The 67,473-nt window shown below is 42.0% G+C and overlaps 1 protein-coding gene and 2 pseudogenes across 1 annotated transcript; 2 read left to right on the top strand and 1 right to left on the bottom strand.

The window, feature by feature from the left end:
* Window positions 1-15,950: 15,950 nt before the first annotated feature.
* LOC123455293 lies at window positions 15,951-16,404 on the bottom strand (annotated as a pseudogene).
* Window positions 16,405-18,525: 2,121 nt separating this feature from the next.
* LOC123455474 lies at window positions 18,526-18,679 on the top strand (annotated as a pseudogene).
* Window positions 18,680-32,915: 14,236 nt separating this feature from the next.
* LOC105944216 (zinc finger protein 585B-like) lies at window positions 32,916-59,462 on the top strand. The gene is made up of 4 exons (XM_045135697.1): window positions 32,916-33,086; window positions 50,350-50,476; window positions 53,704-53,796; window positions 57,038-59,462. Exons 1-4 carry the CDS (start codon window positions 33,084-33,086, stop codon window positions 58,879-58,881), a joined length of 2,067 nt encoding a protein of 688 aa, XP_044991632.1. The 5' UTR covers window positions 32,916-33,083; the 3' UTR covers window positions 58,882-59,462.
* Window positions 59,463-67,473: the final 8,011 nt, after the last annotated feature.

Genomic DNA, 67,473 nt, shown 5'->3' with positions numbered 1-67,473 from the left:
ACAAAGCAGAAGCATATGCCTCCTTGTGCAGCTGGCTTACATGGGTCCTGGAGAATCGAACCTGGGTCCTTTAGCTTTGCAGGCAAGCACCTTAACCGCTAAGCAATCTCTCCAGCCCGCAAATAAGCAATTTTTTTAACGTAACAAATTATTCTCTGCAGTTATTTTAAGGCAAAACTTCCTATGAGAGACCCTGACCCCAATGCAGGAGTCAAAAATGGGAAAATTGTGACAATCTTGCTTTTCTAACTTCCTGTGAATTTTTACAACTACTGTTTTGGGCAAGCATCCTGAGCTTTGGCAATGGAAAGCAAAACCCCAAAACAACTGAAATTGTAATCACAACTTCCAAATGCATTTAGAGTTATAATGACCTCTCTAGCACCTTCAACATTGTTGACATATACTCTATTTATCTTCATAGTTAACCATCTTTACTTAAATATAAAAAGAGCGTCTTTTAGCCAGGCGTGGTGGCACAAACCTTTAATCCCAGCACTCGTGTGGCAGAGGTAGGAGGAGCACCATGAGTTCGAGGCCACCCTGAGATTACATAGTGAATTTCAGGTCAGCCTGAGCTAGAGTGAGACTCTATGTCAAAAAAAAGGGGGGGGGCATCTTTTATCCAAATCATGCAGGGTTGTTTTTTTGTTTTTTTGTTTTTTTTTTTGGTTTTTGGTTTTTGGTTTTTGGTTTTGTTTTTCAAGGTAGGGTCTCACAACATTTAAGATGCTATATTACACATTTTACACTGATTGGGTGCTGTTTGTTATGTTTACCCAGTGTAAATTTTGAATATATTGGTATAGATTCAATGCACACTGTGATGGGTTTCATTTTCATTGAAGTATATCTTTCATGTTGACCATAATTACCCTTTATAATATAAACTTTTCTTACACCCTCTTCCCCCTCTCTACTACTTCATTCTCTAGCCTCACTTGTACATACACATAAATACATACATATATACATATATTGGATTTTATGAGTAGATGTCTCAGTGGATTTATTTTATTTATTTTCATTTCTTTAATCACCCATGTGATTCAAGTATGAGTGCCTGAGTTCACAGCCCCAGGGACATGGAAATGCTGAAAGCTATGATGGGCTTTGGGAACCCAGCATGCCAACGGGGAGGAGGGAGGCAAAGCGAGAGAATTGTCTGGCCACTGCAGTGGTGAACAATAGCTAAAATGAGAGACCCTGTCTCATAGTAGTTGAAGGCAAGGACTAATACCTGAAATTTCTCCTCTGGCCTCCACATGCATGCCATGCCTCACTCACAACCACACCCACAGGAACATGCATACATAAACATATTTGCATCATACTCACACACCAAAAGTAAGTGAAAAGGTCCTATCATCTCAAAAAACTGTAGCAGTGCAGGGGAAATAGCTCAAGAAGGAATGCTGGTCATGGAAGCATGTGGACCTGAGTTAGGATGTCCATAACCCGTGCTAGGCCTGATTATGTGTACCTGTAATCACATCACTGGGAGGGAAGAAAAGGGATCACTGGGGGAGTCACTGGCTAGCCAGAATAGCCAAGTACATGAGCCCTCAGTTCAGCAAGGACATCTCTCAAAGGATATGACAGAAACTGACTTGCAAAAACACCAAGTGTTGACCTCTGGCCTCCGGAGGCACATGCACATATATGCATGCATACCTACACCCACAACTGTGCCAACACACACAGAAATCAGTAGCCTTCATATATGCTAACAACAAACACACAGAGGATGAAATAGGAGAATCACTCCCACTCACAATTGCATCAAAAAAATAAATAAATAAATAAAGTACCTTGGAATAAACCTAACCAAGGAAGTAAAGAATCTCTACAATGAGAACTTTAAAACACTCAAGTGAGAAATTGCAGAAGAGACTAGAAAGTGGAGAAATATCCCATGTTCCTGGATTGGAAGAATCAATATTGTGAAAATGGCAATCTTGCCAAAAGCAATCTACACATTTAATGCAATCCCTATCAAAATTCCAAAGGCATTCTTTATGGAAATAGAGAAAACAATCCAAAAATTCATTTGGAATCACAAAAAACCTCGAATATCTAAAATAATACTGGGCAACACAAATAAGACTGGAGGTATCACCATACCTGATCTTAACCTATACTACAGAGCCATAGTAACAAAAACAGCATGGTACTGGCACAAAACAGACATGTAGATCAGTGGAACAGAATAGAGGACCCAGATGTAAACCCAAGTAGCTATAGCCACCTGATATTCAATAAAAATGCCAAAAATACTCATTGGAGAAAAGACAGCCTCTTCAGCAAATGGTGTTGGGAAAACTGGATATATATCTGAAGAAGGATGAAAATAGATTCTTCTCTCTCTCCATGCACAAAAATTAAGTCCAAATGGATTAAAGTCCTTAACATCAGACCTGAAACTCTGAAAGTGCTAGAGGAAAAAGTAGGGGAAACTCTTTAACATATTGGTCTTGGCAAAGACTTTCTGAATACAACCCCAATTGCTCAGGCAATAAAACCACAGATTAGTCACTGGGACTTCATGAAATTACAAGGATTTTGCACTGCAAAGGACACAGTGAAAAAAGCAAAGAGGCAACCTGCAGAATGGGAAAAAATCTTCACCAGCTATATATGTGATAGAGGATTAATATCTAGGATATACAAAGAACTCAAAAAGTTTGGGCTGAAGAGATGGCTTAGCGGTTAAGCGCTTGCCTGTGAAGCCTAAGGACCCCAGTTTGAGGCTCGGTTCCCCAGGTCCCACATTAGCCAGATGCACAAGGGGGTGCACGTGTCTGGAGTTCATTTACAGTGGCTGGAAGCCCTGGCGTGCCCATTCTCTCTCTCTCCCTCTATCTGTCTTTCTCCCTGTGTCTGTCACTCTCAAATAAATAAATAAATAAGTAATGAACAAAAAATATTTTAAAAAAAACTCAAAAAGTTAAATAATAAGGAATCAAGCAAGCCAATCAAAAAATGGGCTATAGAGCTAAATAGAGCATTCTCAAAGGAAGAAATACAAATGGCATATAAGCATCTAAAAAAATGTTCTACATCACTAATCATCAGGGAAATGCAGATTAAAACTACATTGAGATTCCATCTCACTCCTGTCAGATTGGCTACCATCATAAAAACAAATGATCATAAATGTTGGCGGGGATGTGGGAAAAGAGGAACCCTTTTACACTGCTGGTGGGAAAGCAATCTGGTCCAGCCATTGTGGAAATCAGTGTGGAGGTTCCTAAAACAGTTAAAGACTAATCTACCATATGACCCAGCTATAGTACTCCCAGGCATATATCCTAAGGACTCATCTCATTTCCTTAGAAGTACATGCTCAACCATGTTTATTGCTGCTCAATTTATAATAGCTGGGAAATGGAACCAGCCTACATGTCCCTCAACTGATGAGTGGATAATGAAGATGTGGCACATGTATACAATGGAGTTCTACTCAGCAGTAAAGAAAAATGAAGTTATGAAATTTGCAGAAAAATGGATGGATCTGGAAAGGATTATACTAAGTGAGGTAACCCAGGCCCAGAAAGACAAGTGCCACATGTTCTCCCTCATATGTGGATCCTAGCTACAGATGATTGGGCTTCTGCGTGAGAAGGAAAATACTTAGTATGAGAGGCCAGTAAGTTTTAAAGGAGATATAAAGGGAAGAGAAAGGAAGGGAGGAGTGTACTTAATAGGCTGGTATTGTATATATGTAAGTACAATGATTGAGATGGGGAGGTAATATGATGGAGACTGGAATTTCAAAGGGGAAAGTGCTAGGGGGAGGGAGGGTATTACCATGGGATATTTTTTATAATCATGGAAAATGTTAATAAAAATTGTAAAAAGAAAATAAAATGCCAGCCCAAAAAAAAAAAAAAAAAAGGAAAGCACCTTAAGTACTTCATCCCTTGGCTTCTGATTTTTTTTTTTTTTTTTTTTTTTTTTTTTTGGTTTTTCAAAGTTGGGTCTCTAGCCCAGGCTGACCTGGAATTCACTATGGAGTCTCAGGGTGGTCTCAAACTCACAGCAATCTTCTTACCTTTGCCTCCCGAGTAGTGGGATTAAAGGCATGTGCCACCGTGCCTGGCTTGGCTTCTGATTTTTGAATAGGTCAGAACAAAGTCTTTAGACTTCCTAAAATATTGACAAACACATTCTTCTGCCATTTCTGTTCTCATACTGACTGTCATAACCTGCAAAGAATCTGCCCAATACTATGCCAATCAATATTCCCTCATGGTAAGTAGAGAAGGGTATGAGGAACCCCATCCTTCTCTAAGGAGTTATAGGCAGTTAATGATGTGCTGAGATGTGTGGGACATTTGCTGATAAACATGCCTTCTCTGATAAATGACCCTGATTAAACTCAGAGGTCACACCCAAGTAAGAGACAGATTCATTGGGAATAAGTTGTTCAGTGAAAGGGAATTGAGAAGATGATCAAGAGAAGGTAATTGGAGGAGATTATGATCAAAGTATAATATATACCTTTGTCAAACAGTCAGTAGAAATATGAAGATCGTGGGACAGATTATGAATTTGTCATATACCTAAGGTGATAATGGAGTCATGAAAACTAAATATAATTTTGTATACCAGGTAGGGTTCTGAAAACTGGGGACATTTGATTCAAGTCCTAGGTTCATTTAAATCCATGTGAAAGTGTTAGGTTCTTAGTTTTGTCAAATCACCATTGTCACTATAACATGGTACCATAAAGGGAAATTGATGTTGGGTGAAGGCCTTTTGAGAACTCTTACTGTTATCTTTGTTACTTTTTTTAATTTTTATTTATTTATTTATTTGAGAGAGACAGACACAGAGAGAAAGACAGATAGAGGGAGAGAGAGAGAATGGGCGCGCCAGGGCTTCCAGCCTCTGCAAACGAACTCCAGACGCGTGCGCCCCCTTGTGCATCTGGCTAACGTGGGACCTGGGGAACCCAGCCTTGAACTGGGGTTCTTAGGCTTCACAGGAAAGCGCTTAATCACTAAGCCATCTCTCCAGCCCATCTTTGTTACTTTTATGTAAAGCTGGAATTATTCCAAATTAAAGTTTGTTTAAAAAAAAAAAAAAAAAACTTAAAGCCAGGCGTGGTGGCGCATGCCTTTAATCCCAGCACTTGGGAGGCAGAAGTAGGAGGATCGCCATGAGTTCGAGGCCACCCTGAGATTACATAGTGAGTTGCAGGTCAGCCTGGGCTAGAGTGAGACCCTACCTCAAAAAACAAAAAACAAACAAACAAAAAAACACCTTTATACATCATTTGAACTACGTATATTTATACTACTAAAATCAAACATGCATCACCCTCAAACATTCATGTATCACGATTTTTATATATTACATTATTTAACACCATTCCTCATCACATGAATTTTATCATACACTTGCACCATTTTCCTTGGATTTCTGATCTTTGTCAAACTGCTCTTGGTTGGGTGATTTCTATCAGCAATGCAAACCTGACTGCAACAGTTTACTAAACTTAAAACCAAGGATTCTCCTTCTTTCTGTATCAGTGAGTTGGGGCTGGTGAGCAGATCTACAGCCAAGCACTTGCCCATTATGCACAAGGGCCAGATTGTCCTCTGAGCACCACGAAAAATAAAAAATACGGTTTTCTTGATGTTGTTCCTAAGATTCACAACCTATAAAACAGTAGTGCACCTGGAGCCTCAGAAGATATCTTCCAGAGTGTTGTGCAGATGCTTGAATCCAGGTTAATACTTAACAACATGTACTTATTTTTCCAAAAAATCTATATGTAGGGTTCAGCTAACTGATTAATTTACATTGTGAGAGATTATCAACAACTAATAAAATGTGACATAATTGCAGAAATAAACTGTGGTTAACAGTGAAGACGCTGAGAGGGGCAGTTCACACCTTCAATCCCACTACTTGAGAACGTGCAGCACAATGATCGTAGTGAATTCCAGGCCAGCCAGGGCTATAGTGAGACTCTGCCCCTAGAAAATGGTCACGCTTCACAATGACATGACTTTTCAGGGAACACAGGTGAATAATAGCATTTGTTAGATTTTACTTGTTGTTCACACTGGAGTCCTGACCTGGGGGATTGGCTCAGCGCTTTGCCTAACATAGGATCCACCCCAGCACTACAAAGAAAATTGAACTTCTATTCCATCCACCTCTGACCTGAACCCATCTGAATGTCACAGAACATAAACAGATTTCTGATAGCTCTTGTTCCCTGTTCTTAAGCTTCACTGGTCCTTCTTCCTGTCCTTCAAGTCCCAAATAGCCCCATTACTCTATTGCTTTCCATGGAAGAAAGATCATAGTTTAAAGTAGTTCAGGCTCTCGCAGCAAATCTTGTGGTCCCTATTCCTTAAGATTCGAGATGTTGCCAGGCTCTTATACTTCATCTTGTGGCCCAAGCCTTTTAGAGCTCAGGATGTAGCCCTGGTTCTTACAGTTGATCTTGCAGGCCTCATGAGTTCTTTAGTGGTTAAGGTGAAGCCCAGGTTCGTTCACAAAATCATTTGGCCCTGGGTGCCTTAGAGTTCAGGGTAGAGTCCAGACTCCTGCACTTAAGATTTTGGCCAGAGCAATTGTGTGTTAGAGTAGAGGCCCAGCAAAAGGAGCTCTGGGCGAGCTTAATCTGTTAGTGTTTTGGATTTTGGTAGACAAGTTACTTCTTGTTATGTCTTTATTATTGAATTATGTTTTACAGAGTTTTAGGACTACCAGTAACTTTCAAAGCAAGTGTCAACATCCAAACATTGCAAAGGACACCAAGAGGCTGTGTGTATCCGTGTGTGTGTGTGTGTGTGTATGTGTGTGTGTGTGTGTGTGTGTGTGTGTGTGTGTGTACAAGGTCAGAGACAGCGACAGGCCTGGCAACACACCAGCCCAGGAAAAGTGTGCCTTTGTTGGGCAGAGACTAAGGCAGTGGGTGTTGTATAGCTGATTCCTCCAAATTGAAATATTCCCTTCTGAAGGGACGAGGGAGGCATGGAGACCCAGAAGGTCAAGACAGGGATCTGTCTGGATCACTGCAAGGCAAATGTGGTTTAATTAGTGCCAGCCAGAATTCCTGAAAATATAGCCCACCTTGCTCTGGCCATCCCTCTGTGTTCCAAACAATAGACAAGAAGAAAGAAATGAGAGCACATTTCCCAGTGTCGGAGATGGCTGGGTAATCACCCATCTTTAGCAATAATGGGATGCAACACAAGAGGAGGGACAAGCAGTGCAGGCCCAGATCATCAGCCACCACGGTTACGCGTCCCCATCCGACTGTGTGGAAACTTGGGTCACAAGGATAGCAAAGGGCAGGAGACAAAATGTGAACTGTGAGTTTTGTTTTCAAAACCTGTACTCATTCCATTATGTGCTTCTCTCACCAGCCCTTCGAGAGATGCTGGGATATGCTTTTTTTTTTTAATTTTTATTTATTTATTTGAGAGCGACGGACACAGAGAGAAAGACAGATAGAGGGAGAGAGAGAGAGAATGGGCACGCCAGGGCTTCCAGCCTCTGCAAACGAACTCCAGACGCATGCACCCCCTTGTGCATCTGGCCAACGTGGGACCTGGGGAACCGAGCCTCGAACCGGGGTCCTTAGGCTTCACAGGCAAGCACTTAACCGCTACACCATCTCTCCAGCCCTGGGATATGCTTTTTAAGGGGGAATTATGTGAACTTGCACTGTTATGTTCCTCTTGTCGTGTGGATTTCTTGAATGAGACTCACAGCTGTTTGGACAGAGGAGAGGAAGATTTATTTATGTTAGTGACTAATGACCAGATCTCTCTGTAACAACATTAGCTCTGAATTTAGGCAAGAAGGGCTTGATTTTTCTTTCTTTTTTTTTTTTTTTTTTTTAAAGGCAAACAAGGTTACAGAAGCACACATGGTGTAGGATAGCTACATAGTTTACATTTTTTGTAATTTCTGTTCCAGTCAGGCCAAAATCATCAGTAACATGAAGCATGGGCAGGGAAGTTATCTTCATTCTCTGGTTGTTCCTTGTAGGCAAGAAATTTATCTCTCTGTTCCCTGGTCTCTCCCCGTGGGTGGCCCAAGGGTGACCTAGGACTTATCTCTGTTCTCTGTGTGTGGCTTCTGGCCTGTTGGGGGGTCTCTGCAAACCAGTACTACTATTTTCTTCTCGATCCCCTCCTCTTTATCCTCATAAGGCCTTATTACACTTTTAATGGGAACCTCTGATGCTGGCAAATGACTGGTAGCCATGGTCTCTCAATCCAATTCCTGATGAACCAAGTGGAGATGTTAATCATGCAGGGGCCAAATAGTACAGCTAAAAGGACCATAACCAAGGCTGTGGAGCCCAGTCCTGCTCCCCATCCTCCTGGGCATGGCCTTAGCAGGGACAGCCGCCACTGGGGCGCCAGCCACAGGGCTCCAACAGGTGCCACACAGTCAACTATCTAATCAGATTAAGGAGGATCCCAGCCTAGTCCAGCAAAGTGTAGTTACCCTGCAAAATCAGATAGATTCCCTGGCCTCAGTCGTGCTACAGATCTGCAGGGGACCAAGCTATATAACTAAGCTAGGAATGCCAGCCAAGGGCTCCAGGAGCTCTAGGAACTCTGCCAATAAGACATTCCAGCTCTATTCCACATCTTAATTCTTTCCAAGAGTTGTCTGGCATTTTTTTATTACTCTGATTTGTATAAAAACAACATATTCAGGCCAGAGAGATGGCTTAGCTGTTAAGGTGCTTGCCTGCAAAGCCTAAGACCCAGGTTCGATTCTCCAAGTCCCACATAAGCCAGATGCACAAGGTGACACATGTGTCTGGAGTTCGTTTGCAGTGGCTGGAAGCCCTGGTTCACCTATTCTCTCTCTCTCTTTCTCTCTCTCTCTCTCCCATGCTTTCTCTGACTCTCTTAAAAATACCAACATAGGGCTCAAGAGATGGCTTAGAAGTTAAGGTGCTTGCCCGCAAAGCCAAAGGACCCTGGTTCAATTCCCCAGGACCATGTAAGCCAGATGCACATGGTGGCACATGTATCTAGTATTCATCTGTAGTGGCTGGAAGCCCTGGCGTGCCCATTATTCCTCTCTCTCTCAATCTCTCTCTCTCTCTCTCTCTCTCTCTTTCTCTCTCACTCTTTCCCTCTCTCAAATAAATAAAAATAAAAATAAAATATTTTTTAAAATACCAACATATCCCACCGCCCAGGAAAACACAAATACCTCCTTTCTCTGACATCATCAGATCTAGTCCCCTGCAGTTCTGCAGTGCGACTGAGGCCAGGAAATATATCTGGTTTTGCAGGGTAGCTACACTTTGCTGGACTAGGCTGGGATCCTCCTTAGTCTTATTAGGTAGTTGACTGCATTGCACCTGTTGGAGGCCTGTGGTAGGCACCGCAGTGGTGGCTGTCCCTGCTAAGGCCATGCCCAGGAGGATGGGGAGCAGGACTAGGCTCCCCTTCTATCTGGAGTGACCAGACAGGTATTGGGAGACCTCATTTCCTGGGAGTATTTCTAAGTCAGGGGTTAAGAAGACTAGGGTGCAGTCACCCCCTGAGAAGCAAGTGTAAGTACCATCCTGACAGGCAAATAAGTACCATCTGGGGCCTCTTTCTTTCTTTCTTCCTTTCTTCCTTCCTTCCTTCCTTTCTTTCTTTCTTTCTTTCTTTCTTTCTTTCTTTCTTTCTTTCTTTCTTTCTTCCTTCCTTCCTTTCTTTCTTTCCTTTTCAAGATAGGGCTTCACTCTAGTCCCAACTGACCTGAAATTCACCATGTACTTTCAGAATGGCCTCAAACTCACAGTGATCCTCCTACCTCTGCCTCTCTAGTGCTGGGATTAAAGGCGTGCACCACCATGCCTGGCTTCTGGGGCTCTATTCTTAAGACCCAGCCTGGTGTAGTTGTCCTTTTCGCTGACACAGTTTGCTTCCCCCAGAGTCTACATGGAGAGCCCTGCCACACAGGTACCATCTTTGGTGGCTAGATTGTGTTGGGTCATGTTGAACAGAGTTAAGTTGGTAATTCCTATCCCAGTGTAGGTCATCTAGCTAGCTCTTAAGCAGATCCAACAATCTTTCCCAAGCTTTGGATCTGCTTGCTTTATCAACTCATGGCTGGTGTTGGCCAGTTGAAGCATTTTTATCAGGGGGTCATCTAGGTTGAACCCAGGAAGGTTAGCGTTCTCCTCATGGGTTCTAGGGTCGAGGTTTGGTTGGAGGACCCAGAGATCCACATTGGCAGGCTTGATGATTAGCCTGAGTGTGACCAGTGGGTTATCTCCCTGCCAATGGCTTTTGAGACACCAACCCATCCCAAAGTTTTGAGAGCCCCTTTGCTGGGTCCTTTTTATGGTCAAATTTTAACTTACCCCGTGTCCTTTCTCTAGCTCAGGACAGACATTTTTATCAGACACTTAGACTCCTTGTCTTTTCATATGGACTTCCTTTCAAGACCCTGGAGTGGCGAAGTCCACACAGGACCAATATCTAAGGTGTGGTCAGTATACCCCCCCACCCACAGTCCTCGGCATTCCTTGGTGTGCACCCATAGGCCATATCGTTTCAGTCATCTGCTGTGTGTCCATAGTAGTAATTTGGCCAGGGCTCCACACTGCAGCACTCCTGAGCTGAGGTGGAAGGATTATCACATTGTCAAATCCCCCTGAGAAATGCCATCTGAAAGAGATGAGACACGGGCCCTAAAGGGACAGTTGGTCTTGTTGGTTAGTGCCAGCCCATGGTACAGGGATGCCTCCCAGATAGCCTGTGAGTCTGAGGCACCAGCAACGGGCCTGAGTGGAGGTCGTTCAGCCAGCAAAGGTTCAGGGACAGCTGGATGGTTCACGGCCAGATTCAATCTCCCAAAGCCATCTCCAGGCTGTCTGGACCAGTGGCTGGTCCAGGTGCAGGTCTGGGCTCCACTTCAGGCCTGGATCTGTGGCACCCTTGGTGTGGGTGTGGTGTATCCAAGCCTGACACCTGCAACTTTAAGAGCGGAGGGAGTGGCTTGATATGGCCCCTCCTATCTTGGGTCCAGGCTTCCCCTCACAAGACCTGGATTTAACCTAATCTCCCTGATTCCAGGGATGAAGGGGACTTGAGGTATACAGGGAGTGGGAAGATTTAAACATCCAGCTATCTCCTTTGGAGTGTTGACCAAGTCTTTTAGAAACCACCAGAGGTGGGTTTGTTTATACACCAGAGGTCACTCAGGAGCAGCTGGGAAGGACATTCAAAGAGGATCTGCTTGTTTGTTTGTTTGTTTGTTTGTTTGTTTGTTTTTCAAAGTACACTCTGGCCCAGACTGTCTTGGAATTCACTATGGGTGAATTCACTCAGGGTGGCCTTGAATTCAAGGCAATCCTCCTACCTCAGCCTCTCAAGTGCACGGAGAAGTTAAAAGGGAAAACCCCACATTTATGGGGTGCGCGTAGCACACTCTGAACAATACAAGAGGCAAGGTTTCCGGCCAAGTCAGGCCTGTCTCTTGGCAATGTTTAGTCATGGCAGATTTTAGGGTTTTGCTTATGCTTTTAATTCTGTCTGAGGACTGGGGATGATAACAGGTGTGTAGATCCCCAGTCAGTCCTACCACCTTTGACATTTGCTAGACAATTCTGTTGACAGAAACAGGACCATTATCTGATTTTATGTTCACTGAGTCCCCAAAGCACAGAGTGACTTTTCTGGCTAGAGCACAGGACACTTCCTGGGCCTCCTCTGTGTGAGTTGGGAAGGCTTTTACCCAGCCTGAGAAAGTGTAGACTGTGACCAGCAAGTATCTGTAGCCACTGCAAGCCTTATTGGGCTGAATGTCCATGACTTAAATCAAGATTGAATTTCTGCCAGTTTCTTAATAAAAACATTAAGTCAGAAAATTGTTCTCCATCCCTAGCCATCAGGGAAATGCAGATTAAAACTACTTTGAAATTCCAGCTCACTCCTGTCAGAATGTCTACCATCATGAAAACAAATGACCATAACTGATGGCGAGGATGCAGAAAAAGAGGAACCCTGCTACACTGTTGGTGGGAATGCAATCAGGTCCAGGCATTGTGGAAGTCAGTGTGGAGGTTCCTGAGGCAGCTGAAAATAGATCTACCATATGACCCAGCTACAGCACTCCTAGGCATATATCCTAAGGACTCATCTCACTGCCTTAGAGATACTTGCTCAACCATGTTTATTGCTGCTCTATTCACAATAGCTAGGAAATGGAACCAGCCTAGATGAGTGGATAATGAAGATGTGGCACATTTATACAATGGAGTTCTATTCAGTGGTAAAGAAAAATGAAGTTATGAAATTTGCAGAAAAATGGATGGATCTGGAAAGGATTACACTAAGTGAGGTAACTCAGACCCAGAAAACCAAATGTCGTATGTTCTCTCTCATATGTGGATCCTAGTTACAAATGATTAGACTTCTGTGTGAGTAAGAAGAAAACTCAGTGGCAGAGGCCAGGAAGCTATAAAGGAGATATAAAGGGAATAGAAAGAAAGGGAGGGAGGGACTTAAGAGGATGGTATTGTATATATGTAACTAGAACAGATTAATGGGGGTTAAAAGGCCTAAGTGAGGTCAGGGGAAGAGATTGAGTAAAGAAAAGGTGGAGGGAGAGCTAATCAAAATCTAAGAGGATATAAATAAGTCATATGGAAACCTACTTTTTTGAACAATAGAGCACCTAGAAGCCATAGATCGTTACCAGAAAACTTTCAGTGCCAGGGATGGATTACCTTCCAGTGAGTTGTTTGCCAGGGAGGTCCATTGCTGAGGCTCTTGGTTTCCCACCAGGAATATATAGTAAGACTCTATTTCTGAAGACTCCACATACTTGGGCTGTAAGGGCACTGAGAAATCCTGCTGAAACTGAGCTGATAACATCTTCCATGTAGACCAATTGACAGGAAGCTGGAAAAAGCCACACTGCATGCAGTTTCTTGGAAAAGAGATAAATCACCAGTGGAGATGAGTATCTTCACATTGGCCACTTCAAGCCTTAAATTTGGCCACCCAGGCCAAATGGGCCAATGGGTGCAATAGTGGCATGTCTTTTATGGGGGAAATCAGCTGCTCTCTAATTGGACTGGAGGCCCACTCCATGGGAGGGAATACATCCCTGATACTGAAAACCTACAACTAGAGTATTCATGAGCCCTTGGGGTGTAACATCTGCTGCTGTCTGGCTAAATGTATATATCATGTTCACCAAGCTGCCCGGTAAGCACTTCTCTTAATGTTCATATCCATATATTAAAGCTACTCTCACTTTTGGTTAGAGAAGGTTCTCTTTTCAGATGGCAGTGACCTTGGGATGACTCAGAAGGTACCATGGTGCTGGGAAGAAGTGACAGAGGAGTGCTCAGCACTGAAATATCCCTATCACACCTTATAAGGCTCAGAGCACATTGCAGAAGAGGTGGCAGAAAGAATGTAAGAGCCAAAGGACTCCTTATAACATGCTCCTCCAGACACAAAACGGCCTGGATATCCATGACCTCACAGTGCCTGACACTACCTACATAAGACCATCATAATAGGAGGAAAATATAATGACATCAAAATAAAAGAGAGACTGACTGAGAGGGGGAGGGGAGGGGATATGATGGAGAATGGAGTTTCAAAGGGAAAAATGGGGTGAGGGAGAGCATTATCATGGGATATTGTTTACAATCATGAAAGTTGTTAATAAAAAAAATACTCTTTGAAAACCATTATTACTCCTGTAGACACAAACTCTAGTTATATCTCTTCTTGAAAAAATAAAGGTATAATCATATTTATTTCTTTGCTGAAATTCATTTACCAATATACATTTATTAATCCAATCATTGTACCAGCTAATCCATGACCTCACATTATTCTGTGAACTTACCTGGAGACTGTTTTCAGCATACAGAAGTATGAGCAAGTCTTGTAAGAACAATCTGGTAGGCAGTATTCAATCTTGTCTTCATGGTGGTTATTACAAATGAAAACTAAAAGAATCAGTTTATTTCTAAAACTAAGGGGAAGGCAAACCTATTCAAAGCTCACCCCTGTCCCCTTTGACAGCCATGAACCAGCTCAGCGATATCCCATCAAGACCTTGTCTAACGCATCAGGTACTATTTGGCATGTGTGCAAAGGATCGGGAAAACTCCTTTAGGCCCCTTAGTTAGAACCTCTTCTAGAAACCCACATTACCTCAAACCCGTGCAGAGACTCCAGCTGGAATTAAAACTATCTGTGAAGCATAAACTACTAGCTGTGTATTCTAAATGTGTATGTTTAAACCTATCATTTAAAAAAATACCTTGGCAAGTAGGGAAGGAAACCTTTAGAAAAGCAAAACAATATACATTCTGCTATCACACTATCACAGACATTACAAGAATATGTGTACTTATATAGAGAGCAGATGATCAAGATTTAAATATAATGGTAAAACCAGGAAATAATAGAACTATAATAACCATCCCAAGCTACAATTATAAAAAAATTCACTAATATAGTAACTTGCCTAGTTTCCAACAAAACCAACCAACCAAAATAACAAAACACCCACAAAAGTATACACCAAAGCTATCCTAGACTTGTGGCAGTAATTAATATATTTCTATAGAAATTGTCTTATGCCTTATCAGGTCCTAAAATAAAATCAAGGTCACTCTGTGACTAATGATAGCACTGGTAGGAAAAAACAAAAACAAGAAAACGTTGAAAGTGCAGCAGTCTTTAGCTTGGGTTTCAGTCACCTCTTCTAGTTAAGCATTGAGTACTTAATATCAGATGCAATATGGTTTTTTGTGGGTTTTTTTTGGGGGGGTGGCTTGTCAGATCAGTGTTTTTCCAATGGCCTAAGGGAGGTGAAGGAAGGTCTTCTTGAATAAACTGAATGCTGTGACATGAGCATCTTAGTTCCAAGTCTGAGTGTTCAGTTAAAATGACTGATAAACATACAACTGAGCAAGCAGAACGGCATCTATCATCCAATCAGGCTCTTTTCCCCGAGCACGCAAACGAACAGCAGTTATAATGGTGAAAAGAATATAAGGGTTGTTTTTTTTTTTAATCTTTAGGACCAGCTGTAAAAAATTAACAGCAGCAACGGGCAGAAAAGGCAAAACAGCGAATAAAAGAATCTTTCTGGACGTCTGTTCATCTTTTCCTGTATTACTCAAAAATTGCAACTGGCAAATTTGGAGATTTCAGGTACACATCTCCTTAGATCCTTCACAGATGTAGACAGCGGTCTGCCTGAGGGCTATAATTATGTAAGAAATCTTTCTTTATCCAACTTGGTGGCGGGCAAAACCTACTCCATGTCATTTAGGATGTCGGAACTCAGTGCTTCTGGCAGACTGGGCATCTCGCCTTCTATGTTCATCCCTTCTCCTTCCAGGGTTCCAAGGTCTGGAAAAGACTGGGGGACGGCAGGCTGCTCTGGTTGACAGCGTCACCGGCATCCTTTTTGTCAGGTGCTCAGGAGGTCATCTGCAGTCCGAGGGACACAGTGGCTGCCCGTTCGCAGACCACGCCCAGTGCTCCCAAGAGCTCACTCATCAGAGGGAGAGGTGCCACCGTTAAGAAGGGGATCCACCGTTTCGAGGCTCGATTCCCCAGGACCCACGTTAGCCAGATGTACAAGGGGGCGCACGTGTCTGGAGTTCGTTTGCAGTGGCTGGAAGTCCTGGCGCGCCCATTCTCTCTATTTCTCTCTATTTGCCTCTTTCTCTCTCTGTCGCTCTCAAATAAATAAAAATAAACACACAAAAAAATTTTTTAAAAAGAAAGGGATCCGAAGCCGGGCGTGGTGGCACACGCCTTTAATCCCAGCACCCAGGGGGAGGGGTCAGAGGTAGGAGGATCACCGTGAGTTCGAGGCCACCCTAAGACTACATAGAGAATTTCAGGTCAGCCTGAGTGAGCTAAAGTGTGACCCTACTCGAAAAACCAAAAAAGAAAAAAGAAAAGAAAGGGATCCGAGCTACTGGTTGTCATTGTTCCCAATTCCCGAGACTTCCCAGGAGAAGTCACTGGATCCTGACGCCCTCCGTCCCGCTCTGGGTAGGAAGCGCTAACTCCTGACATCCTGGAGGATTTGCTGCGCTGGGATCGCCTGGCGGCCGCAGCAGCTCCCGCGGGTTCGGGCGCAGGCGCTCCCCGCCCGCCTGGGAGGTGCCCCGCGCCCCCATCCTCCCCCGGCAGCCGGCAGCCCGGGCGGCGGCGGTCTCCCGGGAGCGCTCGGGCTGATCCGCCGGCTCACCGCAAGGGAAGGGTGGAGCCTCGGGTCCAGCCGGGAGGTGGTCTCGTCCCCACGGTGTGCGGAGTACAGGTCGCGGTCCCGAGTGGCGGCTCGTTCCCATCCATGCGAAAGAGGACCCCGGGCCGCGCTCGCGGTGCTCTGCGTCACGTCGGCGGTCTTGGGGGTCATGACAGCATTGCAGAGCGCCCCCCGCCCCAGTCGGTCTCCGAGTCCCTCTGGACGTGCCCGATGTGGGGGCCGTGAGCGGGAGCTGGGGGCAACGTCCTCGACGTCCGTGCGGGCCGCTGCTGCCCGGGACCCTGCGCTGCTCTGCCCGGGCTCCGTGGGCACCGGGGCCCTCAGCACGCTAGGACGTTCCCCCTCCGCTCCTGGACGCGGCGCAGCTGAAGTAAATGTTATAGAGATTTTTATGCAATAAGTGTTTCTTTTAAGAGAAATCAGGATCTAGCGGCACCACTGAAAATGTCTGTTGTTTTCTGTTGCCTGACCTGTTTGTAACTAGGCAAGAACCAGACGATCAAGACCTTTGCGGAGATACCTGGGATGCAGTCCGTGAAGCTCTGCTCACTAGAGCCCTTAGGTCCATCATCATTGCCCACCTACTGTACAAACGAACCCGACAAATTTGATTACTTGACTTCTACAGTCGTATTTGTGCCAAACTCTCTACTGTAACCTTGAAATAATTTAGAGGGCTAGGGTGTCACCCAGTGGCAGAATACTTGCCTTGCATGCACAAAGTCCAGGGTTCCATTTGGTAACACCACAAAGAAATGCATACAATGTCTCAGGGCAAATAATTTTACAAATAGACAGTTCTTTACAGTGAGTGCTACTAAGCAAAAGTTCAGAGGCTTTTTGGAATAACTGAAGTAAACTTTGTGGTCATAGTTTTGAAAAAAGATCCAAAGTATGACTTCAAGTTTGAAAATGAATCCACCACCTCCCGGAGTGGTGCAAAAGGCTGTAATCCTAGCATTCAGGAGTCAGAGATAGGAAGATAAATTGAAGGCCTGTCTAGAATATACAGCAAGACTCAGTCTCAAAAGAGAAAAAAAGAAAGCCAGGCTTGGTGGTGCGTGCCTTTAATTCCAGCACTCTGGAGGCAGAGGTAGGAAGATTGTTGTGAGTTCAAGGCCACCCTGAGACTACATAGTGAATTCCAGGTCAGCTTGGGCTAGAATGAAACCCTACCTCAAAAAAACAAAAAAAAAAAAACAAAACAAAACAAAAAAGAAGAAGAAGAAGAAGAAGAAAGGCCAGATCTCTAAAGAGTACGTTTTGAATGAAGAATCTGACTATATCTTGGAGTAGGGAAGTAGGGAAATGAAAAGCAAAAAACTAACATATAAGAAGTGAATAGGGGGGCTGGAAAGGTGCCTCAGCAATTAAAGGCACCTGCTTGCAAATCCTGCTGGCCCAGGTAATTCCCAAGCCACCTATGTAAGCTGATCACAAAAAGTGGTACAAGTGTCTGATGTTCGTTTTCACTGGCAAGAGGCCCTGGCACACATGAATTAGTGTGCATACACATGCAAATAAAGTTTTCAACAAAATGAATAGGAATTAGTCTAGATGAAAGTATGTTTATAAAGGTTTGTGAAAAAGCCATTTATCTATTACACTATTTTGCAAATTGTTACAATAAAATATCAATATATAAACTACTCTTCGTTGATGATAGATTCACTTTAAAATCTGATGCTGTATTTTGTTTGTTTGTTTGTTTTTTTGTTTTTCAAGGTAGGGTTTCACTGTAGCTCAGGCTGACCTGGAATTCACTATGTAGTCTCAGGGTGGCCTTGAACTCATGGTGATCTTCCTACCTATGCCTCCTGAGTGCTGGGATTAAGGCATGCACTACCATGCCTGGCTTGATGTATTTTTAAAATAGTTTTATGTATTTACATGAGAGAAAGAGGGGGAGAGAGAGAGAGAGACAGAGAGAAAATGGTTGTGCCAGGGCCTCCAGCCACTTCAGATGAACTCCAGACACATGCATGTGCCACCTTGTTTATTATATGGCTTACATGAGTCCCGGGGAATAAAATCTAGGTCCATGGTGGCTTGTGTCTTTGACCCCAGCACTCAGGAATCAGAGGTAGGATACTACCCTGAGACTATATAGTGACTTCTAGGTCAGCCTGAGCTAGAGCAAGACCCTACCTCGAAAAACAAAACAAAACAAAAAAAAACCAAAATAAACAAACAAAAAACTATGACCACAAAGTTCAAATATTCCATTTATATAGCTCCTTTTTACTTTCTTTTTTAAAAAAATACTTTTTAATTGCTTCTTGGCCTTTCAGCTAAGAGCAAGTGTAGTATTTGGTCTTATCAGTTTAAAAATACTTTTTACTGGCATGATCATGATGGGAGTTTATGGAACTTTTCATACAAACATACAGTGTATAATGATCACAGTGCCCTCCCACCACCCTTCTTTTACCCTGTTCTTGATCCATTCTTCTTCTCAGTAAGTCTCTCCATGTCACTTTCCAAACCATAGAAATAGCCAAAAGAGAAAGCATTAGATTGAAGTTAAAACACAAATGTGGTAAGTTTGGTGTTATGTATGGTACATAGTAGAGTTAATTTTTTCAAGGGACTACATTTTAATAATTGAAGTCCAGGGCTGGAAAGATGGCTTAGTGGTTAAAGCACTTGCCTGTAAAGCCTAAGGACCCAGATTTGATTCCCAAGTACACACTTAAGCCAGATCCTCAAAGCAGCGGATGCATCTGGAGTTCGTTTGCAGTGGCTGGAGACCCTGATGGGCCCATTCTCTCTCTCTACCTGCCTCTCTCATTCTCTCTGTCTCAAATAAATAAAGAATAAATAAAATAAATTAATTAAAGTCTAAGCTGGGCGTGGTGGTGCATGCCATTAGTCTCAGCACTTAGGAAGCAGAGTCAGGAGGATCACTGTGAGTTTGAGGCAAGTCTGAGACTACATAGTAAATTCCTGGTCAGTCTGGGCTAGAGCGAGATCCTACCTCTAACAACAACAACAGCAAAAAGATAGAAATAATTGAAGTTTAATCTCTTTTTCCCTACACTTAAGTGAAAGAAAACCATCTTTCCAATGGGGTTAAACCTTGGAAGGAAAGAATCTGTAGGAAAAAAGCTTAAAAAGAAGCAACTTGTGAAAATTCTTCAACATTTAAAATGTCTGGAACAGACTGTAAAAGGAAACAACACACTTTCTCAGTGTAAGGAGTGGCATGTACGAGATTCTGTGCCAAAGGAGTCCATAAAATTGTGGCTTTATGGTAGCTGATCAAAGTCTTTACCAGCAAACCATTCAGTTTGCTACGTCGTTAACTCCAGCTTGGGACTGTTCCCAGGTGGGTGATGGCAGGTGGTGGTCATCTGTCAGCTTTGGTCCCAGAGGTCAGTTTACACAAAACAAAGTTCTGCCCAGCAGGCCAAGCTCATCTTTCTCTGCTGATTGTGGGCCTCCATGGTGGTGCTGAGAATCGCTATTCTGCCTTGTGGACCCTTGCTGTCATTAGCGACAAGAGGGTCCTGTCATTCGTTGTTTACTGTACAGTTGAGGGCATGCTTTCAAAGCTTACAAATCATTACATTCCCCTGCCATTGTTTAAGGCCTCAGTTTTCCTCCATTTGCTGAGAACTGAAAAAAATTCATTTCTACAGCTTACAAAAGCTGTACTTCCCAGTGTCCATCTGCAAGAATCTGTATATGGCTCTATGGTAGCGCATGCATATTTCTGGTATATCCAAAACATCTTGAGGTCTTCATGCAAACCACGGTCCATCGTAAAAAGGCTCTTTCAGCCTATCAGGGCATCATGCCCTGCCTCATGCCATATCACAGCAGTAGCTCCTGGAACTGTATGCAGTTCATGACCACTCCTCACATCTTCCATGCTTCTGAATCCAATACCAGGTGTACAGGACACAGCCATATTCTTTTTTTTTTTTCATTTGTTTGTTTTTGTTTTCACAATTTTCATTAACATTTTCCATGATTATAAAAAATATCCCATGGTAATACCCTCCCTCCACCCCCCGCCGCACTTTCCCCTTTGAAATTCAATTTTCCACCATATTACCTCCCCATCTCAATCATTGTACTTACATATATACAATAACAACCTATTAAGTACCCTCCTCCCTTCCTTTCTCTTCCCTTTATATCTTCTTTTTAACTTACTGGACTCTCATACTAAGTATTTTCCTTCTCACGCAGAAGCCCAATCATCTGTAGCTAGGATCCACATATGAGGGAGAACATGTGGTGCTTGGCTTTCTAGGCCTGGGTTACCTCACTTAGTATAATCCTTTCCAGATCCATCCATTTTTCTGCAAATTTCATAACTTCATTTTTCTTTACGGCTAAGTAGAACTCCATTGTATAAATGTGCCACATCTTCATTATCCACTCACCAGTTGAGGACATGTAGGCTGGTTCCATTTTCCAGCTATTATAAATTGAGCAGCAATAAACATGGTTGAGCATGTACTTCTAAAGAAATGAGTGAGTCCTTAGGATATATGCCTAGGAGCTATAGCTGGGTCATATGGTAGATCAATCTTTAGCTGTTTTAGGAACCTCCACAATGATTTCCAAAATGGCTGGACCAGATTGCATTCCCACCAGCAGTGCAGAAGGGGTCCTCTTTTTCCACATCCCCGCCAACATTTATGATCATTTGTTTTCATGATGGTATCCAATCTGACAGGAGTGAGATGGAATCTCAATGTAGTTTTAATCTGCATTTCCCTGATGACTAGTGACGTAGAACATTTTTTTAGATGCTTATATGCCATTTGTATTTCTTCCTTTGAGAATTCTCTGTTTAGCTCCATAGCCCTTTTTTTTTTATTGGCTTGTTTGATTCCTTATTATTTAACTTTTTGAGTTCTTTGTATATCCTAGATATTAATCCTCTATTAGATATATAGCTGGTGAAGATTTTTTCCCATTCTGTAGGTTGCCTCTTTCTTTTTTCACTGTGTCCTTTGCGGTGCAAAATCCTTGTAATTTCATGAGGTCCCAGTGATTAATCTGTGGTTTTATTGCCTGAGCAATTAGGGTTGTATTCAGAAAGTCTTTGCCAAGACCAATATGTTGAAGGGTTTCCCCTACTTTTTCCTCTAGCAGTTTCAGAGTTTCAGGTCTGATGTTAAGGCCTTTAATCCATTTGGACTTAATTCTTGTGCATGGCAAGAGAGAAGAATCTATTTTCATCCTTCTACAGATATATATCGAGTTTTCCCAACACCACTTGCTGAAGAGGCTATCTTTTCTCCAATGAGTATTTTTGGCATTTTTATCAAATAACAGGTACAGCCATATTGTTAATTCAGGGACAAAATAAATTCTAACCTTGAAAAGCAGGTTCCTTCTTCAGTCAACTCTTTCCAAAAGAGTTTGCATTGCTATGATAGTCTTTCCTCAGGCATAGTTTTCATTGTTTTAATGTAAAGCAATTGGACCATCTTCCTTAAGATTGCTAATATGTTGACAATAGCAGTTTTAGTAACCTAAAATCAACAAATTTAATTTGCTTAAAGTTTTCCAGCTTAAAAATCTTAAATCTCTCAGTCCAATATCTCTAGCCAACTGCATCAGTCCATTACAAATTTAACCTTGATCAAATTCTCTGGGCTTGGGCAGCAGGACGCAGCCAGCCCTTATGCCAGTAGCCCAGTTCTAACAAAGTCCTCTGCAGTCTTTCCTTCCCCTTATAAAGCTCATAAGCCAAGCCTCAAAGTTCAATATTGTCTACACTTAGAATTCTCAAACTCTCATCTTAATAATCCATAAAACTTGGCTTACCACTCCAGAAGGCATCTTCATTTGCAATCACCAAGTCCATGCCTATTTCTCCAAAACAAAGCTTCCAAAAGAACAACATCCACATGGTCAGGTTCATCTCAGTCCACTTCTCAGTACCAATTTCTGTATTACTCAGGCTCGCTGAGATAAACTTCCAGACCAGGCATAGTTATGGAGGAAGGGATTTATTGAAGCTTACAGATCCAGGGGAAGTTCTATAATGGCAGAAGAAGCTGGCCTGCTTTCACAGGACCAAGCAGAGAGAGAGAAACACAAGCCTAAAAGTCAAAAGCCACATAGCACAGCACACTTCAGGAACTCCAGTTAGGCACATTTTGCCTATCTTTAGATTGAAAGCTGAAACCCACCACCACACCTTAAGATCCACCCAGTGACACTGCCTCCAGCCAGGTGGCTGTAGATGCAAACTACAAACAATAAAAAACTGAATATATTGGGGGCCATCTATTCAAACTACCACATGCATCAATGAACACAGTTATCCCTTACCTAAAAGAGGAGATAAAACCTCAGTCATGCTTACTCCCCTAATATGTCATGACATAATTCTAAAATGTCAAAGTAATACTTGCATAGTGATATAAATAGGACATCTTATGTTACATTGACAAAAGAATGAGGAAAAAAAGATTTGCTTGATGTATGCCCAACAATGCTCTTAACTAATCAGAAAAACTGCCAGGTGTGATGGTGCACACCTTTAATCCCAGCACTTGGGAGGCTGAGGTAGGGGATAGTCATGAGTTTAGGCCAGCCTGAGACTACATAGTAAATTCCAGGTTAGCTTGGGTTCTAGCAAGACCTTACCTTGAAAACCAAAAACAAGCAAACAAACTGAAAATTAGGCAGTTCTAGTCCTCAATCTATATAACTGTGGTTCATCTTTGTAACTACCTTCTACACGTTCTATATGACATGAGAAGAGGGTGGACATCAACCCTGGGAAACATCAGGTACATAAAGTAAAGGGGGAAAGAGAGAAACGTGCCAGCCCTCCAAATGTGGAGGCAAGGCCACAGGGGGCTGATGTCCCCCTAGACAATTATCCATCTCGGGGAGCATTCACTTACCCTCAGTGCATCTCAGAGGGTCCCTGGTTCCTCAGGAGGCTGTGGATCTCCAGCTCCCCAGAGGCGTCCAGGTAACTGTGGAGCAGGGTCTTGAGCAGCTGTGAGTGTGACGGGAAGAAACACCCAGAAGAAGCTTCAGAGAACAGCTCATTTATCTATCAAGGGACTGAGTTTTTATAAGCAGTTGAGAGAGAGAGCAGGAAGAGGGTCTTAAGGGGATTGGTGAGATCAAAGGTTGCTTGCTGATGCCTAGGGATGTTCATTCCAGCAGGTAGGGAGAGAGTCAGGTGATCTATGTTGTGGCGAGAAGAAGTACAGGTCACAGGGGAATGGGCTGTATGAAGGCTGCTGGTTGATCCCATATAAGGAGTTTCCTAGGCAACTGGCCAAAGGTCACAGGGCTATGAAGCCTAAGTCTTACCAGGATGTCCAGGTGTCCTGGGCTTGGAGATGGAGAGGCCCTACTTCCTGCCAATCTTGGAGCCTGAAATTTTTGTCTGGGATTCCAGGCTCACTGCTGAAAATAAGGGGAGGAGCTCCCCTGCTGGACTGGTACCTGAGATGTGTCAGGTGCCTTGTGTAGAAAATAGCAAACAGGAAGTGAAACTGGTAATCCTTATTCCCAATTCAGAACTTTCCACACTACTCATTGCCTTGTGATCAGAAAATTGACTTTGCAATTCATTTTTTAAGGTTTTAAACATTTATTTATTTGTTTCAGAGAGAAGGAGAGATATAGGGAGAGAATGGTCAGTTCAGGGCCACTGCAAATGAACTCTAGACTCATGTACCACCTTGTGTATCTGGCTTACATGGGTACTGGGGAATCCATCTGGGGTTCTTAGGCTTTGCAAACAAGCACCTTAACTGCTAAGCCAGCTCTCCATCCCTGACTTTGCAATTCTATCCAGCCCATGTTCTAGTGAGTATCAGGTTTGTTATGGCCACTTAGCTCTGGAATTGTCCAAATTTTCCTGACTATTTCTTCTCTCTCTCCCTCCCTCTCTCTCTCTCTCTCTCTCTCTCTCTCTCTCTCTCTCTCTCTCTCTCTCTCTCTCTCTCTCCCTCTCTCTCTCTTGTATTTCCTAACTATTTCTCTGGCAAAGAAGTTTCCTCCTCTCTTAGCTCCATCTCTCTCTGAGGTCCTGTGAACACTCTCACCGCTTTTTGCCTTCAGTCACAGAGGTGGTAATCACTGATAATTACCTCAGCATCACTGTATAATTTCTTTTGTTTTTATTTTTATGTTGAGGAAAGGTTTATTTCAGCTTACAGTTTGGAGGGGAAGTTTCATCATGATGGCAAAAAGCATGACAGGACTGAGCATGAAACCTGAGTCACATCCCCACATCAGCAGGAAGTAGTCAGAATGAGCTAGCTCTGGCAAGCAGAACTGGACTATAAAATTCCAAAGCCAGTCCCCAGCAACACACCTCCTCCAGCAAGTCTCCACCTCCCAAAGGCCCCACAGTCATTCCAAATTGCTACCAGTTGGGGACCAAGTATTCCAAACACACAAGCCTATCAGGGACATTTCATTTAAACCACCACACAAACACTATTATCATATTAACAGTGATATAAATTCATCAGTGTGGGGGTCAATGTGTATGTGAGAGAAACTAGAATGATTTAGGAGAGAAAAGCAAAGCTTAAGACACAAGGAGCTGGAGAGATGGCTTAGTGGTTAAGGCTCTTGCCTGTGAAGCCTCAGGACCCAGGTTCAACTCCCCAGGACCCACATAAGTCAAATGCACAAGGCCACACATGCGGTGACACACACATCTGGAGTTGAATTGCAGTGGCTTTGGAGTGCCAATTCTCCCTCCCCCCCCCCACAAAAAATGAAGTAAAAACTTAAGACACAAGATAGAGTTATAAATTACCACAAGCTTAGTGGCTTCAAACAACCCAAGTTTATTATCTTACACTGCTGGAGGCCAGAAGGTCAAACCTGCCTATGGTGAAGTCAAGGCTCCAGCAGGGCTGCGTCCTCCCAGAGTCACAAGGGGAGCACCTGCTTTTTTGCCCATGTCTTTCCTTACAGAGGCTCCCTGAATTCCTTGGCAGGAGTCCCTTCCTCCACCTACAGTGTAGTCACTTCCCCATGACTGCATCCTTCCTCCTCTCCATCATGATGGGAACCCTGGTGGTGACATTGGACCACTCATATCCTTATCTCAGTCACATTGGCAAGGTCCACTTTTCTAAGTAAAGTAACTTTAATTTCTTTAAAAATTAAGGCTGCCGGGCATGGTGGCACATGCCTTTAATCCCAGCACTCGGGAGGGGGAGGCAGAGGTAGAAAGATCGCCCAGAGTTTGAGCCCACCCTGAGACTCCATAGTGAATTCCAGGTCAGCCTGGGCTAGAGTGAGACCCTATCCCCAAAAACAAAAACAAAAACAAATTAGGCCTCTCCCTAATTCCTATTTTAATTCTCTTTTGAATTCCAACAAGGATACCCATGTCTCCTGCTGGGGTGCTGACAAAATTATATCATAGCTTACTCTGTGTCCTCTCCCAAACTACATCCAAGTTTCCTAAAGTTTGAGAATATTAATAATTTTAATGCTTATAGGGGTGCTGCAGCATATACTATACCACTGGGCACACTTCCAACTCAAAAGTATAACTCATATGTGGTTTGCATTTATATTTGTGAGGGTGCAGATGTATGTTCATGCATATGTATGCCAGAGGGTCACGTCAAGCGTCATTTTTCAGGGGGCATTCTTCTTTTTATAGGTTTTGTGGTATATGTGTGTGTAGTGTGCATGTATGTTTGTAAGTATAATTTTATATGTTTATTTTATTTATTTATTTGAGAGAGAGAGAGGCAGATAGAAGGAAAGAATGGGCTCAAAAGGGCCTCCAGCCACTGCAAATGGACTCCAGAAACATGAACCACCTTATGCATCTGACCTACAAGGGTATTAAGGAATCAAACCAGGGTCCATTGCCTTTGCTGGTAGGGGCCTTAACTCTCCAGCCCTGCCAGTATGTTTTTAATGCATATAGGCACAGTTGTGATTGCAAGTATGCATATATATGTATCCATATGCCAATAGATGCCACAGGTCAACATTGGGTGTCTCCATCATATTCTTCAAGATGTAGCCTCCTGCTGAACCCAGGGCTCATGCATTTGACTGCTAGCTAGCCAGTGACCCTCAGGAATTCCCTTTCTTTCCTTGTCAATGATGGCATTACTGGTACACCAACTATGCCTGGTATTTTACATGGGTAATGGGCATCCTAACTCAGGTCCTTTTCTTCTTGAGCTATCTCTGCAGAAACATTATTACCTTTTTATTAAGATAATAGAACCTTTTAATTTACTTTTAGTGTGTGTGCATGCATGTGTGTGTGTATGGGGCATGACATACATGTGGAGCTCAGAGGACACATCTCAGGTGTCAGTCCTTGCCTTCACCTAATTTGAGGCAGGTTCTCTTATTTTAGTTAATGTTCCCCCCTTCCCCCCCCCCCCCGCATTGGTCAAGTTGCATAGGTGTCTGAGAGATTCCACAAAACTCTTTTTTCTCTGACTCCCTTCTCTGCATTGGCATGCTGGGTTATCACAGCTTTCAGCATTTACAAGGGCCCTGAGCTTGTGATCTCAGGTACTCACACGTGTATTGTATGCACTTTATCCAAGAGACATCTCTCCAGCCCTTGTCCTGGGGTCTTTTCATGTCTGGAAATTCACCAAGAAGGCTAGACTGGCTGGCCAGCAAGAGCCAGGGGTGCACTGTCTATTCCCAGAAATGGGAATACATGTGTGTCTCACACATGTCTACTGTTCTTAAAGCCTCCAGTGTCATAAAATAATTTTTGAGTCTTTTTGAATCATCTGGCAAATCAATACTGTATTTATACATAGCATGCATGTAGAAGATACATAAGAAATACTAGTTTATTTTGCTGCCAATGTATCTCATAGTGCTGGCATAATATGTAGAAGGCCCTGGATTTAATCCACAGAAGAAAAAAAAAGAAGATAATGAAGGGTAGAAGAAGGAAAAAGAAAGAAAGAGAGAGAAAGAAAGGGAAAAGCTCAGTGGAATGCTGTGGTGGTTTGATTCAGGTGTCCTCCATAAAGTTAGGTGTTCTGAATGCTAGGTTCCCAGCTGATGGAAATTTGGGAATTAATTCCTTCTGGAGGCAGTGTATTGTTGGGGGCGAGCTTATGGGTGTTATAGGCAGTTTCCCTATGCCAGTGTTTGGCATACTCTCCTGTTGCTGGCCAGGGGGTGAAGTCCACCCTCTGCTCATGTCTTCATTTTCCCTGCAATCATGGAGCTTCCCCTCGAGCCTGTAAGCCAAAATAAACCTCTTTTTCCCACAAGCTGCTCTTGGTTGGGTCATTTCTACCAGCAACTCGAACCTGACTCCAACAAAGGCAAATGTCAAATACAGAATAACACTGACAATGGCCACTAGGCTCAGTTGGAAGTGGGGGATGGAAAGAAGCTGGTCAGAGGATACAAAGTAGCAAATTTTTAGGCTGAAGCATCTATGGTCCATTATCAGGCTACAGTGGATAATGGTGCATTGTATCCTGGATCTCTGTTTAATGAGCAGATATAAATGGCCTTTCAGGAGGGAAAGGGATGACATGTTAGGAGATTGATGAATTAGTTTATGCCACTGCAGTAACCATTTTAACATATATGTATTATATAATTATTTATAATATATAGATAAAATAAAATACAAAAAACAAACATAAAATATGCTCTCCATAGTCTTTCACTGAAATAGGATTCATGTAGATGCAGAGACACAAATGATGGCATCAACAGTTATCTGTCCTTGCAGGAGTACATATATTCTAAAGAGAAACTCATGTAGCCCTTCTTTCCAGTATCAGACAAGTGACTCCAAGGAATTGGCTTTTCCTAGGGCTTTTCATGCTGGAGAAGGAGAAGGATGGGATCCTGGTGCCTGCCAGAGGAGGAACTTGTCTCTTAGAAAAATATTCCTGTGTTGGCAATATTCAAGAGACTGGAGCCTAGACAATGGTGAGTCAGTTATGGGTAGAACCACAACATGATCAAGACCGCTCAGTTTTGCATATCGCTTGCCCTCCATCTAATACTAAATCTTTACAAAGGGCTCTAGGGGCTGGAATGAGGGCTGAGCACTTAAGGAACTTGCCTGCAAAGCCTAAGGACCCAGGTTTGATTCCCTAGTACCCACATAAAACTAGATGTACAAAGTGGTACATAGTCTGGAGTTCATGTGTGCTGGCTAGAGGTCCTAGCATGCCATCCTCTCTCTCTCTTTATGTCTCTTTCTGTCCTCCCAAATGAATGGACAGTGGCATGTGCCTCCTAAGTTCACAGGAAGGCACTAGGCCCCTTTAAGTCACACTGATCCTCTGGGTGTTCTCCAATCCACCTCCCTTCTTTCCTCCCACTTCACTGATGAAACTGTTGGGACTGCTAGAGGGGTTGTTGCTGTTGATAGGTGCTCCTTGTGGGAAACCCTTCCCCAGAACACTGTTTCCTAAGCAGAGAGTGGAACTGTACCCTACGAAGGGCATCTGCTCATGCCACACCAATGACTCTGCCAACCAACTTCTGACTCTGAGAAGCTGCTGTGCAAGAGGAGCAGATGAGAAGGGTGGCTGAGCTTTGAATCTGAGTAAGGGCATCCGGGCATCTGTTACACAGTAGTAACACACTGAGAAGCTACTTCCCACAGTGTTACATACTCTTTCTATATATCTCCAGAGTGAAGGACCGAGATGTGGATCCATGGTGTCATCTGCAGCAGCCCTGAGGTAATCCCTGGATTATTTAGGACCTCAACACAGATAATACTAGGTCCTTGGCTTGAAAGTAAAAAAAGATTCTCCTAACCAGATGTGGTAGCACATTCCTTTAATCCCAGCACTTGGAAGACAGAGGTAGGAAGATCACCAAGAGTTTGGGGCCACTCTGATACTACATAGTGAGTTCCTGAACTAGAGCCTAGGCTAGAGCAAGAACCTACCTCAAACGGAATAGATTTTTCTGCTCAGTGTGAAGTAGAAGAGTTTATTTAAGAAGACTTGGGCTGGAGAGATGGCTTAGCGGTTAAGCACTTGCCTGTGAAGCCTAAGGACCCCGGTTCGAGGCTCGGTTCCCCAGGTCCCACGTTAGCCAGATGCACAAGGGGGCGCAAGCATCTGAAGTTCGTTTGCAGAGGGGGGAGAAGACCAAAAAAACTCAGCAAAATACACACTTTTACTAAAAAGTGAGGTGTATAGGAAACTGAAGCAGCAGCGGAGAAGTAGGAGAAATCCAGAGCATCCAGAGCCCGCACAGGCTGGCAAAAGCGGCCCGGCAGCTCCACCAACCGCAGTAGTGGCGGCGCACCAGAAAGCCGCCAGACTCGGCTCCAGCCACAGAAAAGCCAGGTGCGGGCGCTTCCCCTCACACTGCGCTCTCCGCAACTCAGGAAACGTGAAGGGAGAGCGGCAGTGAGCAACGGAGGAGCAGACCACGAGGTAGAAGAACGCTTGGAGCAGCTAGAGAACCAGAGCAGCTGCGGCTCCCTCCCCTCCCCCACCGCCTGAGCCCAGCTCCAGTGAGCAGAGCAGGGGGTCCCAGAACCGGCCACACCAACTTGGGCCGACAGCGGGACCCAAGCAGGAGCAGAGTCCAGCAGCAACATCAGTGCCTCCGGCACTGGTAACAGTGGCCCCAACAGCAGCAGACCCAGGAGCGGCAGTAGCAGTGGCAGATCCCGCAGCAGCAGCTTCAGTGGCAGCAGCAGCAGTGGACCCAGCAGCAGCAGCTTCAGCAGCAGCAGTGGCTCCAGAAATGGCAGCTATAGCAGCAGCAGCAACAGAAGCAGCAGCAGCAGTGGGCCCAGCAGCAGCAGCAGCTTCAGCTGCTGACAGACCCAGCAGAGGCAGCTTTCGCAACAGCAGTTCCAGCAGCGGGGGTGCTGATCTGCAGGGCCACAGTTGCCAGGCTCGGTTTGCCCCGCAGGAAAAGCCAGTGCCCAGCTCCAGAAATCAGAACAGCAGCCCGACAACCCAGGCAGCAACTTGACTGAGACCAAAATCATCCAAGGTAACTGGGTTTGCACCAGGGAAGGGTCTCACTTGGTCACAAGCTGACTTGGATCCCTCAACAGACCAGAAATCTTAACCTCTTTGTTGATAGAGGATCTGGTCATTATAATAACTACTCTTGCATACATACTTGGGGCTGTTTTTGATTGAATGTATACAGTGTTTAGTTAACTTTTAGAATCTACCTGTATTTTATTCCACTCAGTCTACTTGAATACTCCCATAGCAGGGAAACTCAACCCCTAGGAGCACCTTTGTAGATACTCTGAGAGTCTTAAGAGCCACACCTAACACCTTAAGCTCCTACCCTGAAGATATATAACATCAAATCAATTGATACAGCTAAGAATACCCAGCTAGCTAGAAAATCCAAGCATTAACTTAATCCAAGATGCAAAAATATATACATTATGACACAAGAAACACTAAAAAGCAAGATGATATAAATCCACCTAAAAGTACTAATGCATCAGAAATGACCTCCAGTGAGAACGAGTTAGAAGAAATGCCTAAGAAAGATTTCAAAAGAATGATTGTAAATATGTTCAAAGAAGTCAGAGAACAAATCAAAGAAGTCAAAGAGGAACTTAAAGAGGAAATCAAAGGAATCAAAAAAGATGCAGGACACCAATTTCATGAAATAAAGAAGGCAATACAAGACATAAATAAGGAAATAGAAATAATAAAGAAAAACCAGTCAGAATTACTAGCAATGAAGAACACAGTTAATGAAATAAAAAACTCTGTAGAAAATCTCACCAGTAGAATGGATGAAGGAGAGGACAGAATATCTAAGCTAGAAGACCAGGTGGCAGATCTAATACAGTCCAACAAAGAGAAAGGCAAACTTATAGAAAAGTATGAGTGGGAATTTCAAGATATTCAGGACACTGAAAAGATCAAATATAAGAATTCAGAGCATAGTAGAAGGAGAAGAATTCCACTCCAAAGGTATAGTAGGCGTCTTCAACAAAATCATAGAAGAAAATTTCCCCCAAATTGGGAAAGAGGTGCCAATACAGATACAGGAAGCCTTTAGAACCCCAGCCCGACAAAACCTGGAAAGAACCTCTCCTTGCCATATTATAATCAAACTTCCAAACACACATACCAAAGAAAAAAAACTTCCCATCTTCCCCATCAAAAAAAAATTAGAATGATGCTGAGCATGGTGGTGCATACTTTTAATCTCAGCCCCTGGGAGGCAGAGGTAGCAGGACTGAGTTCAAGGCCAGCCCATGACTACATAGTGAGCAAACACAACAACAGAAAAAAGAAAAAGGATGAAAAATACCATGGTTGTACCTGCCAACTCAAAATCAATTATGAGAGATTTGTGAGAGAGAGAGAGAGAAGAGAGTGGGGGGGAGGGGAGGTGGGAGGGGGCAGGAGAGGAGGGAGAAAGAGCTGCACAAGGGTGCACCAGGGCCTCTTACAAAGACATTGTAAACAAACTCGGAACACAAGCACAACTTTGTGTACCTGGCTTTTCCTGGGTACTGGGGAAATCAACCTATGCCATCAGGCTTTATAAGTGAGTGCCTTTAACTACTGAGCAATCTGTCCAGCCCAGATGACATTATTTATAGTTACAAATCCTCACAGCCCTGTGGGTACATTTGCTAACATTTGAACACAGAGGCTCTAAAGGATGATTTCCCTAAAAGTGTAATGAGTGAAGGTGGAGCCTTGGATCATGCTGACCATTCCATGCCCAACATAAAACACCATGATAGACCCTAAACTGACACACTGGGCTTATAAGAAGCAATTGCATGATTTGCATAAAAGTTGCTGTTTTCACTTTTAGGTACAGATTAGTTAACTATGGAGATAAATACATCTGCCAAAACTTTTACAGGTACTACTGACGTTCTATTCCTCTAAATATATTTGGAGGCTGTGATTCTATCTGGAGTCATTTCAGGGGATTGTTTTCCATTTCAAAGCTCAGATTAATTGCCCAAAACAGCAGTTATGAAAATTCACAGTAGTTAGAAGAGCAAGATTGTCATATTTTCCCATTTATATTATAATTTATCTAAGCCCAAACTTTGAGAAGCGATCTTACTTGTCATTTGTGAATTATATATCTACATAATGCCTAAACTGATACAAGATTAAGTACAAATTTTGTTTTGGGGTCAGCATCTTTCACACGAAGCTTTGCCTTAAAATAACAGATGAGCTCAATTTGTTATTTTTGTTTTGTTTTTTCGGGGTAGGTTCTCACTCTAGCCCAGGCTGATCTGGGAATTCGCTGTGTAGTCTCAGAGTGACCTTGAATTCACAGTGATCCTCCTACCTCTGCCTCCCAAGTGCTGGGATTAAAGAAGTGCACCACCAAGCCTGGCTCAAAATATTTATTTTTATATTATTTATATTATTTGTTCTAGGTATTTTTTTAAGCAGGGTCTCCTATAGTACAGGTTGGCTTAGAACTGCTGATCGTACTGCCTCAGCCCCCGCTCTTCCCCCCCACCCCCCAAATACTGAAATTATAGCAGCGAAACAGGCCTGGTGGCTGAGTCTGTGAGATGCTCCATCAGCCCATCGTTTCCGGCCACCGGCTGTCAGTCAGGGCCGGGGGCGGGGCTCGGGGCTCGTCCAATGGGCGCGCTGTCCACCCGCTGTCAGTCAGGGCCGGGGGCGGGGCTCGGGGCTCGTCCAATGGGCGCGCGGTCCACCCGGATCGCGGCGGGCGGGGCGGCTTCCGCAGTGCGCGCCTTTGTGTCGGAGCGCGCGGCCCGTCCTGCAGCTCGGGGACGCCGGGACCGTTTCCTTCCTGGAGTTTGGGGGCTTCGGTTCCCACTGTGCGGCCCGAGCCACCGTGCGGCGGGAGAGCGGACGGAGCCGCTGGCGTTGGGGACGCCGGACATGGTGAGTGTGACGTCCGGGTCCGGGGCGGGCCTGGCGGCGGCCGGTGTGCACGGCGGCCTGGGCTCCGCGTCTTCCGCCGCCCCGTCCCCGGGCCGAGCTCGCGATCGGGCCGCCCTGCACGCGTCCCCCGCCGCGGAGACCCCGGCCGGCGGCAGCGCTCGGGGCGTGGAGTGTGCGCGGCCCCCGAGCCAGGGATGGAAGCTGTCCGCGCCGCGTCCGCACCTCGGACTTGCCCAGGCCTGCGGCCCGCTGCGTGCAGCCGCCGCCGTGCAGGAGCCCCGGGGCTGGCGGGCTCCGGGGAAGGCTCGTGGGACGCTTGCCGAGGGGCTGCCCGGAGCCCGGGCTGTGGTGTCGGGCACGGAACCACGTCCATGGATCCTGGGGGACATTGGAGCCTGGAGCAGCCAGCCAGAAAGGGTGGATTTGCCAGGTGCCCTACTCCTGGATGAGTTAAAGGGACTTTTGTCAGTCAGATGGATGATGGTCCCAGTGTTCTGGTTCTCTCTGGGTGGGTCACCGTTATACGCTTTGGGTTTTCTGACCTCTGCCGCCCAGTGCCCAGGGATTCAGCACCAAAGGTCGCACTGCGACCTCACCTCCAGCGTTCTCCCTGAGCGTCTCGTTCTGTGTCTCCTTTGTGTATTACTTAACTTCTGATTTCTCTTTCTCTGAATCTCTGCGATTATCTCTTTGACTGTGAAATGCCAGGCATGTAAACAGCATCCTCTTGGTCTCTGTAATCATTGGTTCATGTTTCCCTAGTGTATTTGGGTTTCTCAGCACCACCGCTTCCCTAGGATGCACATCCTTGAGGCACTAGGGTCACTCACACACACGGATTAGAATATAGATACCATTATTTAGGCACATCCCCTTTCAGCTAAGAGTGTGTGGATGTGTGTGGGTGTTACTTTGGGACTCATGTTGATCTGTTTAGGCAGTCGCGGGGTGCTGAATAAGTTTCCCCCACTAGAGTCTTCAGGGCACAAAGTGGGTCCTGTGAAGTCAGAGCTCTGGAGACAGGTAGGGAGATCCTGAGAGACAGAGACTCAGTAAGAAAGCTCAGGAGGCCACAGTTAACGCTCAAGGGTAGGCACTGGGGTTTAGTGTGAGATTGACTTCTCTGCTCTCTCCCTTCCTGTCCCACAATGGGGAGGGCCTGGCTGGTGGAGAACAGGTCCAGCTGGCCTAGGTCATGACTCAGAAGCACAGGAACAGGGAGGCAGGGCAGAAGCAGTCTGCTTCCATCTTCTCCCTGATGCACAGACCTGAAACGTGGGGCGTCCCTGGCTTTCCCTATGGACAGGGCTGCTGCTGGGGTTGAATCATTTTCAGCCCAGACGGGAAGGCTTTGGATACTCAGGGGCAGAGGAATGAAATATAGACCTCAATCCTGCCCAGGAGCAATATGACCTCCCATGCTATTTAGGCTCTTTCTGTGTCTATTTATTCCTCCATCGTTTTCCTGTTTTCCTTGTTCCAGACAGTGTCTCATTCTATAGTCAAGATGGACCTGGAGCTCACTATGTAGCCCAGGCTTGCCTGAAGCGTACAGCAATACTCTGACTTCTGCCTCCCAAGTGCTGAGATGTAAAGACATGAGCCACCAACTTCCAGCTACCTGTCCGTTTTTGTTCCTCATATCTGTCTCTGTCTCTGTCCTCTGTGGTGTATCTGTAAGACAATGAATGTCAGTGTGGAGTCCTGGATTGGGAAGGTATTTTTTTTTCTGGTTGAGACCCCTCCAGGTAGATGGTTAACACTGGAAGCAGGATACCAGGAGTAGCCATGCCCAGAGGTCTTACCCCTTCCTGTCTCCTTCCTTCTCTCTGGATGCTCCTCCATCAGTTCTCTGCTATGGTGAAATAGGGGAGGGAGCCAAGACCTGAGTTGAATCTCACTTCCATACAGTCATCTGTAGATTTGTAACCCCAGCCACTCAGGAGCCTAAGGCAGGAGGTAGAACCACAAGTTCCAGACCAGTCTGGTGTACAGAGATATTTCAAGGCCAAACAGATACCTAGTAAAACTCTTTCTCAAATAAACAAAAACCAATTGTATAAATTTCAGCGATAGAGCTCATGCCTGTCATGACTCGTGCCTTAAATTCATTCCCAATCACCTCTCAGTGGCACCACAGAGAAGCCAGTTCCTGCATTTTGTGCAGTTCCCCCCCTTTAGAATGGAGTAGCTGCACCCTGTGGGCCAGTGTGGTGTGGCTGCAGCATGGCAAGAGTGAAAAAAAAAAAGTTGTGTGTAGACCAGGACTGCATTGTAGTCCACCAACTTTCCCTCTGGGAACATAAAACCTAGGAGAACAGTGGGATATGGAGCTCAGCTTACTGTACAGTAAAGAAAGCTGATGCCAGGGTTTGGGGATTTAGTGGGCTTATCCACTTGCCTGGTACCATGGGACACATAGGCCCGTGACTATGTCTTTACTAAGAACACAGGTATTAAAAGCAGTGGCAGAAGTGTGAGTCCCTGGTATTTCCCAGTCTGAGGATGGATGAGGGACTAAAGGGTCTGTGTGAGGAAGACAGGCCTTACAGGTGTGAAGGAAGAAGTCATGGTCTGGAAGAGGCAGTGAGGGTCTGAGGGAGGAGACTTCCGCAGAGGACATTTGGCAGAGTTTAGAGGCTGGAGGCCAGTTTTCAGGAAGGGGGGAGGTTTAGAGAGATCTGAAGGGTGAAATCATGGCCTATAAAAAGAATGAGGAGAACAAAAATGGGGAAAATTAAGAGGACATGGGAAGGGAAAAGAGCCCTTCACCCTGGGGTCTCCATAAGCTTGTTATGTGTGAAATTGGAGCACAGGTAGCAACATTTTTGTATCACCTACATACATAGAATATTCCTTCTACACAATTAACATAATAATGTTACAGTCATATTAATTTATAATTAAAGCCAAAGCAGATAAGACCTTGAAATGTGACCTTATGAATTTTCCAGGTGGAAATTTGAAATTTTCTAGATTTCTGTATGAAACTTTGCTCAGTGGGATCAATAGAGGATTCTATACCCAAAGCTTTAGACATGGTAAGTTTATGCCTAGCTTTCTAAGCCAGAGAGGGTAAATAGTAACACCATATATCCTTGTAACACTATCCACTGGCTCCCCATTTGTCTATTTTACTAGACTCCTGGGTTCTGTCCCCCAGGACTCCCAGACCCTTCACCTCCTGGATTCTTCATATCTGATTTCCAGGCTAGTGCAACATTGTGTCTTTGTAATTGAACGCCTGCATGATCTCATAGCTGTTTCTGAGTCATTAGGCTCCATTCTATCTCTCAGCTGCTCAGAACTCCATCCGTTGTGACCCCAACTTTGTCTCTTGGCTGTGGTGAACTTAGGTGATGCCCACCTACTGCTGGTCATCAGGAAGCTACTCACCCTGCTGTAGTGAGGTTGTCATGGGTCCACACAGGCATGTTTTAGCCATCAGGCAGAGGTGTAGGAAGGCTTCATGGTGGCAGCTTGGCATTGGAATCTGGTGTTACTGATCTGTAAAGGAGCGTGGGCCTCATGTCCATGGTGGGGTAAGATGCGGCGTCTGGTCACGGTGTGTAGGAGATGGAGACTGTAGCGGCGCAGCCGTAGTGTGGGGGTGGGGTGGGGAAGTGGGTGTCACCAGGTACCCTGTCAGCAGATGAACAGAAGGAACTTGGCTCAGCCTGCCTGATCATAGCCACCCACTTTCCCGGGGCAGCCATTCTTTCTCCTGTGTTTTCTAAATCCTGTTGCAGCCCCTCAGGGAGGCTTAGCCAGGGCTCAGGGTTACAGCTCACATGTGCAACTTTGTGTACTTTTGGATTTGTGTCTTAGGCTGTTATCACTGAGCCTTTCTTCTCTCTGCTTCCTAATCTCTGTGACTCACTCATTCAGTGTCCTAATTCAGCCATGTGAATGTGACCTCACATTGTTCTGTCAGTGGCCCATCTCCCTCTAGTCTCTCTGTGTCTCTCACTACCTGTTCTTTCTAAAGCCTTTCCTTCAGGTCCTGGGGTCACTAGGTCATAGGCTGTATTCAGGATCCCCTCTTCGTGGCTGGGTGACCTTTATTAGGCATTTTCCCTCTCTGAGCCATTTATACATGAGTCTGTGTGGTGTCATGGTCTGAGAAGGGACTCTGTCCAGCTTGGATGATCACTTCAGGATGCAGGATTCCAGGAGCAGCTGTGTGCAGAACTTCATCCCTTCCCATCTCCTTCCAATTCTTTGTGTATGTCCTCTTCAGTGCCCTCTTAAGGTAAAACGGTGAAGGGGACTATACCTTATTTCAAATCTCCCCGCACTCAAATCTAGGTAGTATAGGTGTAGTGGTTTGATTCGGGTGTTCCCCATAAACTTAGGTGTTCTGGATGTTAGGTTCCCCAGCTGATGGCAATTGGAAATTAACACCTCCAGGAGGCAGTGTCTTGTTGGGGTGGGCTTATGGGTGTTATAGCCAGCTCCCCCTTGCTAGTGTTTGGCACTCTCTCCTGTGCTATTGTCCACCTGATGTTGACCAGGGGGTGATGTCCACCATGGCTCATGCCATTGCTTTTCCTGCCATCGTGTAGCTTCCCCCTCGAGCCTGTAAGCCAAAATAAACCTTTTTTTCCCCCCACAAGCTGCTCTTGGTTGGGTGATTTCTACCAGCAACACCAACCTGACTGCAACAATAGGCCTGTTTTTCTAGTTAATGTAGAGCTTCAGGCAGGAGGAATTTCATCTACTTCTTTTGCTTTTAAAATGAAAAGGAAATATTAAAAACTTGAATTCACAATTCATGGTATAGGTGGGACAGGAATGCTAGGTTGACATTATTTGGGGGAAGAAAGGGATCCAGCCAGACAGGGACAGTGCTGTGGGAGATAAGGAAGTACAATGTTATATACATGTGTGACAAGTTAATACCTTTGTCAACTTGACCAGATCAGGCATTAAGAGACACACCTCTTGAGTGGCCTTCAGAGTGGACTGCCCTTCAAGTGACAGACTGTATTAAAAAAGTTTCAGGAAAACAGGGTCTTTGGCCTGGCTGCCCTTGCTACTCACTGGTGCATGTATCTACCCTGTTGCTGCCTTCCTTCATGGACATCTGAAACCAGCTTCTTCAGCCTTCCAACATGGACTGAAGGCCAGCAGTTCCCCAGGAATCCTCTAGGCCTGTAGTCCAGATTAGGACTGCTGAGTCATGCAGCCTCATGCACTGAGAGCAGCTGCAGAGTTCCCAAGATTCTCGTTGTTGGACTGCCCAGCTCATAGCCTGTAAGCCAATCTAACAAATCCCCTTGTAATAATATTCATTGTATCCATTCTCTTTTCCCATAGAACTCTAATAGTGATGGTATACCAGGAATAGTTGTAGAGAAACAGAATTGTGGGGGTGAATTTCAGTGTTAACTGTATCTGGCTGTCCAACTGTAATGCTATTTTAATGCTCAGCTTGCTAAGCCTGTGGATTTATATATTATATATGTTGACTTCTATCTGGCATACACATGTCCTCTTTAGTCTCTCCATCTTTGTTACTTTCTATGTCTTCAACAGTCTGGCATTGAAATTGGCAGTTGAACCTTGGGCTGGGAAGATACTTTGGCCTGGACCCCACACTTTTGGATGGTTAATTTGTAATGCAGGATTCCAGTAGCAGCTGTGCCCAGATACCTCATTCCTTCAAGCCTCATTATTTTTGATACCCTCCCCAGTACTCTGTTAATTTGAAATAGGGGATGTGGGGCTACAGAGATGGCTTAGCAGTTAAAACCTTTGCCTGAAAAGCTAAAGGATCCTGGCTAGATTCTCCAGGACCCACATAAGCCAGATCAACTCTAGATGCACATGCATCTAGAGTTGCAGTGGCTGGATGCCCTGGCATGCCCATTCTCTCTCTCTCTCTCTCTCTAATAAAATAAATAAGTAAATAAATGAAATAGGAGATGTGGCCTAGACTTGGGTTCACATCTCACTTGCAAACCAGGCTTGGTGGTACATTCCTGTCACCCCAGCTTCTGACGAAGATTAGGAAGGAGGAAGTATTACAAGTTAAAGACTTTACTGGGCTATATAGTGTGCTCAAGCTCAGCCTGCTTAACGTAGTTAGACTCAACCTGATGTAAACAAAAATCAAATGCTTAAAGTTCAGTGATAGTAACTAAGGTTGATATGGACAAAGCCCTTGTCTCCATTCCTATTTTACTTCTCTTTGTTGACCTCAGAGAAACCAGGTCCTTTCTTGAGACTCGCTTTGCTCTTCTGGAAAATGGAATGATGGCACTCCGTCCTGAGCTGGGTACAGCAAGGCAAGAATAATTGCATTGGAGAGGCCTGTGCTACTTTTGAGACCACCACTGTCTCTTCTGTGACCACAAGCCAAGAAGAGATGTGGAGTGTGGTGCTTGGCTCAATGTATGGGAAGTGATGCTGACTTCAGGAGGGCAGGGCTTAATTGTGCACTGGCTGCCACCATGGGGCAGGCAACACCATGGCTGGGCTGTGGCAGTACTCCAGAAAACTTGAGGATATGTGACATCAGTTGTCAAAGGTCCCTAGTGTGTGAGTATGGATGAGAGACTAAATGGTCTGTAGGAGGAGAACCTGTGCCAGGAAGACAGGCATGGCAGGTGTAAGGAGAAGAAAGCATGGTGTGAGGGAGAAGTGAGCACCTTCTGAAGGTGGTCATTGACTGAGGGTTGGAGGCCATGGACTCTGGAGGAGGTGAGGCACTGATGGAAGTGACATCCATCAGGTAGAGGTGAGGATGAGATTAATGTGAGGGACCAAGTGAAGTTCTGCAGGAGGAGGTGAGAGTCAGGGAGGGGACACAGTCTGTAGCAGTCAGGACTAAGTGGAAAGAAGCAGGAAATTGGAGTGAACTTGGTCTGAGAGAAGAGCTTTGGAGGGGATAAAAGCATAGAGGCCATATCTGATGGAGAAATTAGAGGATATCTCATGTGTACTGGCGTGGTCAAGAAAAAGAAGAAAGGAATGAAAGGAAAATTCAGGGGACATGGAAAGGAAAATAAGTCCTTCAGTCTGGCATCTGCCTGGTGTGTAAGAGTGAAGCATTCCAGCAGAATTAGCAACTTTTGCTGTGAAGTTTGCCAACATACAGAGAATATTTCTTTTATACAATGATATTTCAAGTAATATTAAAGTAGTGATTAACCATGTTTACTTAGGTCCTAAGTGTAAATTACTTTTGAGTATGGCCTTTCTCCTTTTCCAGGTCTATAAATGAAAATTTGTGCTATATCCTATAACAAGCTTCTGTGGAAAGATTAAGACAGAGTACCTTATGCTCAGGAAGCCAAAAATGATGCTTTTGTGGACTGAATTCCTTAACCAGGGGAGGTAAACTAACTCCTTTACCTCTACCATAGGACAGTGTCTCCTGGATCCCCCTTGTCTTTCCCACTTGGGTCCTGGGTTCTATACCACAGGATCCCGTAACACCAAACTCCTGAGCCTTTCTATGTTGTTTCCTGAACATCTCAAATATATCTGTACAATCTCCTATCTGTTACTGTGATAATATGTTCTGTTTAGTCTGCCAGCTAACCACAACTTCCATCTGTTTGTGCTCTGTGCTGTCTTAGACTGTGGTATTCTTAGGTAAGCCCAATCAGGCCCTGACTCTCAGGCCATGTATGTATAGTCTGCTTATATTGAACCTGAGCCTCATCGGCAAGCTTTAGGTGCCAGACATATGGGTTCAGGAAGACATCAGGGTGTTTAGTGCTATGGTAGTCTGTGTGTTCCCTTGAGGCTGTACATATTGAGACACTCAGGGAGTAGCAGTGTCACATGGGAGTTGTGGTTTCTTCTGTGTGGGCAGGTACTAGAGCCCTTGTATGGTAGTTCAAATAAATGGCGTCCAATATAATCAGAAGTTTAAGTTTGTAATTTAGATATATAGCCACCTCCGTGGAGGAGGTGTCACTGAACATATCTTAAGGTCCTGCCCTAAGGTGTCGTGATAGATTTTAAATTCTACAGATAAACAAAGTGCTAAAATGTGTCTGCTTTTAAAATGAGCGTAGCTTTTTGGCTTGTGGCTTTTTCCCTCTCTCTGTTTGGACCTGTAAAAATAGGCCAGCTTCTTTGCCATTATAGAACATACTTTAGGTCTATAAACTTCAATCAATATCCTTTCTCCCATAACTATGCCTGATCCAAAAATTCATCTCAGTGAACTTTCAAGCTGTCTGCTATAGAAGTTGGTACTGAATGGAGTGAGAGGAATCTAATCATGTAGATTTTAGTCCTTTAAACCTTTTGTTTTAGATAAACAGACAGAATTTGGTACTTATAAGTGAAGAGGCCTTCTGGAGTGATAAGCCAAGTATTATAAACTATTATGATAAAAACCTTAAAAATTTGTAATAGACTGATGTGCTTGTCTAAAAGGATTAAACTTGTCTAACAGGATTAAGATTTAAGATTATAAATTTTAAAAATTTTTTAAACTCAAGTTAAAATTGCAAGTAGTAAAACTGATTTTAGGGTACTAAAGCTGCTATTATCAAACATATTAACAATCTTAAAAAAGAAAATACAGCTGTTTTACATTAAAACAATTTTAAAAAATGCCTTAAAAAAGACTATAATACTTTTAAACAGAGTTGACTTAAAAAAGAAAAAAACCTTCTCTTCAAGGTCATGATTTATTTTGTCCCCAAATTAAAAATATGACTATGTCTTAACACTCTTGGTATTTATTTTAAACATGTAAAAAATACATAAAATGTTCATAAATACACATGGTTCCAAGACGCATTGCTAAAATGTGACATGAGCATTTCCTGAAATGTGTTTGCTTTTGTGGTGTGGCTTGTGGCGTGTCTGTCTCTCTGCTTGGACCTGTGAAAACAGGCCAACTTCTGCCATTATGAAACTTCTTCTAGATCTGTAAACTTCAGTACGTATCCTTTCTTCCGTAACTGTGCCTGATCTAAATGTTAATCTCAGTGAAGCTAAAGCTGTCTGGCATACCCTGCATACATTCCATGTGGAGGAGTGTGGCGGCAGGGGGGATTGAAGATGGGGACGGTGGCCATGGAGTGTTGGGTAAGAGGAAGGTGGTTTCTCAAGGCACGCTGAGGCAAGCTGAACTGAAGAGACTTTTGTTGGATGGCTTTGAGGAACTTTTGCCATCTGCTTCAATATTTCCTGGACTCAAGCCCTGGGAGGTCTCGTCAGGGTTCTGGATCGCCTCCAGCCTTGTCCTCCCTGTGCACCTCTGGGTTTGTGTCTCTTTCTATATCTGAATCTCTGTGATCTCTCCATTTCTGAATCTTTGTGATTATCTCTCTACCTCATGTAAACCAGCTGTGTTACCTCGACTCTCCTTGTGTCTGTACTGTTGCTGGCCAGTCTTTCCCTGGTATCTTTGGGTCTCTCACCATCTCTTCCCCAGGAGGCTTTTCCATCAGTACCTGGGAGAGTAAGATAGGAGTTGGTATCAGGATTTCCACTTACTTGCCTTTTGATTTGCCCCTTTCTTCTCAGAGCCATCTCTCTCTTTCTCTCTCTCTCTCTCTCTCTCTCTCTTTCTCTCTCTCTCTCTCGTGTATGTGTGAACAAAGGTAGAGATTTGTGAATGCTTAAGAAGTTCTGTCACTGAACCACATTCCTTTTTTTTTTACTTTGAGGCATGACACATGATCTCACTCTGTAGCCTAGGCTGGTCTTGCACTATGCAGACTTCTGCCTTGGCTTCACATGTGCCTGGATTATAGACATATAGACATGAACCTTCAGGGTTCAGGCTCTGTTTATCCTTTTGACTTTCTGGCTGGACTTCTGCCTCCTGCATGCAGTTCCTAGTGGGTGGGTCTGGAGGTAGGGATTATGCAGAGGCACTGAATGTGTATGTCCTGTGTGCTTCTTGTTCCCAGCCAGAGCCTTTGAGCACAATATGATGGCTAGGAAATCCCAGGTGCCATATATCCAGAGTCTTAGAGAAAGAAGTACAGAAATGGTGAGAAACAGAAACAGGTAACAAGAGGCATAGACAGACAAGCAGACTATGGTTAGAGCCTGTTGCAGTCAGGTTCACATTGCTGGCAGAAATCACCCAACCAAGAGCAGCTTTTGGGGAAGAAAATGGGGGAGTATTTTGGTTTACCGACTCAAGGGGAAACTTCATGATGACAGAGGAAAATGCTGGCATGAGCAGAGAGTGGACATCACTTCCTGGCCAACATAAGGGGGACAGTAGGAACAGGAGAGTATACCAAACACTGGCAAGGGGAAACTGGCTACAATCCCCATAAGTCTGCTCCCAACACACTGCCTCCAGGAGTCGTTAATTCCCAAATCTCCATCAGCTGGAAATCCAGCATTCAGAACACTTAAGTTTATGAAGGGTCTCCTTGTGTTACAAATTCCAAGGGAACACCATCAAACAACCAGCAGCATCACTAGTATTTTAAATCTTAAGGTTGGACTCCAGATTGGTTTCAAACATGCCTTTTCCCTTACTCTATCCATCAGAGACAAGATTTAGGTCTGATCCCAGTCTGTGAGTTAGGACTCCCTTGGCTGTCCCCTTCTTTTCATCCATGTGCAAGTGGAAGGATTTTGTTAAGTCTGGAAGCACCAGGACAGGTGCTGATGTCAGAGCTGACTTTAGTTCGCAGAATGCTTGTTTCTCATTTTCAGTCCAATTCAAATCTTCCTCTCGCAGCCTCATATAGAGGCTTGGCTAATTCAGCAAACCTTGAGATCCAAATTCTGAAATACCCTACAGCTCTGAGGAATTCTTGGATCTGTCTCTTAGTGGGGATTTGAGTGATGGCCTGAATCCCAGAGGCTGACAGCATACTCTTACCTCCTTGGAGTTCGTTTCCCAGGTAGATTGCCTTACACACACACAGTTGAGCCTTCCTGGCTGATACACGATAGATAGCCCAGATGTTGTAATTTGTCCAGGAGATGCTGTGTGGCAGAGAGGCATTCCTCCTCCATGGTTGCAGCTAGGAGGTGGTTGTCTATGTATCATAGGAGAGTTGCCTCGGGTGTTTCCTTGCAAAAGGCCTGCAAGTCTCTATGAAGAGCCTCATCAAAAAGTAGGGGAATTTTTAAATCCCTGTGGAAGCCTAGTTGCCCACTGAGGCCTTGTTACAGGACTGTTCATTCAAAGGCAAAATAAGTAGACCCCATGGGTATTCGGAGCGCACAGGACTGCTCCATGCATATTTGGAGCTGACAGGACTGCTGAACGTGTATTCAGGCCCACAGGACTGCTCCGTGTGTATTCAGAGTTGCTCCTCATGTGTTTGGAACTGACGGGGGGCTCCACATGTATTCAGAGCTTAAAGGTAAAGCTTTACAGAGGCCCAACTTACAGTAGTATATTAAATAAAAGTGAGGACAGTCAACACCCTTGTTTTGTTCCTGATTTCAGTGGAAAAGCTTCAAGTTTTTCTCCATTTAGTATTCCACTGGCTGTAGGTTTATCATATACAGCCTTTATTATGTTTCAGTATGTTTCTTCTATTCAGTTTCAGTCGGGCTTTTACGATGAAGGGAGGGATGTTGGATTTGTCAAATTCCTTTTCTACATCTATTGAGATGATCATGTGATATTTGTCCTTCAGTCCATTTATTTAGTGTATTGCAGTTATCATTTTGCGTATGTTGAACCATCCCTGCTTCTGTTTGATAAAGCTTACTTACTTGGGTGAATGATCTTGATATATTCTTGTATTCTGTTTGCCAATATTTTGTTGAGAATTATTACATCTGTGTTCATGAGAGCAATTTGTCTGTAATTCACATTTTTTTTTGTTCTGTCTTTATCTGCTTTTGATATTAGGATAATGCTGGCTTTGCACAGGAGTTTGATAGTATTCCATTCCTTTGTATTTATGGAAAATTTTGTGAATCATTGGTGTTGGTTCTTCCATGAAGGCCTGATAAAATTCACCAGTGAATCCATCTGGGCCTGGACGTGTGTGTGTGTGTGTGTGTGTGTGTGTGTGTGTGTGTATCTGTGAAGATTTTTTTTTCAATTTTTTTAAATATATATATATTTATTTTTTATTTATTTATTTATTTGAGAGCGACAGACACAGAGAGAAAGACAGATAGAGGGAGAGAGAGAGAATGGGCGCGCCAGGGCTTCCAGCCACTGCAAACGAACTCCAGACGCGTGCGCCCCCTTGTGCATCTGGCTAACGTGGGACCTGGGGAACCGAGCCTCGAACCGGGGTCCTTAGGCTTCACAGGCAAGCGCTTAACCACTAAGCCATCTCTCCAGCCCTTTTTTCAAATTTTTATTAACAACTTCCATGATTATAAAAAATATCCCATAGTAATAACCCCCCCCCCCGACTTTCCTCTTTGAAACTCCATTCTCCATCATATCCCCTTCTGTGGAGATTTTAAAAACTGGTTTGATCTCCATACTTGATATAGGTGAATTTATATGATTTATCTCATCTTAATATAATTTTGGTATGTCATATAAATGTATGATACCATCCATTTCTTTCAGATTTTCAATTGTAGTGGAGTATATGTTCTTAAAATATATCTTTAGGGTTTCTGTATTTATATCTGTTGTAATGGTGCCTTTTTCATCTCTAATTTTATTGATTTATGTCTCATCTCTCTTAGATTTGCTGAACATTTGTCACTCTTGTTTATCCTTTCAAAGAACCAACTCTCTGTTTCGTTGATTCTTTGAATTTTTTTGTTTGTTTTTATTACATGAATTTCTGCCCTAATCTTCATTATTTCTTCCCATCCACTGATTTTGGGATTGCCTTATTCTTTTTCCCAGGCCATAAGATGAATCATTAAGTAGTTTACTTCTGACTTGTCTAATTTCTTTTTTATTAATTATTTTTTTAATTAACTTCCATGATGGTAAACAATATCCCATGGTAATTCCCTCCCTCCCTCCCCCATTTTCCCCTTTGAAACTCCATACTCCATCATAGCATCTCCCTATCTCAATCAGTCTCTCTTTTATTTTGATGTCATGATCTTTTCATCCTATTATGGTGGTCTTGTGTAGGTAGTGTCAGGCACTATAAGGTCATGGATATCCAGGCCATTTTGTATCTGGAGGGAGCACATTGTAAGGAGTCCTACCCTCCTTTGGCTCTTACATTCTTTCCACCACCTCTTCCACAATGGATCCTGAGCCTTGGAAGGTGTGATAACAAAACTGCAGAGCTGAGCAGTCTTCCAGCACTTCTTCCCAGCAACATGATGCCTTTGAGTCATCCCAAGGTCACTGCCATCTGAAAAGAGAAGGTTCTGTACCAAAAGTGAGAGTAGCATTAATACATGGGTATGAACATTAAGAGAAGTACTTACTGGGAAATTTGATGAGCATAGTGTGTACATTTAGCCAGACAGCAGCACCCCTAGGGCTCATGACTACCCCTGTTGTAGGTTTTCAGTATCAGGGATATATTCCCTCCCATAGAACAGGCTTCCAGTCCAATTAGAGGGCAGTTGGTTTCCACCATGACAGATGTGCCACTACTGCACCCATTGGCTCATTTGGCCTGGCTGGCCACATATAAGGCTTGCAGTGTCCACTGTTGAGTATCTTCACTGGTGATTTCTCTCTCACCCTTTGAAATGTATGCAGAATGGCTTCTTCCAGCTTTCTGTCAGCTGGTCTACATGGAAGATGTTATCAACTCAGTTCCTGCAGGATTTCTCAGTGACCTTGCAGCCCAAGTATGTGGAGTCTTCAGCAATAAGATCTTACCACCTATTCCTGGTAGGAAACCAAGGGCCTCAGCAATAGCCTGTAATGTTTTGGGGTATTAGGGACCACCATGGCCAACAACTCTCTGGAAGTATCCCATCCCTGGGACTGAAAATTTTCTAGTAACAATCTATGGCTCCTGAGTGTTCAGTTGTCCAAAAAAGTAGGTTTCCATATTACTTATTTATATCCTCTTAGATTTTGATTAGCCCTCCCTCTACCTTTCTTTACGCAATCATTTTCCCTGACCTAACTTAGGCCTTTTCACTCCCATTAACATACTCTTCTACTTGCATGTATACAGTACCATTCTACTAAGTACCCCCCCTCCTTCCCTTTCTATTCCCTTTATATCTCCTTTCTAGCTTACTGGCCTCTGCTACTGAGTTTCTTCCTACTCACACAGAAGTCCAATCATCTATAGCTGGGATCCACATATGAGAGAGAACATGCGACGTTTGGATTTCTAGCCTTGGGCTACCTTACTTAGTATAATCCTTTCCATGTCCATCCATTTTCCTGCAAATTTCATAACTTCATTTTTCTTTACCACCGAGTAGAACTCCATTGTGTAAATGTGCCATATCTTCATTATCCAGTCATCAGTTGAGGGACATCTAGGCTGGTTCCATTTCCCAGCTATTGTGAATAGAGCAGCAGTAAACATGATTGAGCAAGTATCTCTAAGGTAGTGAGATGAGTCCTTATATGCTTAAGAGTACTATAGTTGGGTCATATGGTAGATCTATTTTTAGCTATCTTAGGAACCTCCACACTGATTTCCACAGTGGCTAGACCAGATTACATTCCCACCAACAGTGTAGCAGGGTTCCTATGGTCATTTGTTTTCATGATGGTAGCCAATCTGTCTGGAGTGAGATGGAATCTCAACGTAGTTTTAATCTGCATTTCCCTGATGACTAGGGATGTAGAACATTTTTTTAGATGTTTATATGCCATCTGTATTTCTTCTTTTGAGAACTCTCTATTTAGTTCCACAGCCCATTTTTTAATTTGGTTGTTTGATTTCTTATTATTTAATTTTTGAGTTGTTTGTATATTCTAGATATTAATCATCTATCAGATGTACAGCTGGCAAAGATTTTTTTCCCATTCTGTAGCCTCTTTGCTTTATTCACAGTTTCCTTTGCCATACAAAATCTTTGTAATTTCATGAGCTCCCAGTGTTTCATTGTGGTTTTATTGCCTGAGTATTTGGGGTTATATTCATAGTCTTTGCCAAGACCATGACTATGGCTCTGTAGTATAAGTTAAAATCAGGTATGGTGATAATACCAGTCTTATTTTTTTTATTTTTTAATTTTTTTTATTTATTTTATATCTTTATTTATTTATTTGAGAGCAACAGACAGAGAGAAAGAGGCAGAGAGAGAGAGAGAATGGGCACGCCAGGGCTTCCAGCCACTGCAAACAAACTCCAGACGCATGCACCCCCTTGTGCATCTGGCTAACGTGGGTTCTGGGGAATTGAGCTTCAAACCAGGGTCCTTAGGCTTCACAGGCAAGCACTTAACCACTAAGCCATCTCTCCAGGCCACCAGCCTTATTTTTGTTGCTCAATATTATTTTAGATATTTGAGATTTTTTTTGTGCTTCCAAATGCATTTTTGGATTTTTTTTTTTTATTTCTGTGAAGAATGCCATTGGGGTTTTGATGGGAATTGCATTAAATTGTAGATTGCTTTCGGTAAGATTGCCATTTCACAATATTGATTCTTCTGATCCAAGAACAAGGGATGCCTTTCCATTTCCTAGTGTCTTCTGCAATTTCTCGCTTGAGTGTTTTAAAGTTTTTATTGTATAGAACCTTCACTTCCTTAGTTAGGTTTATTCCAAGATTCTTTCTTTTTTTTATGCTATTATGAATGGGAGTGCTTCTCTGATTTCAACCTCTGTGTGCTTGTTGTAAGCATATAGGAAGGCTACTGATTTCTGTGTATTTATTTTGTATCCTGCTACATGGCTTTAGGTGTTTATCAGCTCTAATAGTATGCTGGTAGAGTCTTTAGGGTCCTTTATGTATAGAATCCTGTCATCTGCAAATAATAACAACTTGATCTCTTCCTTTCCAATTTGTATCCCTTTTATGTGTGTCTCTTGCCTTATTGCTATGGCTAAGACTTCCAGTACCATATAAGATAAAAGTGCGACAGTGGATGTCTTATTCCTGATTTTAGTGGGAAAGCTTCCATTTTTTCCCTATTTAGTAATATGTTGGCTGTAGGCTTGTCATAAACAGCCTTTATTATATTGAGATATGTTCCCTCTATTCCCAGTCTCTGTAGGACTTTTATCATGAAGGGATGTTGGATTTTGTCAAATGCTTTCTCTGCATCTAATGAGATGATCATGTGATTTTTGCCCTTCAGTCCATTTATATAATGTATTACATTTATCAATTTCCATATGTTGAACCATCTCTGCCTCTCTGGGATAAAGCTTTCTTGGTCAGGGTGAATGATCTTTCAGATATATTCTTGTGTTCTTTTTGCCAATGTTTTTGTTGAGAATTTTTGTGTCTATGTTCATGAGGGAGATTGGTCTGTAATTTTCTTTTTTCTATTTTTGCCAAGTTTTATCAGGGTAATGCTGGCTTCGTAGAAGGAGTTTATAGGACTCCTTTTTCTACTTTATGGAAAAGTTTAAGAAGTATTGGTGTTAGTTCTTACCTGAAGGTTGGTAAAATTTCTCAGTGAATCCATCTGGGCCTGGACTTTCATTAGTTGGGATATTTTTGGTAACTGCTTGGATCTCCATACTTGTTATAGTTCTATTTAAGTGATTAATCTCATCTTGTTGACTATGAGACTCCATAAAGCACAATTTGATAATCTTTTTCTTTCAATGTTAGGAGTTGAACTTATGGCTTTGCACCTTGTAGATGTAAAGTGTACCACAGTGTTTATGCCACCAGCCTCAACATTTGCCTTTTCATTGTATTTAAATTCCATACAAAAGCCCAGTGTGGTGGCACATGCCTTTAATTCCAGCACTCGGGAGGCAAAGGTAGGAGAATCGCCATGAGTTTGCGGCCACCCTGAGACTACATAGTGAATTCCAGGTCAGCCTGGGCCAGAGTGAGACCCTACCTTGAAAAACTAAAAAATAAATAAATAAACTTCATTAAAAGTTTCTATTCTGGGACTGGAGAAATTACTTAGTGGTTAAGGTGTTTGCCTGCAAATCCAAAGGATCCCAATTCAGTTCTCCGGCACCCATGTAAACCAGATAGACAAGGGGATGCATGAGTCTGGAGTTCGTTTCTAGTGGCTGGAGGCCCTGGCATGCCTTTTTTCTCTTTCTCTCTGCCACTTCCCTCCCCCCGCCCCCCGCTCTTCTCTTTCTCTTTCTCTCTCAAATAAGTAAATAAAATATGTTTAAAAGTTTTTAATTATATTTTCTTAAGATACAGGTGAGATATTTGTCTTGCGTATTTTCTCCTATCATACAGTATACAAACTATCAGCACTTTGTATAAGTCTCTGTAGTCCTGGTTTGAAGAAAAATATCTTATTACAGGAGTTGGTATCATTTGAAGACATAGCTGTGGACTTTACCTGGCAAGAGTGGCAGGATCTGGATGTTGATCAGCAAAACCTCTACAGGGATGTGATGCTGGAGAACTACAATAGCCTGGTGTTCTTGGGTGAGTTAAACTCCCCTGTATGTCTGGGTAGTAATTATTTCCTTTTTAGTTTATAAGCATCATTATCATTACTAATACTCATTATTTTTTTCATATTGTATTTTTAATTGACACATTGTATAAATTTGCAGAACACATATATGTAATGTCCAGAGTCTGACAGTTTGTATATTACTTGTGTTGGAACCATTCAAATATTTTTGTAGCTGAGCCAGGCATGGTGGTGCATGCCTTTGATCCCAGCATTTGGGAGGCAGAGGTAAGAGGATTGCCAAGAGTTTGAGGCCACTCTGAGACTAGATAATAAATTCCAGGTCAGCCTGAGGTAGCGTGTGAGACCCCATCTTGGAAAACCGATAAATTAACTAAAATATAAAATGTAGCTATTTTAAAATATAAATTATTGCTAATATTTGCATGGTTACTTACCGTCAGGCCAGAGTATAAGAAGTTATTTCTTCCAGATGTGCCCACTTCTACCCCCTGTCCGTCTTTTGTTCTCATTTCCTGTATTCTAATTACTTGTTTTATTCTTTTATTTTCTACTTCTATTAAGTCTCTGTGGACTTATAAACATAATAGGAATATGTAGAATTTTATTTTTGTGCCTGTCATATTTCATTTGTATCCCATGACTTTAACGGGGAGAAGTGAAGAAACACCAATTTATTCCAGTTAGAGAGGTGTTTGATAGCCACCCCCAACACACATACGCAAAAAAAAAAAAAAAAACCTAGGTTGGTGAATGAGCAGATTTGTGTTACTTATAGAACAAAGACTTGTATCATAAGGTATGTACTGCCAAGAAAAGGTCAAAACCCTGATCAGTTTTTATCTTTTATCTACATGTTAACAATTGGAATTTCAAGTGTGGTGTTTATGGCAGCCTGATTGGAAAACGTTGATAGTGCATTTCCATTATCATAGACCTAACTTGTATCATTCTTCATTTCATTGATGTGATTGTAATGAAAGATTGCTTGCAGTTCAATAGAGCTGCTTTGAGAGACAAGGTCTCATTCTATGTTATCCTAGGACTCATCTTGTAGCCCAAGCTACCTTCAGATTTACTGTGATTCTCCTACCTTGGGCTCCCAAGTGGCAAAGGAGTATGTCACCACACCTGGTTCCATTTCTTATTTTATTAGTCTTTTTTTTTTCTCTCTCTCTCTCTCGCTAGAGCCATTTTGCCTACAAACAAGGACACTGTTCTAGCATCCCTTCCTCCTTGTGATTTGTATTTCCTTGTTTATTCCCATTGTACAATAGTGGTAGAAGAACACATCCTTGTTCTATTTCATATCTTAGAGGAAATAATTTCAGTATTACCCATTCATTAATCTGAAGGGCTTCTGTTATATGTAACATTATTTTTGTCATTATACTCTTGTGTCAGCTTATGGGTAATTTTTCTAATTTGAATTTATTTGTGTATGTGTGTGTGTGCATGCATGTACATGTATGGAAGGGCATGTATGTTCCAGACTGTGTGGTTCATCCTTTTCAGATTTAGTTTCACTTTACCTTATTGTAAGAGAATAAGGTTGGTGCATGCATGTGACATTTGTGTCCATCTTTACATGGGTGTTGATTGGGGATGCTCAAAATTGGATCTGCAAGCTTTGCAAGCAAGGACCTTTATTTACTGAACCATTTGTTGGGGAGTTTGCTGCAGATGAAAATGAATTTTATAAATTAACTTTTGCCCTTATTGCAGTATTAGTATAGATTTTTTTTTAAAATTTTTTTATTTATTTATTTGAGAGTGACAGACACAGAGAGAAAGACAGGTAGAGGGAGTGAGAGAGAATGGGCACGCCAGGGCTTCCAGCCTCTGCAAACGAACTCCGGACGCGTGTGCCCCCTTGTGCATCTGGCTAACGTGGGTCCTGGGGAACCGAGCCTCAAACCAGGGTCCTTAGGCTTCACAGGCAAGCACTTAACCGCTAAGCCATGACTCCAGCCCTAGTATAGATTTTTTATTGTTTATCATATAGATTTAGTACTTCACACATGCGAATTATGATGTATCCTTGGTGTGAAACATAGTTTGTAGTAATCTTTTTTTTTTTTTTTTTTTTTTGGTTCTGTGAAGATTTCTCACGTATATACCCTTACTAAGCCCTGTGCAATCCCTTCTGCTGGTGGTCACTCTCCAGTCATGGCCAGAATGGAGCATCAGCTGTCCTGCTCCATTGTTCTTCACTTGACTTTGTTCTCTTAAGCCAGAGTCACCTTTTCTGATTCCAAAGATTGCAGAGCTCCAAAGATTCTTGGTTTTCTGCTCCCCTGATATTCTGCAGTGATAGGCCTGCATGGTCTTGAAAAGCTGTTTCACATGGGATCTAGAAATTTCAACTCAAGCAATTTAAGGTCCTCTTAGTGCCTCATGCTACACAGAAAGCACCCTATCTCCTGACCCATCTGTCTAGCCATATTTTCATATGCTGTTTCTCTTTAATGTTTGTTCATTCCAAACTTTTAAAATTACATTCATTGAGTTTACTGCATTTGTAGTTTGGATGTTGTATTTGTGTAGTTTCCAAATCACTGCCCATTTCCTATAATGGGTCTTCTCACATATATATAACTGAATTTGGCTTTCCTCTTGAAATTATTAAAATTTTCTTTGTTTTGTAATATTCTTGCTTTCTTCTCTGCATTCGTAATTTAGTTGTCTGCCTTATCAGTTTAGCTGTAAAGACACTTTGCTGTTTTACTTTAATTCGTTTATTTAATAGAAATTTTTCCTAACAATATTGCCTGTTTGTTCTTTTTTGTGACTACTCACTTTGTTCTATATGTGAGAAATATCATTAGCTTTCTCATTTCATTATGTTCCTTTGTCATTGTCTTCTATTCATTTAATGTTTTACTTCTAATCATTTTTATAAGGTGGTTATTTCGCACATCCTTTTACTATTAGAACTCAGCAGGTGGAGACAGGAGGATCACCATAAGTTTGAGGAAAGCCTAAAATTACAGGGTCAATTTCAGGACATCCTGTGGTAGAGTGAGACTGTATCTCAAAAAGATACATTACTTTATATGTCATGGTACTTAATGCCACTGGAGGGTCATATTCACGTTAATTAACACCATGACCATAAACCCTCTATGAAAAGTTCACCTAATAAAGGACAGTTACTGATGTTAAGGTATTATCTTTCATGACTCCACATTATTTAACATATTGCCACAATTTATAAATTATTTTCCATTTATAGGGAACTGTAGGACCAAACCAGATTTGATCCTCAAGTTGGAACATGGATTTCCACTGTGGGATGTAGAAGAACAATCAATTAAGGATCTTTCAGGCAAGTAAATGCATACAAAAGAAAGGAGCTCCTCGACAGAAGAACTCATTTGGAATGGTCATGTTAAGTGATATTCACTAACTTTTATTCAAGTCTTAAAGCCTCCTGTTACTGTGAATCAGGAATTTATTTAATGCACTTTCCAAAAGGCTTTTTCCATGACAACCCATGACCCTTTTCTTACATTATCTTAGGCATTCAAAATTTAATTCCCTGTATAGGTTGGCATGTAAAATATTGTGTTAGATATTTTATCTAAATTCTAACTTGTTCATATTTTGTTTTTTTAATATAATAGTTTCTTTCACAAAGCTGGGATAGAATCCTAACAAACACCTTAAAGAAGAACTGTATTTATTTAAGTATTCAATTCTATAATGGTGGTTATGCTTACAATTCTGCTACAAAGTGAGAAATCAGTATCCAAATAGACTATTTTACACAGTTAACAGTTGCAGTCATCTGTGGAATTCACAAGGAAAAGTAAGAAAAAATGATCATCAGCGATTCCAGGATAAGATAAAAAATTAGATTTTTTTCCCCCACTATATCTATGTGAATAATCTAGGACTCAAAGGATATTAAGTATGTGAAAGAGAAGAACTCAGGTGGGAATTGAAAAGAGACTTAGGGGTATATGAAGAGAAGAAAAACTGAATGACAGTGCAGTGAAAAGTAGGAAATACTCCATTCTCATCTCCCATATGGATACAATGGAAAGCCCCAAGTACAAGGTAACACCGCACAATACAAAGAGTTTTTGTGCCAAAATTCTAGTATCTCTGGTATGAATAGAAATGTGTCTCCAGCACATGTTATGTCCACTGGATTGGATCTTTTTCACTGTGATGCAGTCTGTATCAGACTTGCATTAGAGAAAGTTCATTCCATTTATCAAAATATTTTGGAATGCTACAAGGAGGTACCATCTACACTTGAAACTTGAAAAGAAGGAACTGCCACCATTTGGGGATCCTGTGGTCATAGTCAATGTTTCTATATAGCAGATAGATGCAAGAAGTGCTGAAATTCAGATTAAATTCGATTAAATTTAGAGTCACTGAACAAGTTTAGCATTAGGGTGAACAAGGAGTATTGGGATTGCTGGGCTTATAGTTCTTGGTGAAGAATCAACTGCATTGCTTGTTGATATGCACCAAGGGATTCTTAAGGTGTACTGCTCAGATCGATTGACCTCTAGGCATTTATTACAGGTTCACATGTTTACCTATAACATGAATTTGAGCCCAGGTCAATCATATGTTTGAATCTTTTCTCTTACTTCATATGGTCAGTTCTTGATTAGGTACTTAATGCAAGGAATTAAGATGAGCAAGTCATGGTTTCTCCTAATATTTCACTGACTTTTGCCTGGGTGTGTAATAAATAGGGCATATTTTGTTTTGTTTTTGTGGTTAGGTGTCACTCTCCTGGCTGACATAGAACTCACTATGTGGTCCCAGGCTATTCTCAAACTCACAGCAATCCTCCCATCTCTGCCTCCCAAAGTACTGGGATTAAAGCCATCCTCTACCATGTCTGGTTAATGTGGGGCTTTTGTAATGAGTAGGAATCTCCCTGGTATATCAACTTCAAAGGCTATTAAAGTGCCATTTGTATGACAACACATTTTTATATTTGAATGCAGCCTTGTCATTGACGTTGTTTGTAGGTCCATCTGTCAGACAACTTTTACCACTGACTGTAACAATGAGAAGAGATTGACTATATAAGCCTTGAGCTAAAACACCATTATTTCTACCGCTCCTATGTGATTCTTGTGTTAGGAAGCAGGGATATAGGATTTGTCCACTTTTTAAAAATTCTTTGTTTTTCAACTTTTTCCCTACATTTCCTTTGTTTTCACCTCATTTTCTATTGTGATGTCTTTTGATTGAATTTTATTTTTTAATCTTTATTTATTTACAAGTAGAATGAAAGGGGAACAGACTGAAAAAGCATGGGCACACCATGATTTCCTGCTACTGCAAATGTTCTCCATACATATGAGCCCTGTTGTGCATCTGGGTATAGTTTGCACTGGATAATTGAATGTGGGCCATCATTCTTTGCACAGGAACACCTTTAACTATCTCCACCATCTACATTTTTTTTTCTAATTACTAGTTTACAAATTCCTATTATTTGTTTTGATTTTTTAGAGTGGTTTGTATTTATTCCGTTACTCTCATGCATTCTTTTTGTTTTCTTGTCCTTCTTCTCTTCTTCTTCCAGAACAACATTGATTGAAGACAAGTTTAACATCTATTATCATTAGATACCAATAATGGAAAAATACAGAATTGTCCAATCCTGAATCAATAAGAAACACACGATTGGCTGGAGAAATTATTCACTGGGGAAATGTGCTTTTTGCTTATGCATGATAACCTGGTTTATATGATCCTCAGAATCCACTACAAAGTTAAGAATCCTCCAAAGTTCACAGGCTAAATATCATAGCATAGCACAGGAGATACAGTCAAATAAGGTGGACTGATAACAAAAGTTTATCCTATTAGCATCACATGTGCATTTTGTACTACACATTTGCAAATACAGACATGCATGCACACACACAGGCATGTTACAGGAGTGGAGAGAATAAGTCATACAAAAGAAAAACCATGTCCTCTCACTGTTAGTAGAATATTTCTTTAGTCTTGACAAATAAACCAAACAACAATAGAGTAAAGTATTAATTTAGTACATGAAGAATTAAAGTTTAATCACATACCCAATGAAATGCAAATGAAAATAAGTGATAGTTTTTTCTCATGCATACTAGGTTGTTATATGGAAATTTAAATTACAATAATAATCCTCATCCTAGTGAGAATGGCTGTCTTCAGAAAAAATGAGTCAAAAACTATTATTGAAGATAAAACAAAAACATCCTTAGAGTTTGTCAATATTAGTCTCACATAGAGACATTCCAGAATCAAGTTATTTCTAATAAATTGAGTAGTATAGAAAAGGCTTTACTTAGTTTACACTTAAATTTATAAGACAGGGCTCATTTCCAGACACACCACTGAGTGATATCTCTATGGGGTATTTATCTATCATGAAACTATATTTAATTGAATTAAAAAATCACAAGAGAAAAGCCATATGAATGCAATTACTGTGAATGATCTTTCATCAAAATACAATTCCTTCCTAACTATGAGGATGCTGTTGTGAGTCCAGTACTTGTTTAACATAGGTAATGCAAAAAGTTTTTATTTTTGTTTCACAGAATTAAAAAGTCAACAATGCCTGGATGCTGAGAGGCCATGCGACTTTAATGAATGTGAGAATGCTTTCTACAAAAAGGCAAAACTCAGTACGCATCAAAGACCCCGTACAAGAAAGAAGCCACATACATGTAATGAATGTGGGAAATCTTTCTTTGCCAAGTCAGACCTTAATGAACATCAGAAAACCCACATAGGTCACAGTTCATACATATGTAATAGATGTGGAAAACCTTTCCCTTTCATGTCAGATCTTAGGAGACATCAGAGAACTCATAAAGGGGAAAAGACATATGAATGTAATGAATGTGGGAAAGCTTTCATCTCGACGTCAACACTCACTAGGCACCAAAGAACTCATACAGGTGAGAAGCCATATGAATGTAATGAATGTTCGAAAGCTTTCATCTCCAAGTCACTTCTCACTATGCACCAGAGAACTCATACAGGTGAGAAGCCATATAAATGTAATGAATGTTCAAAAGCTTTCATTTGTAAACAACAGCTCACGATGCACCAGAGAACTCATACAGGTGAAAGGCCATACGAATGTAATGAGTGTGGAAAAGCTTTCATCTCTAAGCCACGTCTCACTGTGCACCACAGAACTCATACAGGCGAGAGGCCATATGAATGTAGTGAATGTGGGAAAGCTTTCATCTCTAAGCCACATCTCACTATGCACCAGAGAATTCACACAGGTGAAAGGCCATATGCATGTAATGAGTGTGGGAAAGCTTTCATCTCTACAACAAAACTCACTGTGCACCACAGAACTCATACAGGAGAGAAGCCATATGAATGTAATCAATGTGGGAAAGCGTTCATCTCCAAGTCAAAGTTCACTACGCACCAGAGAACTCATACAGGTGTGAGGCCATATGAATGTAATGAATGTGGGAAACTTTTTGTTGCCACATCAGATCTTAGGGCACATCAGAGAACTCATTCAGGGGAGAGGCCGTATGCATGTACTGAATGTGGGAAAGCTTTTATTTCCACATCAAAACTCAATAGGCACTACAAAATTCATACAGGTGAGAAGCCATATGAATGTAATGAGTGTGGGAAAGGTTTCATGTCAAAGGCACAGCTCATTATGCATCAGAGAACTCATACAGGTGAGAGGCCATATGAATGTAGTGAATGTTGGAAAGCCTTCATCTCTAAGCCACAGCTCATTATGCACCAGAGAAATCATACTGGTGAGAGGCCATATGAATGTAGTGAATGTGGCAAAGCTTTCATGGCTAAGCCACAGCTTACTATACACCAGAGGATTCATACAGGTGAAAGGCCATATGAATGTAATGAATGTGGGAAAGCTTTCATTTCAATGTCACGACTCACTGTGCACCAGAGTACTCATACAGGGGAGAAGCCTTATGAATGTAATGAGTGTGGTAAACCTTTTTTTGCCAAATCAAGTCTTAGCAGGCATCAGAGAATTCATACAGGGGAGAAGCCATATGAGTGTAACGAATGTGAAAAAGCTTTCATTTCCAAGTCATATCTCACTATACACCAGAGGATTCATACAGGCGAGAGGCCATATAAATGTAATGAATGTGAGAAAGCTTTTATCTCAAAGGCACAGCTCACTATGCACCAGAGAATGCATACAGGCCTCAGGCCATATGTTTGTAGTGAATGTTGGAAAGCTTTCACCTCTAAGTCACAGCTCACTATGCACCAGAGAACTCATACAGGCGAGAGGCCATATGCATGTAATGAATGTGGAAAATCTTTCATCTCCATGTCAAAACTCACTGTCCACCAGAGAAGTCATATGGGCGAGAAGCTATATGAAAGTATTAAGCAAGAAGAAGATTTCCTTGCCAATTAAGATCTTAGTAGACATCAATAATTTCATAAAGAAGAAAAGTCATATGAATGTAATGAATGTGGGAAACCTTTCCTTGACAAATGAGGTCTTAATAAACATCAGAGAATTCATACAGGTGATAAACTATATGAATGTAATGCAGGTGAGATATCTTTCTGCCAGAAGTCACATCTCCTCATGCATCTGTGTTTATATAAGTTAGCAGTCATATTAGTGTAGTGAGTCTATGGAAGACTTCTTCCTGTAGACATACCTCACTATTCATCAAAAAACTCACATAGGAAAGAATTTGTAGGAATCTAGTCAATGTGGCAAAGCTTCCCTAATTTACATCCCAGTATGAGAGTAATCATAAAGGTGAGAAGTACTACTAATGTGTAATGGCTACCAATCACACTTCAGCCAACATTAGAGAACTGAAAGAGGAGCAGTCCTGTATTTATAAGGAATTCATGGACATTTTATACCCAAATTCATAAATCATTGCACAATTGATAATTGATTAAAGTGACAATTTTTATCTGTTTTTATGCTGCAACTTGCAATTGACTATATGTTATAAATAAACTGAAGACATCCTATCATCAGCATGGTCCTCACTTTATATCAGAGAGTATTTATGCATGTATGTATGAAACATGGTTTTTTCAAGCTGCAAAAGAGTGTTCATCCAACTTTGTTATCTGTGTATGTAAAGCCCAGGCAAGTCCTTGTTCTCTTAACTCTTAGTACTCCTGCAGTTGCTGTGGGTCAACTGGAATCCTACACATGTGCAGTTAGAGTAGTTTCTGTCTTCCTGTACTCTGATGGGGTGGGTAGGGAAATACCAGATCCCCACACATGCATGATTTGGTGTTCAGAGAGAGTCCAACAGAAATATTGAACCCAAGATCCAAATTTCCCTTGAGTTCTGCATTGCCATTAATAACGAGGGAAGTGACAATGGTTTGGGTGTGGGTGGTCGAGCTGAGGTACAACTGAAAGCACACCACCACTGTTGTCAGTGTGCCAAGTGGAGAAATTGTGTGACAGGGCTGTTTGCCATTTTTACCTAAATAGACCAAGCCACCAAATTCAGACTGTGAACAAATGCTACTACTGTTGTATCTTCAGTAATATAACTGATCTTGAGATGGGCAGATCTCTATGTAAGCAGGCAGCACACAACACCCAGGAGTGAAATCCCCACAAAGGTTACCTTGCCCCGCAATTGAAACTGCCCATGAAAGATTGAAGAAAAACCAGGAACTAGAAGTCTAAAATTAAGTGCCCACAAACTTTGGTGGTGGTGTTGGTGGTAGTGGTGTTTCTAGGTTGTATCTTGCTTACTCTAGCCCAGGCTGATCTGAAAATCACCATGTAGGCTCAGGGTGGCCCTAACCTCTTAGCGCTCCTACCTTAATTCCCCTGTGCTGGGATTAAAGGTATGTGCCATCATACCTGACTCCAGTAAATATTTTAAACAATGAGACCATGAATAAGTTATTGTTGGAATGGGGAGAAACTGGTCAAAGAGTAATCGAACAGATACTCTGAGAATGGGTGAAGGAAATGGAAGAAAAGCAGCAAAAAAAAAAAAGAAAACTCAAACTACAAATCTCTATTTCATAGATATATTGGGGAAAAGGACATAAAGAACTCAAAGGATACAGGAAAACATGCATGAAAGATAATCAACCAAATCAATTTAATTGATGGCTGAAGGAAACCAATAACAATCAAGAAGCACTACTTAATATTTGAGACAATCAAAAAGGTATCAACAGAATGCCAAAGGGATTTGAGGCAAATCAATGAATAAGTGAGCTCATTCAATAGTATCCCAGGCTCAACAAGGAGAGAGGACTTAGTGCTTAAGACACTTGCCTGCAAACCCTAAGCACCCAGGATCAATTCCCAAATACCCATGTAAGCCAGATCTACAATGTGGGGCCTGCATCTCAAGTTCATTTATATTAGCTAGAAGCCCTGGTGTGCCTAACTTCATCTGCTTCTCTGTAGTAAATAATAAAATATTTTGTAAAGAGTTGTATGATCAGGAATGCCAACAATCTAGTCTATCCAGGAATATTACCCACATAATAGAAGGGAAAGGAAACCCTTGCCCACATGATTACATGGACCCCAGTGCAGTCCTACAGAGAATACTGAACGGGATCCTCACATACAACAGAAACCAACAGCAATGAGTACTGCTCTTTAAAAATATATATATAGCCCCAACATGATATAGGCAACTGCTCAGAGTAATAAAGCGAGTTGTTTCTGCATGGAAAAGAAAAAAAATATATATATATATATTATTTTACTAATTGGTAGCTTAGGTTTTTTCTTTTCAAAATTGTCAAATATTCTTATTTTTTCATTTGAGAGAGATTGAAAGGCAGAGAATTGGCACACAAGGGTCTCTACTTACTGCAAACTCTAGCTGCCTGCACTACTTTGTACATCTGTTTTATGAGGGTACTGGGGGATCAAACCTGTAGCCTGTCTTTAGGATTGCCCAGACAAGTGATTTAATCTCTAACCCATCACTCCAGCCCATGACTACTGCACTTGATGCAAGCCTGACTACCAGCCCCAGGGCTTTCCTGCAAAGCCAAGGGGCCCAGGTTCAATTCTCCAGTACCCATGCAAGCAGTGCACAAGGTTGTTCATGTGTCTGGACTTGGTTTGCAGTTTTGTTGTTGTTTTCTGAGGTAGGGTCTCACTCCAGCTCAGGCTAACATAGAATTCACTATCTAGTCTCAGGATGACCTTGAAATGGCAATCCTCCTACCTCAGCCTTCCAAGTGCTGGAATTAAAGCATGCACCACCACAATTGGCTCTGTTTGCAGTTTCTGAAAGCCCTATTGTCCCCATTTTCTGCATCTCCATTTCTCTCAAATACCTAAAATGCATAAGTTTTTAAAAAAAGGAGGAAATATTTAGAATAATCCAGACCTATGAAATAAGAAATCCAGATGCTATGAAGAACACAGACAGCATTTACACAGACTGACAACAGGCCTTCCATGGCTCAGGGAGCTTTATGGAAGAGTGGGCAGAAAGATTGACAGCCATAGAGTGAGTATGAATACAGTGAAGCCTATTTCATTCTACTACATTGGAATAATAGTATATAACCCATTGTATTATACAGAAAACAAAAGGCATGTGGAGCAATTGCTGTTAGCTGGTGAGCCATCTAAATCAGAATTCATGACTGTGCACACATTTAACTCTAGAACAATTTGTTATTTAAGTATCTAGTGTTCAATACATAGTAATAGAACTGTCTGTCTGAAATCCATACATTTAATATAGGTATTCAGTTGGGATGGGTACCAACAGGAAATCTTTCATCTTTAATGTCTTCCAGTTCTTCAGAGGTAATCAGCTAACAATGCTAATCTTGGATATTTCTAGTCATCTTGAGTTTCTAAATGTGCTGAATTTATACTCAGAAACCTCACCAGCTTATGTTTTGTCACAATTGAAAATTTGAAAACAAAGTGTGGAGCCAAGCATATCATTACGAAGTTATATTTGGGCATGGAAAATATTGTAAATTCTTGCTGGGCATGGTGGTACATGCCTTTAATCCCAGCATTTGGGATGAAAAGAGAGGAGGATTGCAATGAGTTCAATGCCACCCTGACACTACAGAGTGAGTTCCAGGTCAGCCTCGGCTAGATTGAGATCCTACCTAGAAAAAACAACACACACACACACACACATAGTAAATTCTTATGCCAGGAAAAACTGAAATTTGCTGGGTTCTGTGACTATTTATATTCACATATATATGTGATAGATACCTTGATACAAAGTAATAAAAGTTAATTAACTGAATTCAACCTTTCAAATGAGAGAGAATCCCTAGAAATGTATGCAGGATTCAGTACTCAGTTAATTGTTCTTTCAAAAGTTTGGTAGATGTTCATAAAATACAAATTATTGTATGCACAAAGGGTAGAATAGTTTCAAATAGACATAGTAAAGCTGATAGTACACATTAGTAATAAGTTACTTTTTTAACTGAAATTCACTATTGTCTAGCTTGCCCTCAAACTCAAATTTATTCTGCCTACCTCTACCTTCAGAGTGAGAGATCATAGTCACAAGCCACCACACCCAATTAAGCATGTAATTTTTATGATACATTGTTCCAACTAAGTGCTCTCCGCACAAGAATTCTCTCCAATGTAAGGAACTAAAACATGAATTGCATGTTATATCCACTTTTAAACTCAGAGATCACAGAGGCATAAGGATGAGTAATATGAGGGCACTCCAGTCACATAGTGAATTCCATGAAAGCCTTGGCTATTTTTTTTTTTACAACCTTTTCTCCAGTAAAAAATTTTAAAAGTCCATAATATGATCTCCTGTAACCAAAAGCATTGTAATAACTTCCAATATAAATTCAGAGCATAATTGGGTATTAAGTTGCAATGAGATTTGACAGGTATGCAGATAGTAGCTGAAATAAATGCTATACAGGAAACCACTTTTTGTGACGGTACAAATTTTCAGACCCAACAAGAAAAAGGGTGTGGGAGTTTCTCAAAAATAATGTTAGGAAATAGATCAGCCCAGATGCACACATACATATATATAGTAAATAAATAAATAAATATATATATATATATATATAGAGAGAGAGAGAGAGAGAGGGGGGGGGGGGGGGAGAGAGAGAATAAACATGGCATATCTATATATATTATTTATATATATAAATATATATATAAATTATATATATTGTGGGGTATAAAAATGAAATCAGCTGAAAAATGAGCAAACCTGGAAATAATTATACTAAGTATTGCTACCCAGGCTGAGAAAGAAAAATGCTACATGTTGTCTTGCATATATGGATGCTAACATGAAATGGGTTGATTTGTTTAATCAAAGTTTTGGTAAGTGACAGCAGTACAGGATAGGGAAGTAGAATGAGCCATGGTGAGAGGACAGGCAGAAAAGGTTAAAGGAGGGCATAGTAGACTGGCAAGTGGAGGGACAGAATGGAGGTGGTAGGTTTGGGCAGCAGGACAGTGTAAGGAGTAGGATGGGGAGGTTCCCAAAAGTAATACAACATGGATGGTTCCATAGCAACCTCCCTTTTGTTAGCTGATTGAAAAGATACCCAAGGGCTGGAGAGATGGCTTAGCAGTTAAGCGATTACCTGTGAAGCCTAAAGATCTTGGTTTGAAGCTCAGTTTTCTCTACCTCTGTACTTTTCAGTGGTTGCAGCACTAGACTTATATCTGGACTTGATGAACTTATAGCCTCACTAAGATTGGCTACCACACAGACTCAACTGCAGTAAGATTCAAAATTTGCTATTCTTCAGATGGAGAAAAACCTGTTTGTGATAGACCACTTTGTAACTGTTTACTTGAATAGTGAACATGAAAGCCTTAAAGGTTTTTTCAGCCTTTAAAGGTCTTTAATATATATTCTGATAGAAAGAGAGAGAATGAATTTGTGCACCAGGGCCTCCTGTGTCTGCAAATATACTCCAGACACATGGGTGACTTTATGTATCTAGATCTCCATAGTTACTCTGAAATAGAACCCAGGCCTACTGGCTTTACAACCAAGCACCACTAACTGTTGAGACCTGTCTATAGTTCTAAAGGCTTTAAAAAAAAAAAAAAAACAGTGTTTATGGGGAGGTAATATGATGGAGAATGGAATTTCAAGTGGGAAAGTGTGGGGGTGGGGAGGGAGGGAATTACCATGGGATATATTTTATAATCATGGAAAATGTTAGTAAAAATTAAAACAAAAAAACAGTGTATTTTTGCTGGACATGGTGTTACACACCTTTAATCCCAGCACTTGGGAAGCAGAGGTAGGAGGATTGCCATTAGTTTGAGGCCACCCTGGAATTCCAGGTTAGCCTGGGCTAGAGTGAGACCCTACCTTGAAAAAACAAAAACTAAAGTGTATTATTGATGACTAGATTCAAAGGAGTTATTTAGTAGGTCTATAACAATGAGAATACTCCTTTTATAATAGCAATATTTTTTTCATAATAGGTATACTCTTTATAATAGAAAAAGAGGAAAGTGCAAGGCATGTTGGTGCATACCTTTAATTCAGCACTCAGGAGGCAGAAGTAGGAGGATCACCATGAGTTTGAAGCCATCATGAGACTGCATAGTGAATTCCAGGTCAGCCTGGGCTAGTGTGAGACCATACCTCAGGAAAAAAAGAAAAAGAAAGGAAGGAAGGGAAGAAAGAAAGAAAGAAAGAAAGAAAGAAAGAAAGAAAAGAACAAGAGGAAAGTTAGACTAACACTAAAAGTGACTGAATGAAAGAAACTAATTTGTAATTAATCTCCTGGTTTTCTACAATTATCTTAAGGTTTAGACATCTGGGAATAGATGTATTGCAGATTTTTTAAATCCAAATCAGCTTCTGTCCATCTGGGTGCCTCAGGGTGCTCCTCTAGACATGTTTGTAACTTAGTATTTCTCAACTTAAAAGCCTAAAATCAAAACTGAGAAGTACTGCTTTTTTTTTTTTTTTTACGTCAGTTACCTACTTTCCAAATAAGCCTATATTTTTATGATCAGCTTTTTTTCCTCATCTTCTCCTTTTACATTAACACTGGGAAATACATCATTTGATATGATTTGTCAAGAGTAGCAAGATTTCCCTTTCTCATAATCACATTTGTTTGAGTTTTAAGATAGGCTTATTTACAAAGCAAGCTTTTCTTTCCACATGTTGTGTTACATGGTTAGAAAAAAAAAAATCAGGCTGCTGCACCAGCTACAGAAACAACCAGGTGAAGAGAATTTTCAACTCATACCAGCCTTCTCACAAAGTCAAGAAATCTGAAAGGCCAGACAGCAGAGACTAACCGAGCAGCTCTGTTATAACTCCAGGCATGTTGCACAGCTTCCCATCCCCTAACGATCAGGACCATGAACCTCAGGAGAACTCATTCACTCCCTGGCTGCAAGGCATCAAGCACAGCTGATCAGAATACCAGATCCACAACACAACAGAGAGGGATCAACGTGGGCACTCATCATTGGTGAGAATAAGATTGGAAGCCATCTCAAAAGGTAATAGAGCCTTTACACAAAGGCAGGGACAAAGGCCTGCACTGGAAATGCTAATTACTTTCCAGGTCAGGGCAGGTTATGAGTTACATATTCTTGGTTGGCTTTAACATTCTCAAAATGTATTTTGGGGTTGTCTATTGATGCCTTTTGTTTCCTGATTCATAGGGACTTTCTCTTTTTCTATGGTCATAATTGGGGGCAGGGTATGACTACATCCCAGGCTGACCTGGAACACATTTCAGAACTGACATGGCAACCCCCCACTTGATAGGATTAAGAGTTGGGGCAACACAACACCCTTGGGGACTTTGGCTTTGCTATGTTATCTGCTTGTTTTAATCCCCACTACTGCATAAATACTTTTTGCTGGTTTTGATTGAACGTGTATATTGCCCAGTTGAATTTCAGAATTTTCCAGTAAATTGCCTCACTCAGTCTACTACAATACTTGAATATTCAACATTTAGAGTCACTTTGGCAGTTTTGTTGGACTATAACAGCTATACCTGGCATCTTAAACTCCTACCCTAAAGATATATAAAGTAGGATTTACATAGCTAAAACACTACAGATAATTGAAAAACCCAAGCATCAAATTAACTCAAGATGCAAAAATCTCTACATTATAAGGCAATGATATAGAAACACAAAAAATCAAGACCATACAAACCAACAAGAACTTATAAATACATCAAAAATTACCCCCAGGAAGACTATTTTAGATGAAATGCCTGAAAAGGATTTCCAAAACAATGATTATATCTATACTAAAATGAGTCAAAGATGGGCTGGAGAGATGGCTTAGCAGTTAAGCACTTGCCTGTGAAGCCTAAGGACCCCGGTTCGTTTATAGAGACTGGAAGCCCTGGTGTGCCCATTCTCTCTCTCTCTCCCTCTATCTGTCTCTCTCTGTGCCTGTTGCTCTCAAATAAATAAATAAATAATTTTTAAAAAATGAGTCAAAGAAAAAAATCAAAGAAGAAAACAAATTTCTGAAGGGCAACATAGGAAAGTAAATGAAATAAGGAAGTCAATACAAGACATGAGTAAGGAAATAGAAATAGTGAAAAAATACCAATCAGAAATAGAAATGAAACACACAGTAAGTCAAATAGAAAACTATGTAGAAAGTCTTACCAATAGAGTGGATCAAAGAGAGGACAGAATAGCTAAACTAGAGGACCAGATGGCAGATCCAATACCATCTAACAAAGAAAAATTCAAAATAATAGGTATAAATGAGAATTTCAAGACACTATAAAGAGATCAAACATAAGAATTCAGGGCATAGTAGAATGAAAAGTTCACTCCAAAGGCATAGCAGATATTTTAAACAAAATCATGGAAGAAAAGTTCTGCTGAATAGGGAAGGTGATGCCAGTGCACATAGAGGAAACCATTAGAACTCCAAACAAACAAAATCAAGAAAGAAACTTTAATTGTCATAATTAAACTGCAAAACATAAAACAATAGAAAATATATTGAAAATACTTTTAAAAAAATCAAGTCACATACACAGGCAAGGC

This window comes from Jaculus jaculus, chromosome 16 (assembly GCF_020740685.1).
Source record: "Jaculus jaculus isolate mJacJac1 chromosome 16, mJacJac1.mat.Y.cur, whole genome shotgun sequence".
Classification (NCBI taxonomy): domain Eukaryota; kingdom Metazoa; phylum Chordata; class Mammalia; order Rodentia; family Dipodidae; genus Jaculus; species Jaculus jaculus.
This window is presented reverse-complemented; position numbering and strand designations above follow the sequence as displayed.

What these genes read in the sequence shown, in the direction of transcription:
- LOC105944216 (XM_045135697.1), top strand. An exon ending in CAATAGCCTGGTGTTCTTGG is followed by an intron (nt 50,477 to 53,703) that starts GTGAGTTAAACT and finishes TTCCATTTATAG; the next exon opens with GGAACTGTAGGACCAAACCA. An exon ending in ATCAATTAAGGATCTTTCAG is followed by an intron (nt 53,797 to 57,037) that starts GCAAGTAAATGC and finishes TTTGTTTCACAG; the next exon opens with AATTAAAAAGTCAACAATGC.